The sequence below is a fragment of the Panicum virgatum genome, chromosome 5N (genome assembly GCF_016808335.1).
Source record: "Panicum virgatum strain AP13 chromosome 5N, P.virgatum_v5, whole genome shotgun sequence".
NCBI lineage: Eukaryota > Viridiplantae > Streptophyta > Magnoliopsida > Poales > Poaceae > Panicum > Panicum virgatum.
The window spans coordinates 62108480-62178636 of NC_053149.1; the positions used below are offsets into that span (position 1 = coordinate 62108480).

General features: G+C 47.7%; 5 protein-coding genes and 1 non-coding gene across 8 annotated transcripts; 2 read left to right on the top strand and 4 right to left on the bottom strand.

Annotated features, from left to right (window-relative positions):
* The first annotated feature begins 9109 nt into the window (after window positions 1-9109).
* Window positions 9110-10605, top strand: LOC120672158 (LOB domain-containing protein 15-like). Its single transcript, XM_039952451.1, has 3 exons — window positions 9110-9228; window positions 9556-9850; window positions 9944-10605. Exons 1-3 carry the CDS (start codon window positions 9215-9217, stop codon window positions 10367-10369), a joined length of 735 nt encoding a protein of 244 aa, XP_039808385.1. The 5' UTR covers window positions 9110-9214; the 3' UTR covers window positions 10370-10605.
* A 4118-nt stretch (window positions 10606-14723) lies between these two features.
* TRNAL-AAG lies at window positions 14724-14804 on the bottom strand. Its single transcript has one exon. It is a non-coding gene; the product is annotated as a tRNA-Leu (tRNA).
* Window positions 14805-39979: 25175 nt separating this feature from the next.
* On the bottom strand, window positions 39980-42324 carry LOC120673547 (protein NUCLEAR FUSION DEFECTIVE 4-like). 2 transcript variants are annotated; one of them, XM_039954433.1, is made up of 2 exons: window positions 41118-42324; window positions 39980-40775 (listed from the first exon to the last, which is right to left on the bottom strand). In XM_039954433.1, the coding sequence occupies exons 1-2, from the start codon at window positions 42257-42259 to the stop codon at window positions 40283-40285; spliced, it is 1635 nt and encodes a 544-aa protein (XP_039810367.1). In that variant the 5' UTR covers window positions 42260-42324; the 3' UTR covers window positions 39980-40282. The 2 variants fall into 2 exon arrangements, with proteins under 2 accessions (XP_039810367.1, XP_039810366.1); XM_039954432.1 differs by having other exon boundaries at window positions 39980-40778; window positions 41118-42321.
* A 12423-nt stretch (window positions 42325-54747) lies between these two features.
* Window positions 54748-57957, bottom strand: LOC120675040 (putative receptor protein kinase ZmPK1). Its single transcript, XM_039956130.1, has 2 exons — window positions 57526-57957; window positions 54748-55884 (listed from the first exon to the last, which is right to left on the bottom strand). Exons 1-2 carry the CDS (start codon window positions 57955-57957, stop codon window positions 54748-54750), a joined length of 1569 nt encoding a protein of 522 aa, XP_039812064.1.
* A 1256-nt stretch (window positions 57958-59213) lies between these two features.
* Window positions 59214-64218, bottom strand: LOC120673173 (TOM1-like protein 6). 2 transcript variants are annotated; one of them, XM_039953896.1, is made up of 9 exons: window positions 63918-64218; window positions 62992-63070; window positions 62774-62872; window positions 61863-61976; window positions 61211-61350; window positions 61037-61118; window positions 60834-60919; window positions 60443-60667; window positions 59214-60356 (listed from the first exon to the last, which is right to left on the bottom strand). In XM_039953896.1, exons 1-9 carry the CDS (start codon window positions 64064-64066, stop codon window positions 59456-59458), a joined length of 1875 nt encoding a protein of 624 aa, XP_039809830.1. In that variant the 5' UTR covers window positions 64067-64218; the 3' UTR covers window positions 59214-59455. The 2 variants fall into 2 exon arrangements, with proteins under 2 accessions (XP_039809830.1, XP_039809831.1); XM_039953897.1 differs by having other exon boundaries at window positions 62774-62888; window positions 63918-64203.
* Window positions 64219-66231: 2013 nt separating this feature from the next.
* Window positions 66232-69392, top strand: LOC120676040 (succinate dehydrogenase subunit 5, mitochondrial-like). Its single transcript, XM_039957256.1, has 4 exons — window positions 66232-66462; window positions 67481-67785; window positions 67881-68066; window positions 68980-69392. The coding sequence occupies exons 1-4, from the start codon at window positions 66321-66323 to the stop codon at window positions 69034-69036; spliced, it is 690 nt and encodes a 229-aa protein (XP_039813190.1). The 5' UTR covers window positions 66232-66320; the 3' UTR covers window positions 69037-69392.
* Window positions 69393-70157: the final 765 nt, after the last annotated feature.

Genomic DNA, 70157 nt, shown 5'->3' on the forward strand with positions numbered 1-70157 from the left:
TGCGTGACTGATGCCCCGGTTAAACCTTGGTGATAGGTCGATGACCCCTTGGTGGATCCCGTGGTGACTAGTCAGGTCTAGCTAAGGTGGGTAATGACTTTGTTGGAATCTGCACCGACACTAAGGTGATCGTGCTGTGGTATCCCGCTTGTGGGTAAAGTTGCACACCTCTGCAGAGTTAAAATCTATTCGAATAGCCGTGCCCACGGTACTGGGCGAGTTACGGTTTGGTCACACAACTAGTGTTTCTTCTGAGAATAGATGGATTGGCGTGAGTCATTTTGGAAAAGTGTCCGGCAATTATGCCGTGTGCTACGGCAGATGAGGAGTCCGGTAGCAATTTAAAACTTGGATCCTGTGTGGATCAATCCTACGGGTGACTCGGTGCAAGATAATGGCTTTTGAAAACCCATTTCTTTCAAATAAACCTATGCATAAAAATTAGCTTTCCACAAATTAAACCTTAGCCTTATCCTTGATTTACCCTGTGCATTATATTCTGTATATACCCCCCCCCCCTCCGTGGGTGTGGTTGGACTTGCTGAGTATGTTTGTACTCACCCCTTTCCTAATTTTTACAGAGGAAGATCCAGACTTTGTTCCCGAAGATGTTGAGTAGGAGTTCTATCCTACACCCAACCTTGCATGTGGATTGTGTCACCCGCAGGGAGCTCCGTATGGCGCAAGACTCTGATGACCTCTTCGTAGTTAATGTCGTGGTGTGGGTTTTAGTGGTTATCCTCACGATAGTGGCGCTTCACTGCCCATTACCGCGTAGAGTTGTATGGTGATGTACCATCTGAAGTAATAAATGTATTATCAGCCTCCTGGGACTGATGTTGTATCACATTTAAGTCTTCTCTTTTGAGGGGTCGCTTCTATTTCTCAATCGCATCTTTCTCTGGAAAGTTTGGGATTTGAGCCTTCTTCTGAACGAACCTCCGGAAATAGTCATAGAGAGGCTCGCGATCGTACTGTGCGCACTTGAAGTCTTTCACAGTGTTGGTATTTAGCCTTCTGAAACCCGGGAAGTCCTGGAGGAGCCTTCCTTTCAGCTGGTAGCAGTTATTGATTGATTGTTGGGGAAGGTATGTGTACCAGTTGGCCACAGAACCTTCGCAAGCCATGACGAAGGACTTGGCCATGGTTGAGTCGTCACCTCCGGCCGAAGCAATGGTTGCTTCGTATGCCATGAGGAACTGGGTTGGATCAGTTGTACATTGTACTTGGGGAGTTGTGTGGGCTTGTAGCCGAGCAGCCACGAAGTTCGCTGCAGAGCGATTGAGAGTGGCGAGTTCGGGTCAAATGGGAGGTTGACCGGTGGTGGCCTTCGGTCTTCATTGTGAGCGAAGGTTGTCTAGTGGATGACGCGGTTTTCATGTTGGGTAGAACCTTCGGGCATTTCTTGGTATGTCCTCTGCAGATTCTCAACTTCTGCCTCCACTTCTGCTAGTTTGTGCCTGGCCTCGGCTAGCTTGTTTGCCTGGTCCAGTGCCCTCTTTTTTGGTGGCGAGCTGAGCTTCGATGTTTCTTTTCTTCATTTCAAGGGCCTTGAGCTAGAGTGCTACTTCTGTGAGCTCCGCGGATTGGGTTTGATGAGCTTCGGTGTCTTTGCTGTCTTCAACCGGATCTCCATGAAGAACAGCTTCGGTGGTGATGTCTTCAATTCGTGGGTTGGCTTCTTCGTGCTGCGGTGGAGAGCCGTCGAGGATAGGGCCAGGCTGAGTGGAGTTGCTAGTGGTGCTGGCAGGGGCTTTCCTCTTCGCTAGGGCCATCGAAGGTTGTTTTTCAAGCTGGAACGGTGGGCGCCGCTGTTGGGATCTTTGCTTCTTAGATGCCCAAGCAGGGAGAATGAATAGTATGAAAATGGCAATGAAAGTAGACACTTAATTCTCCAGTAATAACCAGAAAATTCAACCCTTTACACTGTGGTGATGGGGGGCTATTTATACCCCTGGCCCTCGGCCAGATGTCCCCAAATTGCCCCTTTCCAACTCATGTACAGCTCATTTACAAATGATTTCAGGGTAAAATTACAGGGTGAGAGGTGTACAAATCCGACCTTCTCACGTATTCATGTTCTACACGCACGCCTTATTCCATCGAAGGTCCAGCAACCCTCGTCCGGCTTGTATCTTGTAGTTGGTATCCTTCGGGCTTCGAGGTCCCTGGCTGGTTCCCTCTCAAAAACCTTCGGTCGGCACCTTCGGTACCGAAGGTTATCTTCCCCATCCCTTCGGAGGTCTTGTTCTCCTGGCTTGTGCTCCCGGGCGAGCAGTTGCATCCTTCGGTCCCCCGAAGGTGGGTTCCCCGGCCTGGGGCGATCTCGCAAGCGACGATCGCCCTTCGGGTGTGCTCGCCTTCCTTCGTTGGAACCCTGCAAATGAGTTAGGGAGCGTTTCCGATGGTGGGATCGACCTCCGGGAGTCTATCCGAAGGTCCAATCTCCAACACACATATTTCACCGCAGATTTAATGAAACTTATTGGATGAATTGTTGGTGCTTTAAACATTATCAAATTTTGATAAGTTTACTTAGACTATAGTTTGTAAAAGTTTGATTGAAATGGAATTTTATAGAAATGGAACGTGTATATGTTTCTTACATCGAGAGCAAACCTATTCGGCGCTATTAATTCATTCATAGCCTGACCAGAAGGCCCGTTGAGCCCAAAATCTAGACGGGCCAAATTAAAACCACATGCCTTTAATAGCATTGCTGGTAGAATACAGCCCAATGCACCTCCTGAAAGTTACAAATACAGCTCCATCATTACTCGTCTAGAGTGTTTGCATAATCTGTTCAGCTGCCTGTGACTGTTAGCTGGTGCTGATTTATTGTCGAGAAAAGTACTGCTGACTGGCTAGTGGCTGATGGCTGATATTGATTTAGTGTGAGAGAAAAGTACTGCCGGCTGGCTGGCTGACAAGCCAGCTGAACAGAGTATGTCTTCAAGTTTGACGGAAACAATGCAAGTTTTGATTTTTAACTGCAGCGGGTCACTCCAAACTGACCTCAGAGAGAAAAAAGAACTCTATCGATGATTCATGAATTCAATCAAGACGAATTCGAAGTGTTAGGGATCGCCACCCCCAAGCTCTGAAGGCCCTCGAAGGTTGACCTCGAAGGTTTGGAAATCTTTTGCTATTTTCTAATTGCTCGTTCCAGGGGAAAGATAGACCATTGTCACACGGGACGCAAGACGGTGAGGTCTCCGGATGACTCGAAGGTTGGTTGTCCGAAGATCCAAAACATTCAATGGCGGATCCGCATCGGCGAAGCTGGCAAGACGACCCTCGAAGCGGACAGTCGTGTGAAACGTGATTTGATAGGAGTAGGCAAATTGTACATTCTCACCGCTATATAAACACCCTTCGCCTAGAATATTCCTCTGAATATTCCAGGCAACCATGGGCATTTTGGGAATGAAGCAATAAAAGTTAGGGGTATAAATACCTTGTACGAACATGTACTGGACACGGGAATGTTTACGAAGGAAAAACTCTATCCCTTTCCATTCTTGTTGACCTTCGATCTACTTTGATTTCACTGTTTTATGCTTCCTGTTTGGGTAAAGAAACCGAGAACCCAACAGGGAGGGACCGACGTTGCAGAGAGGGAAGTGAAAGTGAGACAAAAAATTTCCGTACCGATCGAAACCGTTTTCTGTATTATGACATCATTTTCAACCGTTTTCATTTTTAGAAAAAAAATAAAAAAGTTATTGTTGGGAACCGAGGTGGCCCTAATACCAACTAAGCTGAGGACCTACACCTAAGACACACAACTCACTCTAGAGTCGGTTAGACTTTTTAATTTCTAGCTACTTTGTGTATAAGGTCCGTTCGACGGCAAAGTGGCTTCCGGGAGGCAGAGCCTTCCTACGATGAAGCCCAAACCTTTGTGATCCCGGGTGGCGGAGCCGGCCTACGATAGATCACAATTTACACACTAAGTACTTAGAAACTGGGAGACTAACACTTACAAAACATTTGATTTATTACAACACAATAGTATTACACAGAGTACACAACGCACTCTCTCTAGCTGTTGGTACCGATGATGGTACTACTCTTACTGTAGAAATTGTCCATTGGGATGGAGAGAGGTTCAAAAAATGCAATAGAATTCAGGTATGTTTTCTTCTCCATATAAGGCCCTGTTAATCATTTGCTTCAATTCTAAGCGAGTTGAGCGGAATAAGCCCGCCGCCAAATGGCCCGCGATGGCCTCCATCATAGAAGCAGTGTTCACGTTTGATTCCCACCCCACAAACGGCGATTGGAAACGCGACCTTGTGCCCGCGATTTGGAAAACACAGCTCACGTTCCCAACTGCATTTGTGGTTTCATTTATTTAGAATAAACCACATATGTTTATTTGTATCCTCTTTTCTATTAAGATTCGATTCATCCTCCTTTATTTCACAGGTCTCCACAAGGCATGAACTGGTTTTAGTTTGCTGGGAAACCACTGGAAAGTACATGTTAGCCATATTAGGCCCAATTGAAGGAACGGACTCAAAAATGGTTGTGATGAAAAATCCAACAAAAGTGTGCATAACGTCTACTGTAAATACTGGATACAAGAGATCTTTTTCGGCAGTCTTCCGACCCTATTGCCATTACATCATGTCATGTTCAGCAGATGTTGGCACAATCGGGGTGTGGAGAGAGACTGAATCAAATGTTTGGATGAAATTTTCATCGATGTAAGTATAAAATATTTCATGTGTTATTGTGTCATACATGATACATTTGTGTTTGAAAGCTTAATTGAAAAATTGCTAAACTTATGAATAAAATTTTCAATGAATTTATTTCATGGTCTTGCAGTAGAATTGGTGTAGGCATAAGCAAGATGAGCTTGAAAGCATCTAGGCCGATGGATGCTAGTGGTAAATTTCGGTCAAGACAAGCTATGGAACTCAGAAAAAATACTTGGAAGAAGAAAGAATCGAAGAATCAATCAAATCCAAGTCAGAAAACAAAGAATCAGAAAAATTCAGAAGACATCGAAATATCCGGTGGGCCGTCGGACCAACCGGTCACACACCGTCGGACTATCCAGCTCGTCGAAATGTTGGGAAAAAATGTCTCCCCCCTTTCTCGCACATGGCTCGTCGAAACTCTTCGTCCGAAGCCTTTTAGGGTGCTTCGGGTGTTATGTGTTTGAATGCTTTAGAAAAGCGTCTCCCGCTTTCTAGTTGCTTTTGGCAAGGGTAAGTACCTTCGCGTGAAGATTTGTCGGGCTTAAGAAAAATGTCTCCACCTTACGTTGGGTGTTGGCTGTATCCTTCGGGTAGTGAGGTGTTGCCATCGAAAGTAATGAGCGTTAGGGTTATGTTTTTTGGAGAGAAATGTCTCCCCCCATTCCTAACGGCTCGTTGCTTGAGGGTTACCGGTGTTAGTGGCAGTTCGGGAGAGAAAGGTTCCCTTCTTTCTGTTGGCCTTCGAGAGGTAGTATGTTCACTGGCGAGGCAACGTGCGCGAATTTGGTGTTTTGGAAAAAACGTCTAGGCCGATGGATGCTAGTGGTAAATTTCGGTGATTAGTGATAATCTTATATGACTAACGATTGTTTTGAAGAAATTATCTTTTAAATGTTAAGTCGCGAATTAAATATGAATGGAGACCCCTCAAAATTCATGTTCAACGAGCCACAGACTCAAATCTTCAAGATTAAGGACCTTTCTAGATTCAAGTGTCACAAGAAGATGAAGGACACTTGATTTAGTATAGGTTTTATAGTTTTTAGTTCATGGCCGTGCTATAGAGAGGGGTTCATGAGTTAGTAGCTTGACCAAAGTTGAGTTGGCCTTGGAATTCTCGCACACTCGCTCAAGTTCAGCTCAAGACAGGCTATGGAACTCAGAAAAATACTTGGAAGAAGAAAGAATCGAAGAATCAATCAAATCCAAGTCAGAAAACCAAGAATCAGAAAAATTCAGAAGACACCGAAATATCCGGTGGGCCGTCGGACTATCCAGCTCCATAGGACCGGACTAATTCTGATAGGTTCTGATTTCAATTGATAATGTCTTAACCATCAGATGATCCGACGCCTGCAACTGGACCCCATCGAACTAATCATCGGAGTAACATGCATAGAGCATGTTTCTCAGGCTTTGGAACTTCCTTCAGCACCCGATAGTCTGATGCCCATCAGACTAAACACCGGATCAATGATCAGAGAGCATGTTTTGGGGTTCCAGGATTTTTCTTCAGCACCAGATAATCCGACGCCTGGTCGGACTAAAGTATCGAACTAACTGCATTAGCATGAGCACTTTTCAAAAATATAATGGCTACCGTTTGGTCTGTGAGAGACAGGATGATCTGATGCCCCCCCCCCCTCGAATGATCCGATGCTACTAACTTTTTCCAGAAAGTTGGTAACGGCTAGGGGATGAGCTCTAGCATATATATATATATATATATATATATATATATATATATATATATATATATATATATATATATATATATATATATATATATATATATATATATATATATATATATATATATAAGGTGGTACCCCGGGTCATTTGAACTGTGTTTGGACACCTTGAACACCTGAGGCCACCCTTGTGCTGAGAGAACAAACCAAAACCTTGAGATCCATTAATTTGATCAAGAATTCATCCTTTGTAGAGTTGAAAGTGTGCTTGAGCTTAGGGACAACTTAGTGATGGTCAAGTGAAGACTTAGGGACTTGTTACTCTTGGTGTTTGACGGCACCTAGATGGTCTTGGTGATCGGAGGCTCTTGGTGAGCTCTTGGAGTTTATGGGAGCCCCAAGAAGAAGACTTATACACGGTGTGAAGCTCGCCGTTCCGGAGATGGAGAAGGAGCATTCTTAGTGATCACTTGCTCTTCATGATGTAAGGGAGCTCAACCCTTTGTGGGTGCTCCAACGACTAGGGGGGAGCGTCAACTCCTCGACACCTCGGGAAAAATCCGATTGTCTCGTGTGCTCACTCTTTTCATTCAATCATTTACTTAAGTTTGTTCTTCTTGTTGTTCTTCACTTGCTTGTTTGAAACCTAGAACTTATTCTTGCTAGCGTGTTTCTCTTGGGCTAGTTAATGATAAACATGGTAGTGTGTTTTTCTACTTAGAATCTACTTGTTAGTGTGCTTGAGATGATAGGCTTTGAATTCTAGGCTTGGGCATCACTAGAAGTAGGTTAAGGACTTGTTTAGATTTGAAAAAGTCCCAATTCAACCTCCCTTCTTAGGCCACGATCCTTACAGAGCTTTAATGCCAAAGGACTTCTACTTCCTGGCTTTGGGTAAATGTTTTATTTATTTCTATCACTAATATGCAAAAAAATAATATTATGCAACTAACATGTCTCTTATAACAAGAACAATTTGAGAATTTGGGATTGTGTAGATGACAATTCAGCAGTTGACCAACCGAGGTATGTCTTAGATATCTGCTCCTATCTTATCAAGTGTGCATGTGTGTGAGGCAACCTGTTCCAATAGATCGAAATTGACACCAAGAGACAGAGACCAGAAAGACAATAGAAAATGCTATCGAGGTGTTAGTTTAGCTAATCATTGCACTAATCTGAGTTCAATATTTGTCTGCTGGTATATCCATATCTTCCATATTTCTTTCTTTTGTTTTTGCTTTTTTTATTGATAGATGTAAATTATTGTAATAGCAATGACATGATTTTGACGGAATCATCTAAAGGATCCATGTGTTTGCATGGGGTTCCAACAGTTGGGGGAAGCAGAAAGGTATTAAGTTTAGAAATACATCTATTTTTAGATATTTCGTGTTGGGAACCGAGGTGGCCCTAATAACCACTAAGCTGAGGACCTACATATAACCTACATATAAAACACACCAACTCACTATAGAGTCTGTTAGCCTTTTCAATTTCTAGCTACTTAGTGTCCTCTCGACGACAGAGTCGCTTTCTCGCTTCCGGGTGGCAGAGCGTACCAACAGATGAAGTTGGCTTCCGGGAGGCAGAGCCTTCCTACGATGAAACCCAAACCCTTTGTGATCCCGAGTGGCAGAGCTAACATATGATAGATCACAACTTATACACTAAATACTTAGAAACTAGGAGACTAACCCTTACAAAACACTTGCTTTATTACAACACAATAGTATTACACAAGAGTACACAACACAACATCTCTTTGTGGCTATCCTACCACTCACCCTTCTCATCTATCATACTCTCTTGGATGGATGTCATGGCAAGGGAGGGGGTCTCTATTTATAGGCCAAAGGGGCATGATATTTAGACAAGTGTCCCCTTCTAGAGAATTCCTAAGTATTCTAACATTTTCTAAATTTATTTATTCCTAATTCTAAAGTACTGCATAGAAAATATCTCATTCTTGCATTGTGAAGAAGACTATAGAAGTTTGTCATGCACTCTTTCTCAGCAATTATTATTTTCAATTAATTTATAGTTGTTTTCATCATATTTGATTTTGTTAATTTTATAAATACGAGAAAATTCTAACCCGACTAGCACTGTTTTCCATATTGTAATACCGTTTCCGACCGGTTTCATCCGAGGATGTATCTCCATCACAGTTAGATTTTCCCAAGGGCCAAAATATCAGGCTGTGTTTAGTTCATGAAAATTTTTGGATTTAGATACTGTAGCACTTTTGTTGTTATTTGGTAATTAATATTCAATTATAAACTAATTAGGCTTAAAAGATTCTTCCCGTCATTTCCAGTTGAACTATGTAGTTAGTTATTTTTTTAACTAAATTTAATGTTCTATGCATGTGTCCGAAGATTTGATGTAAAGGATAGTGTAAGAAAATTTTTGGAAACTAAACACGTGAAAATTTTTGGAAACTAAACACGTCCTCAATATCGATCACCTATTCACATGAGCAGAAATAGCAGGAGGGATCAAAGGTGGGGATGATGCCAGGCCAACCAATCGAGTCCACCAGCTGCACTTTCCAAATATTTCATTTTTTTATTCACAAGCATTTATTCCTCCCTTCGCCATGCATACTGTATTTACTTACCACCAATTTGTTGGTCTTCAGGCCCATCCCCCTCATTAATGCCTTGCCTTTTAAGCACTCTTTCCTTCCAAACTTTACGCACCTAGTATACCTCACCTCTCCCTGTCCGTCGTCGTCTACCGATCCCCCTTCCATATCATCTCCATCTCCCTCTCCCGAGCTCAGGGGAGGAACGAGAGCATGCCTGGATGTCCACGGAGAGGTAAGAGACCCACCATAGGTTGCTTCGTCCAGCTCTCTTCCTCCTCTTGTGTTCTTGTGTGACTCTCTTTAATTCTCTGACACCTCTCCAACAAAAACTTTATTTCTTCTAAGGAATCTGCTGATTGTTCTGTTCGTTTTGCTTGAAAGGTTCGTTAATTATTAGGAGATACTAAGCTAGTATGCTGTAGCACCTTCTCTTGGTGTTTTATCTTCTACCATTGTGCCTGCCATCAAATGTCTCGAGATTGTTTCCCCCCTCTTGGATCAATCCCATGCACCAAACCCTAGGCGGTGACGACTCTGCCTGTTGGACTTCCGCCTGCAGGGAGAGACTCGATGAGATCGGCAAGAAGATCAAGCGAGAGCCGGATACAGCCGCCCTCGCCCTCGCCGCCGCCTCCACCTCCACTGCGCCGGCAGACAACCGCGCACCCCGCCGCCTCGGTCTCAGCCTCGGCGGCGCCCTCAACACCGTGACCCCCTGCGCCGCGTGCAAGCTCCTCCGCCGCCGCTGCGCGCAGGAGTGCCCCTTCGCCCCCTACTTCTCGCCGCACGAGCCCCACAAATTCGCCGCCGTCCACAAGGTCTTCGGCGCCAGCAACGTCTCCAAGATGCTCCTGGTAAGCCGAAACCCATGAAGAAAAATCCCTCCTTTTTTAATTACAAAATTAAAAATTGCATCGTAACGTGCCGACGCGTCGATTTTCGCGCAGGAGGTGGCGGAGGGGGAGAGGGCGGACGCGGCGAGCAGCCTGGTGTACGAGGCGAACATCCGGCTGCGGGACCCCGTGTACGGATGCATGGGCGCCATCTCCGTGCTACAGCAGCAGGTGAACGCGCTGGAGGCCGAGCTGGAGGCGGTGAGGGCCGAGATCCTCAAGCACAGGTACCGGCAGGCCGGCGCCGGCCTCATGGACGACGCGCGCGCCACGGCCAGCTTCGCGGCTCCGGTGCACGCGGGGGACGTGGTGCCGGTGGTGGAGGCAGGCCAAGAGGTTGCAGGCGGCGGCAGCGCTGCCGGCGCTCCGGGGATGTCGGCGTCGTCCGCCGTGTACGTTGCCGAAGCCGAGCTGCCCTCAAGTACTACTGATCACTATAGCTCCCATAACCCAAGTGAGCATGCTGCATACTTTGGTTGACATGCTTGAATTTATTTAACATTTTGGTGAGATCACAACTAAACTGCCGGGAGAATAAACTGTGTGAAAGTTTAATTTTATATATACAGGTTTTCTAGAAGTAGATCTGTAGATGTGGTCACATTGGGCGACGAAAAAGTTCGTCCAGTGGAATGTGTGTGCCATTATTTTCTTGTAATTGCCCATAGCGATTGTCGGTTGATTATTAGTTCAGTTAAACAATGCACCTTGATCCTATATGATAGTATGTACTACTATGTGGGAGTTTGGCTCCAAAAGATGTATTAATCAAAGTCCAAGTGGCTAACACTAAACCTGTGTAGCTCAACCACGCTGTTTCATTGGATTGATTCAAGCGTAGGCATTGGTACACATAATTTGCTTGCAATTAAAAATCAATGTTTTGCCCCCTTCCACTTAGGTTTTATGAATCTATTGATATCGATATAAATTTCCATCTAGCTAGGCTGATAATGAATTGGATCCTTTGAGCACTACATTTTCAGGTACTTATCTATTTGTTTCTCCATGGACCCATTATTTCAGGTTTTAGGTTTCTTTTTATTTTTTTCCTTTGCAACTGGTGCGTACTATCTATCTACTGGATGATTACTCATGTCGTTGTCCATCTCTCTGTTTTTTGGAATTTCAGTCAGTTTTTCAATTTTGCTCTACTAGAACTGTACGCGGATAGGAGAAATAATCAAAGCTAAGTCTACAGAACTTATGAATGAAGCAACACAACAAAGCTAGCACAGTATTTGTTTGCTCATACTCCAATATATACTGGGTCTATCTATAAACTATAGCTAGCACACTTTGCATTTCACAGACCATCTATATATGATGTATGATCTAATTTTACGGACCATCCAAAGTTTGCTATCCTGTATTGCTAAATTAATCAATGAATTTCCCAGCTTCACTTTTTCTTGTCTGTTATGCTGATCATTTCTTTCAGCTATAAGCTAACCTAGCTTTGGCGATTTTCTCACCTTCTGTACACTTCAGTTCACCAGCATTATCATTTGGTTTCAGAGATATTTTATCTCTTATAGTACTTAATATCATCATCTTGCCTTGATGTGTTGGCTACACACATTCGTCTCTCTTTTTTCCACGTGCTGATTTTTTGTATTGTTTTCTATAACACATATCCCTGTTTTGAAGTCTAAGTGGTGCAGAAAAGCAACAGCTTCATCTGTAGGAAGGATCACGTGGTTTTCTTTGTTTCCACATACATAGTTTTTATGTGCCATTAGTTTTTATGTGCCATATTATTGCCCAACGGAGTAGCTGTACCATATTGCTTAAATAACCTTTTCTTTCATTTTTAGATTTACATAGTGGAATTCAGTTTCCAAACACTACCTTTCATGCATTACCAAGTTATTTTCGTTTGTCTACCGTTTTAATTAGGTTTGTGCTGCTCTAACAAAACTCTCTTGCTGCTTCACATGGTTGATCTGAATTGTGTGTGCATCACATTTTTTTTATACTGGAGGCGGTATATATAACGTTTGCAGGCAAGTCCTCTACCTAGGGCCTGTTTGGATATAAAGGATAATCCTTAGCCCTCACTTTTTAGCCTCAAATTATCCCTCATGCATCCAAACATGTGGGATAATTTTGGGCTAAAGTGGATTATCCCCCCCATCCTTAGCCCCTCCAAGAGGTGATAATAGGGATAATTTTACATGATTCCCACAAAAAGTGAGTATGCACACACATCTAGACACGAGAATGGGAGAGAGAGGGTGGACTAGCCCATGGATCCAAACGGCCTAACTTAAGCTAATTTTTAGCCTACCAATTCAAAACTAAATATTAACTCTTAAAATTAGCCGAGCTAATGTTCCAAACAGAGTCCTAGTTGTTCGTGTGATCTTGCCCCCAATAGAAAGCAATGTTAGTAGCAGGCGTTAGGCCGGCCTCTGAATATGTGCTGCAATGCTGCATGCCTGCATACAAATAATGAGCTGTGAGGTGGATCTTTCGTGCACCTTTGATCACATGATTATATGATGATTAGGTGTAGTTACTATAGCATCACTGTAATCAATCATGGTGGAACTTGACTCATTAAATTCATTTCGAAAAGTTACACTCATTCGTGAAAAAATTTCGCAAATAAACTTCGTTTAGTAATTCAGTAATTCATACATGCATTCGTCTTTTTTGAAAAAAAATTCACCATATAAACCAAACATGGCCATGGATTGGACGTCCAATGTCAATGACTAGGCCATGACAGCTATATATGCTAGCTAATTGCATTCCTGAAAGCTGTAGTAGGACGAGCGAGGACGATGGAAAGGGGCCTTTCCTTGGCGTGCAGAGTTTGCCGATAGCTCGTACGAGTTGAGTTCGAAGTTGGTAAAGTCCGGTACAGACAGCTCGGTCTCGAATTGTTGCGCATTAAAAATGCTCAGCATAATCAGCTCGTACGGGCTCCTTGAGCTGCCTCCAAGATCCGTCCATGTGTGCGCGAGCGAGCTGAGCTGAGACTTGGCTCTCTTTCCCAGACACGGGCGAGAGAAGCTTCAGCCCACTAGCTGACTAGCTCAGCCAGGACGGCGGCCCTGCCCGTTTGTTTATTTGCTGGGATCTGGTCCCCCGTCGTGCTTGTGCAGTGCTTAGCTTGCTTGTTGTTGCTTCAGACGCCGGGCACCGCACCGATCCCCGGCCGCTTGTCTGCACTCAACCCCGATGCCGATGCTTCAAAGTCTTCACTAGCAGCTAGCCTCCCTCGAAACCCAGCACGGAACGCACACCTGGCCTGTACAGTGTCACTGATGTATGTGCTCGCTGCTCACGCAATGGCAGCCGTGGAGACTTCGTACGCGTACAATGCATGCTTGGTTCCGGCCAGCTTGGCCGGAGCTCGCCGTGGTCGAGCAGCGATGGGCCGCTGGCAAGCGCATGCATGTTGAGCTAGCTAGCTAAGAGTAGCTCCAGAGTCCCGAGAAGAGTCTGATGCATGCAGCTCACACGGTTTGACCGGTAGGCAAAGAGTACAGAAGTACACTGCGGATCGATCTGAGCTGTGTGGGCTTAGTTAAAACGTCTGTGGCGATGATAATCTAGCGGTCCCATTAACTCATTGACCGGGGAGGTGCCGACTTGACTTCGCAAATCTTGAGACGCTGCACGTGGTGGTGGCAGCTCCACGCGACCCCGGTAGCGCGGCCGCTACTGTTGTGCATGTTCGCCGAGTACACTTGTCACCGCGGGCACCTTGCTGTTTCAGCATCGCTGACAAATCGCAGTCGATCTGTTTGTCGAGTCAGAAACACGCTCTCTTGAGAAAAGTCGAGCCTAAATGGCTGGAACCTGTCACATATGGCTATAGAATTCCAAATGGGCCGCCCGGCCCTAGCCCGGCACTAGCCCGATGTAGCCTGGCCCGATGCGGCCTGGCACTATCCGGCCCAGTAAATTTTTCGTGCCGGGCCGTGTCGTGCGTCGTGCCTAACTCACGGCCCAGGCCCGGCACTAAAGCCTTTTTTTGTGCCGGGCCGGTGATGACACGGGCGGCCCATCTTGTCGTGGCCGGCCCGGCTTGGGGGGCGGTAGCGGCACAGCCGCAGACCCGCAGTTGGCGCAGCGCAGGGAGGCGGGTGCGCGCAGGGGGGAGCCCGGCCGGGGGGTGGGGGCGCGGTGGCCGGAGGCGGCCGCCGCCGCTGTGGCCGGCGCGGGGCCAGAGCCAGCGGCGCCCGGCCGCGTGGGGTGGAGGCGGCGACGGCCGAGGGGGGCGCTCGGCCAGGGGCACGCGGTGGCCGGAGGCGGCGGCGGCCACGGCGGGCGGCGTCACTTTGGCCAGTGCGGGGCCGGAGCCGGTGGCGGAGGCGGCGACGGCCGAGGGGGGTGCCGCTGTGGCCGGCGCAGGGGATGGGGGATGGCGGCCCAAGCACTAAAAGGCCGTCGGGTTGGGCCGGCACTAAGCACTATTGATCGTGCCTAAAATCAGACTAGGGTCGTGCTTTTTAGGACCGCCAATCGTGCCCGGCCCATTTGTAATTCTATACATATGGCATGCAAGTAAGCGATATACTCCGTACATATATCCTGCGTTTGATTGCGTTCGTTGTGTCGGCTAGCGGCTATCATTTGTTTTTCTGTTTGTTTAGTTGGGCCGGCGTTACTGTAGATTCACGAGTTTGAAGACACGTAGCAAGACCAAGAGGCCTAGGCCTGAAAAACTAACCAGCGCGAGTGTACGTTAGCCTTTATTAAAAAAACTGAAAATATGAGCAAGGCCCATCTATCGTGAACCGGGCCTAAAAAACTATAGATGGAACCAGCGAGTGTATATGTAATATCCTTTAATTTTAAAAGGCAAAAAATATAATTATGTTGAGAATGGGATTTGAACCCACGCCCTTTCGGACCAGAACCTTAATCTGGCGCCTTAGACCAACTCGGCCATCTCAACATCTGATGATTAATTTTCCAAAGGTTACCTCTAATTATTACATAAGAAATATGCTGCGCGTACAATCATCTACGATGCCATATTTCTGCTCAGGTCCGACCAAAGCACGCCACGATATAAGCGATAGGTATCTATATGTGCCGTACTATAAGGCTCCATTATCTAAAAAGAAAGATACTACCGGATCTGATTTTTCTATGCCGTTACCCAACTATTGTATCTTGCAAACACTAGGAAGAAAATATATCCCTTCCCTTGCAGAGAAAAAAGAAGAAGAAAAGGCAAAGTTTTGTTTGGGGGAAACCAAGATCCAGGTCCAAACCGTGCTAAATGGGCTCTTACAGTCTTGTTGGGCCCTTTTTCGGCCCAACCAGTTATGGCCGAATGTTTGAAGAACAAGTCTGGTCACCTCTCTCTTTATCAGAGAAGACCACGGGGGTAATGATCCAATTCAGGGACAGCCATGCTCTTGGACGGAAACGAAAAAGATCTCGCGTCACATCGTCCTTGGATCATCCCATAATTACTACAATTACACGGCGTAACTAATAATGTTTAAGAAAGTGGAGGAGCAGTGGAATATTGAAAGCTCTGCTCGGAGGCTCTGACCATCAGGCAATCTCTGGCCGTTGGAGACGTGTCAGATTCTTGTATCGAAACTGGATTTCGTGGTACACTGCTGGATGCAGAGGATAAGGTCCATGTAGTGCTTCTTTTCTCTTTTTGTTGCCACAAGTGAATCGCTTTTCTGCAAATATCTAGACCATCTAATCATCACTATCAGCATAAAACAAATACACCTTGTTGCTAGTACGTCAGATACACACTCCACTTCTCCACCCTAAGAAACTCTGTGTTGTAGAAAATCGAAATGCAAACTTTTGGCTATCCAGTTTCTTCGCTGGGATAAGATCGCTATGCCTAGCTAGCTTCCAATTCAGCTAGCTTCAGCAGTGGCCGTATACAGGCGCAATTCGGCTGCGGCTTCAACGGATGGATCCTTGATAAAGATGTGGACAAATTTAAGCTGAAGACATCCGAAACTCCCCTAGCTAGCTAGCTTTGTCTGATCTGGAGTCACGTAAGTACAACTGGAGAGCCTATCAAAAGCTCCTCAAGATCAGGACTGACGATCTGCATGCGCTGCAGGTGGTGTCTACCTACTCCTGCTAATGGGGCGGGGTTTGACGGATTTTTTGGGTGGGTTTTAATACGGGTACTATTAGATGGGTGGAAACGGATGACACTATAAAACGGGTTGGGGCGGGTTAGGTTGACGACACAGACGGGTTGGGACGGGTTGGGGCGCTATGGTAGTAGAGCGGCGCGTAAGTCGCATATCATCTTTTGTCGTGACTTCGGGTTAGGGCGGGTTGGGGCATTGGGCCAACGGGGTGGGTCGGGGCGAGTGGTAGTTAGGGCTCTTAAAATATGGGTAGGGGCGGATTTGGGGCGGGTTCAACCCCATTAGCAGGCGTATGTCTACCTTTAGCTCGCTGCTCCAGTCCCTCACATGCATCACACCGTACCGTGTACCCCTACGGATGCGCACGGCATGATGACGTAGGCTGTGCACGGACGCCATATTCTACGGATGCGTCTTCTAGAAGAGTATCCCTATCATTAGATCTCCGCTACTCATGGCAGAGGATGGTGGCGGAGCCCACCGATCCTCGATTTCGTTCGCAAAGAGCGAGCGAGGCCTGGTTACGGTCTACGTCTAGGGCGCAAAGAAAGGGACGGTCAAAAGGGCATGTATCCCCTTGCCGATATACCAAAAATCTCGTGGAGGCAGCACTCGCACTTGCACAGTTGCACTTGCATCTCCTCCCAAAAAAAAGGCCACTTTGATCGATCTAGTTACCTTTTTTTAGCTACCTCCTCGCATCGCAGCTAGGCAGCGCAACCCGGATCGATGTACCCATACAGACGAGCCTGCGTCAGCGTGATTCAGTTCACACACGCATCGACAAAGACCAAAGCAGGGCATGCATGTTCGGCCGTTATAGTCAGATCATCGTCCGTGTTGGAGGCGGCTTGTATGATTAACGAATCCGAAGATATCGATCCGTGTTGGCTCACGATTGCAGCAAGAACACGCGTGTAGGCTCCAGGATTGAGGCAATCAAGGCCGTGACCGGGGCGATCGACCCACCGGTGGAACCTGTTGGACGTGCAGCTCGGTTCGTCGATCGATGTGCCCCGAACGGAGCCAACCGCCGCCCGCTGGCTACTGACTACAGCGAGCGAGCTAGCTGCCACTGGCATTGCCGGGCGGAGTCGAGGCCGACCGAGGTGGGCGCGACACGCACACGTGACACACAGCCGGCGCTCTGCTGTCGCCCTTGATCCTTCCTTGCCGAGCAGGCATCATCCATTCAGCCAGCCTCTGGCTCCTTATCCCTCAGCTACCTTTTCATTTTCCCCTTGCGGTGGCCTCTGACGCGGCCGCGGCGTCACGGTGGCGTCAGCGTCACCCGCCCCGCCCCCGCGGCGCGCGCGCCCCCACGACCGCTGTCGGGGCGCGTCGGCGTCGCCCCCCTTCCGGATTCATTGCCGCGCTGCTGCCTCCACCGGCCTAATGCTTGACCCGGGGCCAGCAGAGGAGGGGGAGTACACGTACCGGCCCTGTCCTACGCGCGCACTGTGGCTGGGCGTGCGCGCGCGACTGACCGGCCGTCGCCGTCACGGCCCCGCCCGCCGCACCCGCGAACTGGAACGACGGTCATGATCGTCCGCCCGCCCGTCCTTCTGCCCGCGATTGACTTCGGGCACGAAGAGAGTCAGCCGGCCCGGCTTCTTCCTTCTCCTCCTCCTCATGTCTTCGGCAACAGAGCAGCAGCGTGCCCGACCGCCGTTCGGTCTCCCGGACGGACCGCACCAGGTCGCCCGGACACCAACCCACCACGGCTCGGGCGCCCGCCGTGACTGGCGCGCCCGTACGAGCCCGACGTTTCCCCACACCCAAAGCCGTGGCCGGCGCACGCTCGAGCTCGACTCCTAGACGGATTTCCGTTTCGCGCACGGGCATCGTGGTGCGCCGTGACCCGACGCAAGTGCATCCGGCACGGTGGCGGCGCCAACGGCAGCGCATCGCCATGGACGGCACGGGCGGCGGAAAGCCGTGCCCTCTCGGACGAGCAGCGGCTGCATGCCGGCAGGGTCGGCGAGCCAGCAGAGCCGAGGACTCGATCCGATCGACCGGCAGCAGAAGGAAGGAACACCGCACTGACGCCGCGGCTCTGCCCGTGTCGGGCCGGCCGGGCGGTGCCCTCTGACGCCGCGGCCGTTGCTTTGCTCCCCCCAGCTCGCGCATTACGGCCTGTCGCCCCCCTACCCCTCCCCGAGAGCTAGTGCGCGCGCTAGCACCCCCTCCCTCTTGCTAATTCCCACCGTCCCCTTCTTTCCATGGCTTTTCGCTTTACACACACGGCCCGGCGGAGTGACCTGAGTTCAGACCGCCTTTCCTTTGCTTGTACTCATGCACACCCCTTTTCTGTTAGATTTAATATGGCTTGGTCCATATTTTATTTAATTAAATTAAATAAGTTCTAAAATTCGTTTTAAATATTATATGCAATATTTAGTGTGCATGCCGCCTGGTCCAAGGCATGGTGCATGCATGACGTGGTGTATGCGTGAATTGGTTTTGCTGCTAGCTATTTATGAGCCGAAAGTAACCTACGAGAGAAATAAAGAAGGTGAAAGGTGGAATTGAGAGCTGTCGCACGATGAAAGGAGTTTCACCCCAAACTAATTGCATGCGAGAGTTATTCCATTCTTAAATTCCGGAGTTATAGGAGTTTTCAAACATGATGACGGAAGTTTCTTCCGTGGGCGAATTCTTCTGTCGCTTGATCTCCCGTGTCTTCTCGTTTACTGCTAGCTGCAATATAAAAACTTTCTTCTATCTTGTATAAAAATATTTTTTAGTTTTGAGGGAGAGAAATCCACTGCTTCCGCTGCTTGCTAAGTTCTCCCCGTTCCGTCTCCTGCGCGCACACGAGATGGAAGAGTAGGCCTCCGGAACGTCTCCGTCCGCTGGGTTCACCTGCTCGGGTGAGGACGGGAATCACGTTTTTGGGGAGTGTCGGCGGCGGCACGACTACTCGCTTCTGTTCCTGTTCCATGCGTTGGCGGCTTCCGTTCCTGTTCCCGGCATTGGCAACTTTCGTTCCTGTTCCTGGCGGCACGACATCGAGCGGACGATCTTCACTGCAACACTTCTACACTGCATCGAGCGGGACGACTACATCAACAAAGCACCATGTCGCTTTCGGGTGTTTCCGGCTCTGCCGCTGGGTATGCTAATCTTATTGCAATCTTTGTGATTAGTGTGATCGACATGCTTTATTTGAGAGATTCCACATGTCATGCCTTGCTGGTTAGCACTAGTTTCATACTCATGATGACTTTGATGATGAATTTTTTTGATAAGCACATACATGATATCATGTTCATGCATTTCTTGCTTGTGTCATATTTATGGAATAAATTAAACATGAATTTGCCTAATTTTCTAACAATCCAAAAATGTGATTTTAGGCAATTTTCATCTGTTGGCTTTGCGAGTATGTTGAAACCACCGCCGTTTGAGGGCACTCACTACAAGAGATGGCGCCAGAAAACTATTCTGTGGTTGACCTCTATGCGTTGCTTTTATGTGGTGACTGAGATGGCTGCTACTGTTCGAATCGTTGATGAGCAACATCAGTTCGATCATGATGACACCAATTGTAGGGGTGGCTTGCTGAGTGTCATTGGAGATTCTCTCATTGATGCATATATTCAGCTTCCGACTGGTAAGGCTATTTGGGATGCTCTTGAGGCCTGTTACGGTGTTTCTGATGCCGGTTCTGAGCTGTACGTCATAGAGCAGTTTCATGACTATCAGATGGTTGAGAACCGTCTGGTGGTCGAACAGGCTCATGAGATACAGGCACTGGTGAAGGAACTTGAGCTGTTTGGGTGTGTGCTTCCTGATAAGTTTGTGGCGGGTTGCATGATTGCAAAGTTGCCACAATCTTAGACTGACTTTGCAACTTTGCTCAAACATAAGAGGCAAGAGTTTAGTATTGCCGAGCTTGTTGGGACTCTTGATGTTGAGGACAAGGCTAGAGCAAAAGATGTTAAAGGCAAGAAAGTCGTTGAGGGGAGTTCTAGCACACATGTGGTGCAAAAGAGTCGTCACAAACCACATAAAAAGAAATTTCAGCAAGAGCTTAAGCAGAAGCCCTCCACTTCTTTCAAGAAAAGAAAAAAAATGACCAAGGAAAAGATGAACTGTTTCACCTGTGGCAAGACTGGGCACTTTGCGAGAGAGTGTCATGAGGCCAAGTGGAAGCCTCCTGCACAGAAATTAGTCAACACCATTGAGACTGAAGCTGCAACTTCTGGGTATGGTAAATTTTTACCTTTTGCATTTTCAGTTTTTTATTCACCTGATTGATGGGTTGATACCGGTGCAAATATTCATGTGTGTGTTGATTTTTCCTTGTTTTCTTTTTACCAAGCCGGGCGGGCTACCTCCTTGCTGATGGGGAATGGAGCGCGTGTAGCTGTTCATGGTGTTGGTACGATCGATCTGAAGCTTACTTCGGGAAAGACCGTGCAGCTCAAGAACGTGCATCATGTCCCCTCGATAAAGAAGAATTTGATTAGTGGCTCTTTACTCTGTCGTGAAGGTTATAAGCTAGTATTTGAATCCAATAAATGTGTTGTTTCTAAATATGGAACTTTTGTTGGAAAAGGCTATGAGAGCGAGGCTTGTTCCGCTTGTCTTTGATTGATACTTGCTTTAAATCTGTGAACAATGTGGTTAGTAATGTTGAGATTAATATTTGGCATTTGAGGTTATGTCATGTTAATGTTGGTTGCATGTCTCGCTTAGCTAGTTTGAATTTAATTCCTAAATTTGATGTGGTCAAAAATTCAAAGTGCCATGTGTGTGTTGAAGCAAAACAACCTCGCAAACCTCACAAGGCTGTTGCGGCGAGAGAGTTGGCACCACTTGAATTAATTCATTCAGATATTTGTGAGATGAATGGAATATTGACCGAAGGTGGCAAGAAATATTTCATGACGCTTATAGATGATTGCACTAGATTTTGCTATGTGTATCTGTTAAAAACAAAGGATGAAGCGTTGCATTATTTTAAGATCTATAAGGCTGAGGTAGAAAACCAACTTGAAAAGAAAATTAAACGGGTGCGTTCTGATCGCGGTGGAGAATATTTCTCAAATGAGTTTTGTGCGGAGCATGGAATTATTCATGAGAGGACACCACCATGCTCACCTCAATCAAATGGAATTGCTGAGAGGAAAAACCGTACTCTAACTGATTTGGTTAACGCCATGTTAGAAACTGCGGGACTACCTAAGAAATGGTGGGGTGAGGCGATTTTGACAGCGTGTCATGTCCTGAATAGGGTGCCCACAAAGAACAAAGAAATTACACCATTCGAGGAATGGAAGAAAAAGAGATTAAATCTCTCCTATCGAGGAATGGGAGAAAAAGAGATTAAATCTCTCCTATCTGCGAACATGGGGTTGTTTGGCAAAGGTGCACGTGCCAATTAATAAGAAACGAAAGCTTGGACCCAAAATCGTTGACTGTGTCTTTCTTGGTTATGCTATACACAGCGTGGGTTATAGATTTTTTATAATAAATTCCAAAATACTAGATATGTATGAGGATAGTATCATGGAATCGAGAGACGCAACATTTTTTGAAGATGAATTTCCCATGAAAAATACACCTAGCATTTCTAGTCATGATTCTATTTCTTCTGAGGATGTCCATGAACTGATAAATAATGATGATTTTGAAACTCATGTGGAAACTCCTAAGGAGGATAATAATACAGTCACTCGAAAGGACAAGAGACAAAGGGTTGCAAAATCTTTTGGTGAGTACTTTATTATATACCTTGCGGAAGATACTCCTACAACCATTGCTGAGGCATATTCATCCATTGATGCTGACTTATGGAAAGAAGCAGTGCAAAGTGAGATGGATTCTATTATGTCTAATGAGACTTGGGAAGTGGCTGATCGTCTTTATGGATGTAAACCTGTGGGGTGTAAATGGGTGTTCAAAAAAAAATGAGACCTGATGGTACTGTTGAGAAGTACAAGGCAAGACTGGTGGCTAAGGGCTATACACAAAAGGAAGGAGAAGATTACTTTAACACTTACTCACCAGTTGCCCGACTGACGACCATACGTGTGCTAATATCCTTGGCTGCCTTACACGGTCTTCTCATTCATCAGATGGATGTTAAGACAGCTTTCTTAAATGGAGAGTTTGAGGAAGAGATTTATGTGGATCTGCCTGATGGATTTGTGGCAAAAGTTCAAGAGGGTAAGGTTTGTAAGCTGCTAAAATCCTTGTACGGTCTAAAGCAAGCCCCTAAGTAGTGGCATGAGAAATTTGATAAAACTTTAACATCAGCCGGCTTTGTGGTGAATGAAGCTGATAAATGTGTGTATTATCGGTTCGGTGGAGGTAATGGTGTCATTTTGTGCTTATATGTGGATGATATTTTAATATTTGGGAATAATATTGAAGTCATCAAAAAAGTAAAAAAAATTGTCTAATAATTTTGAGATGAAAGACTTGGGTGAGGCTGATGTTATTCTTAACATTAAGCTATTGAGAGAAGAAGAAAATGGTGGAGTTACTCTTGTGCAGTCCCACTATGTGGAAAAGGTGTTAAATTATTTTGGGTACGATGATTGTGCACCATCTCCAACTCCTTATGACCCAAGCGTGATTGTGAGGAAAAATCGGAAAATTGCAAGAGACCAATTGAGATATTCACAAATAATTGGTTCTCTCATGTATTTGGCTTGTGCAACCAGACCTGATATCTCGTTTGCTGTGAGCAAATTAAGCCGGTTTGTGTCAAATCCGGGAGATATTCACTGGATTGCTCTTGAGAGAGTACTACGCTATCTAAAAGGCACAATGAATTATGACATTCACTTTACTGGGTATCCAAGGGTACTAGAAGGTTATTGTGATGCTAAATGGATTTTTGATGCTGATGAGCTGTATGCCACAAGCGGATATGCATTCCTGCTTGGAGGTGGCGCTGTTTTCTGAAAGTCTTGCAAGCAGACTATCTTAACGAAGTCTACAATGGAAGCAGAACTGACGGCATTGGATACTGCGGGCGCTGAAGCCGAGTGGCTACGTGAGCTCCTTATGGATTTGCCTATTGTTCAGAAACCTATACCGGCTATATCCATGAACTGTGACAACCAAACTGTAATAACAAAGGTGAACAGTTCTAAGGATAATATGAAATCTACAAGGCCTGTGAAAAAGGCGCCTGGAGACTGTCAGAAAGTTGAGAAACTCCGGAGTAATATCATTAGACTATGTTCATACATCTAATAATCTGGCAGATCAGTTTACTAAGGGTCTATCACGCAATGTGATAGAAGGTGCATCGAGGGAGTTGGGCTTGAGACCCACTTGAAGTCATTCCATAGTGGTAACCTGTCCTTTGTGATCGGAAATCCCATGAATTAGGATGGCGAAACAAGCTAGTGGATGGCTGAGGGAGAGACTCCTTAGAATAAAGTCTAGCTCATTTTAGATGCACCGTCTCTCCAATACTACAAGGGAGGTTGATTAAGTTCTTAATGTGATCCGAGTGGCTTGATAAAGCAGGGATGTTGTCCTACAGAACATCCTAAAAGGAACACACCTATATGAGTTCGATTGTTAGTCGCAATCTATGAGACGTGGGTAATCTCTAGATACTCATAAAAAGGCCAGGAAGTATGACTTATATGCTTCAAATAGAGGGGATGCTTGTTGCAGCCTAGTACCAGAAAAGAATTTCGGTGAAACCCACTTCGCACAAAACTGTCAATTCAAGGCATAGTCCATTGTTCAGTTGTGAATGGGTCAATAACCCCTGTTCTAGACGCATGTTCAACTTAACAGTCCCCGTCGAAATTCTGGTATATCAAAGAATAGTGGTTTTGAGATTATTTAACACGTGTCTTAGAACTTGGTGGGGATTGTTAGATTTAATATGACTTGGTCCATATTTTATTTAATTAAATCAAATAAGTTCTAAGATCCGTTTTAAATATTATATGCAATATTTAGTGTGCATGCCGCCTGGTCCAAGGCATGGTGCATGCATGACGTGGTGTGTGCGTGAATTGGTTTTGCTGCTAGCTATTTATGAGCCGGGAGTAACCTACGAGAGAAATAAAGAAGGTGAAAGGTGGAATTGAGAGCTATCGCACGGTGAAAGGAGTTTCACTCCAAACTAATTGCATGCGAGAGTTATTCTATTCTTAAATTCTGGAGTTACAGGAGTTTTCAAACATGATGACGGAAGTTTCTTCCGTGGGCGAATTCTTCTGTCGCTTGATCTCCCGTGTCTTCTCGTTTACTGCTGGTTGCAATATAAAAGCTTTCTTCTATCTTGCATAAAAATACTTTTTAGTTTTGAGCGAGAGAAATCCACTGCTTCCGCTGCTTGCTAAGTTCTCTCCGTTCCATCTTCTGCGCGCACACGAGATGGAAAAGTAGGCCTCTGGAACGTCTCCATCTGCTAGGTTCACCTACTCGAGTGAGGACGGCAATCACATTTTTGGGGAGTGTCGGCGGCGGCACGACTACTCGCTTCCATTCCTGTTCCCTGCGTTGGCGGCTTCCGTTCCTGTTCCCGACATTGGCAACTTTCATTCCTGTTCCTAGCGGCACGACATCGAGCGGACAATCTTCACTGCAACACTTCTGTATTGCATCGAGCGGGACGACTACATCAACAAAGCACCATGTCGCTTTTGGGTGTTTCCGGCTCTGCCGCTGGGTATGCTAATTGAAGCGCCCCGACTCAAAGATCAAGGCTAAACCATATATTAATTACCGAATAAAGTCTCCGGCATAATACATGTTACATCAAGTGGAGTCCAGAGTCATACAGAGCTTTATTCAACGTGTACACGAGAGATAAAGCGACAACACAGAGCTACACAGAACAACCATAGGATAACGACTAGCATGACGGCATGGAGGACTAGCTCTTCATCCATCACGGCTCCACTCGATCAGCTTGGGTGCGGACATGATCTACTCGTAGTCTTCTAGCACGAAGTCAGGATCCTCTGGAGAAAATCAACAAGGGTGAGTACAAAAGTACTCAGCAAGCTCCACCTCACCCTACGGGAGGGGACTGACATGCACGACACATAATAAGCACATTCTACTAATAATGCAACTAATGGTATGCAACTCTTCCCGACACAACCCACAGTAGGTAGCTCATTAGTTGTCAGGACCACACCGTAGCCTGTCCATACTGTGGACACGGACCATTTGAATGGATTATACACTCTGCAGAGGTCGTACACTGTACCCACACACTCGACTGCCCGAACGGATAACCGACATAGCCGACACCCAGCCGTGGTCACGCCCCAGCCCGGCCGCACAAACCCTCGGGCTCTGACCCCAATGGTCTATACCCGTAAACCATCCCTGCGACCGTCAGGCTAACCAGTGGGATTAGGCTAAGTCCGGTCCATACCGGAACCTGTGGTCGTACTAAAGTAAGCTAGGTGAGATGTCAAAACAACTCGGTCCTTATGGTTCACCAGGGCAGCAACCATCCTTCAACATGTCAACTCGAGCCTACCACCACGGTAGCACTCACCTGCCAGTCTACCACCACGGTAGCGCCGGCTCCAGCATACCCAGCTGCCCTAGCCTCAGCCAAAACCCTTCGTATCCTAATCTCAACTCTGAATATGCATAACTACTCATATGCATGTAAGAGCACACTCAATCACTCAAGTACCGGTATATGTAATCGATCCTAAACCAGGGCTACAACTAGACATCCTCACATGGATGCAACCGCTCACGTAGGGGTCGATGAAACTTGCCTTCGCTTACGTACGCGTCGGCGGCGGTGGCTTCCTGCTCGCGGTACGGGTCTTCTGGCTCCGGCTCGCGGTACTGGCCTTCGTAGTCCTTGGCAGGCACCTCCTCGGTCACTCCGTGATCTACGGGCGAAAACGGCACAACCGGCAAACAAACACAAGCAAGCTATAAAATAATCTCAAATGGAGATGAAAGTAGGAGGAATAGATAGTATATGATTTGAGAAGAGTTTAGGAAAAAGGGTTACGTGAAAAGGAGTTGATATGAAGGAGATATTGAGTTTACAGTATTGGTTGGTATTTAATTCCGAAAATAGAATGATTTGGATTAAGTGCTCACGGCCTTGTGGGTGTTTTGGGCCTTTTTTAGTATTGCGGAGTTAATGGTCGGGGAGCTGCCTGTCATCTCACCTTGGCGCGGAACAGCTCGAGGAAGAGGGTCAACTGTTGGAGCTTCGTCTCGTGAGTGAGCTGATCTCGTGAGGAGTGGTTCAGCTAGCGAAGCGAAGCGGCTCGGTGTGCTTGGGCTGATGATGGGGCTCGTCACGGCCTCGCTCCTTTTATAGGTGAGGAGAGCAGCAGCGGCGTCGCGCAGGGACGGGCGACGGCGTGGGCTGCGGCAGCTCGTCGTCAACGCGAACAGTGGCAGCGCTGAAAGCGCGAGAGTAGAGGCGGCAAAGCCGGCGAGGACGCTGCAGCGGCGTGGGCGAGGTGGGGACGCGGATGTGGGCGGCACGGCGTGGTGATGATGGCAGTGCGCGGTCCCGTCGTGGGGCTGGCGTGTCACGCGTGCGCTAGCGAGAGCGAGCGCGGGTGGGGACGGCAGGGAGGGGGCGTGTGACGGAACCGCCAAATTAAAACTCTAATTAAGCGTAATGGCCGTCATTTGAACACATCGGGCGCATTAGCTTAACGGCTTAACCTCTGAGGAGCGCTGTCAGAAGATCCCACAGCCGGTGTCTTTCTCTTTTTCTCCGCCTTGTGAGCTAGATGGGCGTCCTCCTGAATGATAGCCCCGTTGCCTAGCTCACTAAAACTGTTGAACCTGACCATTGCCAAACGATCCTGGAGCTTGATACTGAGCCCCTGCCTGAAACAGGCCTGCTTCTTCTCATCAGTGTCCACATGGTACCCGGCATACTGTGATAGAGTGTTGAAGGCCTGGGAATACTGTAGCACACTGTTATTGCCCTGCTTTAGGGCTAAGAACTCTGTGAGCTTCCTTCTAATCACCCCTGCTAGAATGTGATGTGCCCTGAAGGCTTCCTTGAATTGCGCCCAAGTGAACCGGGTGTCCGCGGGGAACATTGCCACATGATTGTCCCACCATGTGGGTGCTGGGCCCCTAAGCTGCTCAGCGGCAAATCCTGCCTTGTCCCCATCATTGTACGGGTGCAGGGTGAATTTGGACTCAATAGTCCGAAGCAGCTGTCTGCCTCCAGTGGTTCATCCGCCTTATGGAAGAGCGGTGGTTGAGTAGCCAGGAACTCTGGATATCCAGGAGCAGGCGGCTGATGGTGATGTTCAGGCTGTGGTGCTCTGCCCTGCGCCACAAGCTCACGGAGGAGTGTCGTCTGCTCATCGCGCCCAGTGAGCATGGCCGCGATGGCCTGGGTCAATTCAGGAGGGTTTGGTGGCTCTCCCATTCTGCATTCAACCATGATTGGGTTAGTTACATTTTTCTGATTACTTAAGAAAAATCTTGACCGCAACTAATATCCGAATCATGGAAGAAATCGCCGAAATTCGATCATTTGAACACAACATAGAGGTCTCCGTCCGCGCTCAACCGGTCAGACCGGTGCAACCGACCAGTCAGACCGGTCTGCATGGATCTGCATGGGGTCTACGTAGATAAACCGGTCAGGCCGGTGTCCAAGACCGGTCAGGCCGGTGTCCAGCAGAGATGAACTTCTAAGTCCTCACCGTGCACCAACCCCATAATTCAAATCATTTACTGCAAATTTTTGGAAATCACGATGCCACGATGCATGATATAATACATAAACTCCCGTACCAAACTTTCACATGCAACTAGAAATTTATATGCCATGATGCATGATCGTCTTACGTATATCTCTCCACCAAATTAAACACCTATTCAATACCAGAACGTAGACTATATAGGGCTTAGTACGAATAATTCCCCACCCTTATTTGAAAACCATTCTCACCCTAAGTCGGGAATTCATTTTTAATTCGTACTTTCTGAAAATTAGTCATGCTCGTACCACCCCCAGTGCGTTTCAGCTCTGATAACAGCTGTGACGGAACCGCCAAATTAAAACTCTAATTAAGCGTAATGGCCGTCATTTGAACACATCGGGCGCATTAGCTTAACGGCTTAATTTGGCGATCCTTTCTCAACCCACGGCCCGATCGAAACAATACCGGTAGTCCCACGCGAAGGTGGGCGCAGATGGTTCAAGCACGACACAATACTTAAAAATACAAGAGCGAGCACGATATGAAACATTAAGTTTTACAAACTGAGTTCAAATACATAAATAATTTACAAACCTAACTTTACACTAGACACGACTGAAGTTCAAATATAAAAGATCCTACAACTACTCTATCTTTCACCAGTTCTGCTCCTTCAAGACCGGTCAGACCGGTTCTACCAACCGGTCGGACCGGTCGGCACTGCCTGCCGACTCCACCGGTCAGACCGGTCCCACGGACCGGTCAGACCGGTCTACGCAAAACAGAAAGGCTGCACACTCAGCCCACAAGTGCACAACCCGACAGCGCCCTAACCTAACGGTCCCGCTCCTCGACCTGCCACCCCTCTGCGTCCCAGCGGATGAACTTGACACAACAGGGGCAGAAATCGACGTCCGGGTGTCCTGAAATAATATTTGTGGCAACAAACCCTGAGTATACTAATACTCAGCAAGGCTTACCCGACCAGTGGGTATAACATAGCCCACCTACCTAGACATGCACAGCATTTGGCTGGTGGTTATTTTGCAGAAATAGCATCTAGAGGTATATCCTTACTTTCAATGTTTTAGCCGCATATTTTATATAGCTAGACTCTCGCTAATGTTTGCCTATCTACACACACATGTGGAGCATCCAAATAAGATTCAGAATTTATATCCATTTTTATATCTCTAATACCCTATCTCATTCGCTACGGTGTGACAAAGAGATCAAGGCCCTCATATCCGCGAGACACGGCGAATCGATTCGATTTAACCTTGCAAGGTGGACCTAACCAACACGGCACGTATGTAAGGATCACCGGGGTGTCCGACCCTAGAGGGGGAGGGGGTGAATAGGGTCGCTAATCGCTTTTTAACCTAGAGCTCAAACTACTTGCATAAGATAAACCTAACACGTCCTACGCATGCTAGTTATGACTAAGGTTTATCTATGTTACTCAATACTTACCCCTAAAAAGACTTGCAACCTAGCTAATCCTAATCAAACTAACTAGGAAAGTAAAGGTATGCAAGGTAGAGTAAGTGCGGAAACGTAATGCGGTAAGTAAAGAGGTAAGTGCAAGAGGGATGCAAACTCCCGAGTAGACACGGTCATGTAACGTGGTTCGGCATAAACGCCTACGTCCACGGGACACCGAGGCTCTTCCGATCACCGTCTTGCACTACGCCACCAATGGCGATGCCGGCAAGCAAAGGCAAGTGCCCACAAGACACCGAGTCTCGTGCACCGCCACCGTCTCTCTCGGTCACCCGGCCGAAATCCACTACGGAGCTTCTCCACCAAGGAGGGGGCCTCCTCTTCCCCCGCACAAAGTGTCGTTGCCACTCCACACCAAGACGGAGGGTCACACGACGGATCACAAGTTGCTTGCCGCAGCAAGACTTCTCTCAAGGGAGCTCTCGCAAGAACTAATCCCTATAACAAGCACTAAGCACTCTCACAAGTGTGCTTAAGCCTATATGATGTACAATGAAGCTCTATGGTGGTTGGAGATGATCTTTAGCTCTTGTATACTTCCTTGAACTCCAGCACTCCCAAATGACCCGGTCTTGGGGGTATATATAGGCAGCACAAGCAAATATAGCCGTTGGAGAAAAGCTGCCAGAAAACTGCGTAACGCCGGTTAATCCGACGTACCCCAAAAGCCATCATCGGTTTAACCGGTGTATGTAAACTGCTACGTGAAAAACTAGCCGTTAGCAATTAACCGGTGTATCGCCGGTTTAACCGATGCAATCAACCGGTGTATGTAAAATTAGCGTCGGTTTAACCGGTGATTGTAACTTCTTCACGTTCCTCCAAAAACCACCTCTCTGGACAACTGAACCGATGCAATTGACCGATGCATCGTCGGTTCAACCGGTGTATGTATTTTCATCGGTCTTCGTTTGGCAATGCACCGACGTATGCATTTTCTTCAACGTCGGTTAATCCGGTGAGTGTATCTTCAGTTTCCAGCTTCTGGACAATTACACCGGCGTGTGTCTTTTCCTTAACGTCGGTTCAACCGGTGTATTGAATTTCTTCACAGTCTCTTCGATTCTTGTCCTTTGGACCGAAGAGGTTTCAGGGCGCTGCCCTGAGACCCGCGAGGGGCGGCTCCCCCTCGACACCCGTCCGCTAACCGGGTAGCGGAACCCCCGTAGGGGTGGCCCTTCGGGCCTTGCTACGCCTCTCTTCTCTTTGTCATCACTTGAACCTAAAAGCCTGAGAATAGTCATCTTAACAATCACATTAGTCCAAGTGTTGTGTGTGTCATCAATCGCCAAAACATTATATTGAAATATGGCATGAGAGGCCATTTTCGCTACAACGTATTTGTCCCGTCGGACCATACATGCCAACCATTCCCCTCCCCGCCTCGAACTACAGAACCGCCCCACCTGCATATAGTCAGCCGAGCCCTACGAGAGACCACCAAAAGTAAACATATGCATCCCGATTCTCCGCGGCCACTCGACTCGCCCTAAGGGGTGGGTAGAAGTTCTGTACTTTCGAAGCAAGGCAGTACTCGTCTTACTGGTTTCGACTACCTCCTACTCTCGGCATGCGGTTAGTACAATTCAATCCCCGATCAGCACTGCCACAACGACTGGTCCTTAATCGACACGGACGGGGCTAAGACACCCAGGAACCCTATCCTGCTGCCAAACCTAATACCATCATCCCCGCCCGGTCTCACATATCCATATCTGTTTCAAACCATTTCTCAAATACTGAAGTACAAAGATAATAATGTATCTCGCGAGTAACCAGCAATTACTCGGCTTCTAAAGTTTCCTGTGTCTCGCGAGTGACACGAAGCCACCCGACTTCTACCGGACTTATTTAGCCTAGCACCGCTATCGACCTAGACTTACTAGTAAACTCAAGGAAACCTAGGGATCATGCGACTAGGGTTCCAATCAATCCCTAATACGTAATGCACAAGTAATAGATAAGACATATACATAGTGAATCATAATTTAAAATAATAGGACATGCACCAGGGCTTGCCTTGCGTCTGCTGCACCACACTTGGGTTAGCCGGGCCTTGGGCCGACTCCCCTCGAACCTCCTCCTGCGGGGCTTGCCCTTGCGGCTCTGGTGGCTCCGCAACCACCTCGTATACGACCTCCTCCGCCGCGGCTGCTACACGTGTGCATATGCATATGACATGAGAATGCATGCATGATTTATAAAAATTACAAGTAATCGATACCCAACTAAATTTCCAACTAATGGTATCAATAACCACCTATTTACCCCTGCTCAGCCCAACTATACCGGTCTCTAACACCGGTCAGACCGGTCCTACTCTCGCAGCAAGCTACCGGTCAAACCGGTCCCTCCAACCGGTCAGACCGGTCCTACCCAGACCAGAACCTAGAATCTTGGGCGTGGCAAAAATCGTCCAACAACTGCAAACACCACCTAGGAACTAGTTCAGGGGTCCATGTGGATGCTTTTGGCCAGAGAAACCCACCTAAAAACCTTCTAGAACAAGAGATCGATCCAAACTCCTAAATTACCTTGAAGGAGTCCTTTTTCCCACAAGAACTTGATTCCACCGCACAAATTCCATCTAGGCTCTAGCCTAAGGTGCAAGCAAAGGTTCATGACCAAGGAAACTACCTAAATCCCCCTAGAGCAAGAGATCAACTCAAACCACAAGCTATTACCTTGGGTCCTTGCCTCAAGAGCTTGAAACCAAGGCACCCCGGGATGGAGCACGCGGGAAGGATGATTCTCCACCCAAATGGAACTCCCTTGGGCCTTGGATCAATGGAGGATGAAAGGATTTGGGTCCTAGGGTTTGGGGGAAGAAATGAGAGGAGAGGGAGAGAGAGCTCGGGCTTGAGCCGGCTCTGGTGAGGGGAGAGAGCGGTTGGGAGAGAGAGAGAGTGAGATTTAAATGACGTGGGGCCCCAAAAACCACCAACTCGGGTTAGACCGGTCAGACCGATCGCCCTTACCGGTCAGACCGGTCCGGGCCAGGCTGACATGAAAAGTTTTGGTTTGTGCTTTACCGTGTGAGTTTAAAACTAATCACTTTAATTGACTTAATTACCGAGGATTAATACCTGGGTGTTACAGGGCGTCGGCTTCTTTTATAGACTAGGTGAGGTGGTTCGCGCGGCGGAGAAAATATCTCGGCCGTCACTGTGCGCGACGACCCCGATTTATGACGAGGTGGGTGCCGCCATATTTGCATGACGAGTTATTTAATATTATGAGCACTCTTGCCGGCTTCCAGGAAATGGAGTGAGTCATGACGGGTCATTTCAAGGTCAATGCTGTGGGTACTCTGTGGCTTCCAGGGGATGATGAAGTTATGGCGAAGGAGGTAGGCGCTGTCATGATTGTCTGGGAATTATGGCGTGGTACGGTGACTCGAGAGGCTTTTATGAAAGAGACGAGATGATTTTTCTGTCGTAGGTGCAAGCATGCGTATGCTGGTTACTGAAGGGAACGAATGTACTAACGCAAGGCAAGAGTATAAAATAGTTTGCCTAGTAGTTATGTAATATCTCATATAACGTTAGTATTATTTTACGTTACTAGTTTAATTGCAACATAAGTTTTATTTTAGTGATTGTTGGAAATTGAGGTGGCCCTACTAAGTTGAAGATCTACACCAACTCACTTCAGAGTCGGTCAGTTTCTAGTTACTTAGTGTACCAGGTCCTTTTGACGGCAGAGCCGCCTTTTGCTTCCGGGAGGCAGAGCCTACCAACAGATGAAGCTGGCTTCCGGGTGGCAGAGCCAACCTTTGATGAAGCCCAGACCCTTTTTTGATCCCGGGTGACAGAGTCAACCTTCGATGGATCACAACTTATACACTAAGTACTAAGCTTAACCGGAAGACTAGCATTTATAAAGACACTTACCTTATTGGAGCAACAAAGTTACGAAGGAACACACCTTGTGGTGGCTAACCTAGCACACTCTACATATGCTCACTTCTACCATGCATTTGGATGTGTGTGGGATGGAGTGGAGTAGTATGGCATGGCAAGGGGTGGCACCCTCCTTATATAGGCACCCATGCCCTCTTGGATGAGTGAGACATGTCACACTCTAGGAAGTTCTCTACAAATATTTATTTCTAGAAAATTCTAAATTTTACCATGACAAGAAAATATCCAAGCTTCATGGTGAACAAAATTATGTCATGATTTATTCTTATTTTTATAGAACCTTTTAGAAGTTTGCATTGTACAATTCAACACTCCCCCTCAATAGTGATGAAAACTGGGATGTTACACTAATCTTATTGCAATCTTTGTGATTAGTGTGATCGACATGTTTTATTTGAGAGATTTCACATATCATGCCTTACTAGTTAGCACTAGTTTCATACTCATGATGACTTTGACGATGAATTCTTTTGATAAGCACATACATGATATCATGTTCATGCATTTCTTGCTTGCGCCATATTTATGAAATAAATTAAACATAAATTTGCCTAATTTTCTAACATTTTCCTCACGCGCAAGCACGCACGCACGCGATAGGAGAAAAAGGGTCTGCCATTTCTCGGTCGACCACTAACCCGAGCTATCCATAACGAGCTTTGTTCTCCTACTAATCTTTCTGGCCCGGCCGGCGGGACTCTTCGCCGTCCATGAGCGTAAAAGCGCAGCACGCACCGCCGGTTCTCCCGTGCCGTCCATGCGATCTTCCCTAGCTCGTCGCTTTTACATGTAAAGGAAAAGGTAAAAGTTCTAGGCTAGGGCTGCCGCTACATGCGTTCTTGCGCGCGGGGAAGATGGAGCGGACATGCAAGCAAAGCGACAAACCGGCGGTCACCGCGTGCTGCTGCTCCCGGTAGAACTGATCGATCGGTACTCGCCGCCGCTGTAAAAAGCTGTGGCGTCCACGCATCCGAATGAAAGCGCGCATCCTCCTTGTTCCTTGATTGTTATATCAGCCAACCTATACGGCTCGTGCCATCCGCCCATCCCTTTCCGGCTCGTGCCGTGCGGCGGGCGATGCCGCGCCGGCGCGGCCTGGTCGCGCGCGCGTGCTCTGCCTCTGCTTGGCGTTTCTCCCGTTGGCGCGATGCGACCGATCCAACGAACCCTCCCGCGCGGCCGGCCGGAGCTCCGGAGTGAGAGTGAGCGAGCTGTATATCAGAAGCCCAGCGGTTACAGCCTCGAGTGGTCGTCACGACATGCGTCACGCCGTCGTCGGCCGCCCCCCCCCCCCCCCCCCCCCCCCCCCCCCCCGACCGCGCGTGTCCTGGGCATGGCTTCTCACCGCCAGGCGACGGGGACAGACACAGACAGAGACGCGACGCGACGCGATCCCGGGGTTTGGCCCCATGCATGTGAGGCGACCGATGGCAGACGCAGAGCTGGGGACACCGCGGCGCGGCGCGCCGATCCCCAGCCGACGCGGCGCTGTTGCCGCTCGATCGGCGCGCTCCGGGTGGCCGGGCCTCTCCTGCCCGGCCGTGGACAGGTTTTCTTTCGGTCGCCAACTCGAGGATCACCGCGCTCTCTGCTCCGCACGACGCGGACACTGCGCCGAGCGGCCCGGCCGGTGCCGTCCGAGGGATAACGTGGCACGGCCGCGCCGGACGGCCGTCGCCGCCGACGTGTCGAGTTCGACATGGACCGATTTAAGGAGCGGCCGGGGGGCGCGTGTTGGTGACTTGGTTCGGCTGGAATGCTGAAAGATCATCGGCCAGTCAGCTAACAGCATGGCATGCGTGTGACACCGAGAGCCCATTTTGGGGCTCCGTTTCCTGCCACGACCACGGCGAGTGTCGAGCCGCGACCGGCGGCACAGCTGCTGGATACAGAAAAAAGAAAAAAGAACATGGATCGCCGCTGGCAATCAAACTCTGCTCGTTTCGATGACTCCGCTTTGCATTGGTAGCCAAAACAGAGTCGGGTTTCTCCAGGTGACGTCTTGGGTTTATCCGGCGGAGAAATTTAAGGTGGCGAAAGGGATGGTCGCGATGGCCTCGGGTGAAAATGAGGTTTATATATACATCAGGGGAGATGTGATCGTGTGAGGCTCGGGAAGAGACCAACGCGTCCCCCTGCTCGTTGACGGGAGGGGAATGGTGAGGTCAGACCGGTGCGAATCTCCATTTGTCCTCTTCTCCTCTGAGGCGATAATTGACACAGCAAGGTGATTCGATCCGTCACGATTCGGAAATTTGTGGATCGGAGACACTTATTTGCGGCCGTGTGATGGCGCGTAATACGTGTGTACACATTGTACCATCCATCCCGTCATTCCGAATGTGATGACGATTGCGTGGTTAAAAATGAAACCGACAAATCAGGTACAGTTTTTAGTTTTTCTGGCCGGCAGATCAACGTGGTATAAAAAAACGTGGTATAATTAGTTTTTTTTTCCTGGGCTGCCAATCCGAATAACAACGGAACTACTACTACTTTAGGCGTATCACTATCGTCCACGTGGCATACCGCTCGAAGAATATAAGCATTAGTTTCTACAATAAGTTTATAAAATTCATTCAGGCACCCATCACCTATGCTAAATATAGATGTTAGAATCCCAGTCAAGTTACACTCAGTTCATATATGTTATACAATTAGTTGACTTCGTAATCTTACTACAGTGACCATAACTAGGACTCCTACATATAATACACTATCTCTATCTACAAATATATGCCTCTCTAGAACTACTGCCAGGGGCGAAGCCATCGTTAAACTAACCCTGGGGCAAGGCTCAAGGGGCTGACATGCATGTTTTTCCAAGATTATATGATGAATATAAGCTTAGTTAGTGGGGAAAAAAGTTTATCTCGATGCATTGGCGCAAGGAAGGCTCAACGTAGCGTCGCCCTTGCTGCTGGTTAACCTTTTTAACCGTCAGTGTACCAAGAACTTACGAAGTCGTAAGAAATTTTCATAAAAATGGCAAGCTGAAATGTTTGCTTGTAGGATATGTCGGTATATGAGACGAACACTCGAATGTAAGCAGGCACATTCAGTATATGCCAGGAGGGGCACCATATATATATATATATATATATATATATATATATATATATATATATATGAACTATCCATCGAACAAATACGGACGCACTCATTTGCTCGCACCTTATGATTGGGCGACGGATGAGCATCCCTCTCCCGCATGCATGATTCCACGACGTGGATCGCGAATATGAGCGTCCCTTTTCATACATCAGCTAGCTTCTCACCTGACGCGTCCCGAAGAAATGCCATATATGCAATCGCCGAACGGGGGAAGACCAGGAGATATCTCCCCTGCTGACGCCATGCTTCCAGCGGCAGCATCACCGAGCAACGGATCCACCACTCCTTCCGGCCACCAGCAGCGCGACTCAGCGAGCAATCATGGCGTCCACGAACCACGACGCCGACGCGTCCAAGTAACCGCACCGCGATCGCCGGCAAATCTGCGTCTACGAAGGGCGCGCACTTTCACTCGCTCCGATCCGCCCCCCGGGGGCCGGGCCACTTCTGCCCGCCGGCACCCTCAGGCCTCAGCTCGTCGCGCGCGCGCAGGGACGGACACACGTCGTCGGAGATGGCTGGGCTGGCTTTTGGGGCGCGCGCATGCATTTGCCCCCGCTCTAGCTCTCTCAACAACCACCGCCACCATTACGGCCGGCGTCCACCAACACCGGCACCCCCATCCACCACACTAACTCCCCTGCCTGCTGCACCCAGCAGCCGTGTGTATACTGTAGCGGTGGAGCAGCAGCAGCCGGCCAAGGGCACGGCTGTAGGGCAACATCAGGAGCAATCAGGCTGCTTATTTTGGACCCCGTACGGACGTTCCTCATCAGACCCATCGACCGTCCGTAACATGTCAGGAAAACATGGCCATGACGATGCACTGTTGAACTATATATATAGAAATATATATATCTAAAAAACTGCTGATGAGGACAATGTTGATCGGCCACTGTGCATGGCATGCAACTGACGGGGATCGGAGCTTGGGACAGCTTCAGGCCCCTGTCTGTGAGACCCAGGCAGAAGTAAGCGAGTGATCGGACGTTCCACCATCGCCGACGTCCACGGGAGCACTGATCTGGCCAACCATAAATGAGATTCAGCAGCAGCTCACCAGAAAGATTGGAGACTGCTGAGCCGGCTATCAGCGTAGCGAGCGGCGAGCCCATGCCCATGCCCCGGCCGGCCGGGCTGAAGGTTGATGACCTGATGGCTCCGCGCGCTTTCGGCGAATAAATACTCCTAGAGCCATTGCAGTTGCGCATCCATCACCCAAGTACTTGCCTGGCTGCCGCCGGGAGGATGGAACTCGGTTGTGGCGCCATCTCTTAGCATGTGAGAGGACCACGGGACACTGCTTATGGATGGACGATGGATGGATCCACCTACCACTCCGATCGATCCTTTAATGGCTGCATCCACCACATGCATGTCTTCAGAACTCAGATCCTCCTGCATCGCCCTGCATGCTCGCAAAAAAAATGGGAATCTATCGATCTCTTGCGATACTGTTAGAGTACATACTGTACTTATCATGGCTCTGAAGATTTTCAGAGCTGTTTCTGTCGGAAAAGGAGTGATGGCCTGATGGGTCACACGACCCTCGAGCGAGCGACTGCCCGGGGTAAGAAAAAAAAAACTTAAATCCCGTAAACGCAAAAAAACACATCGCATCAAATGTTTCGACATATGCATGGAGTACTAAATAAAGTCTATTTATAAATTTTTTTGCATGGATGGGCCGCAAATCACGAGACAAATCTAATGATCCTACTTAATCCATGGTTTGCAATAGTAATACTACATTAATCATCCGCTAATTATGAATTAATCATAGATTAATTATCATCATTAGATTCGTCTCGTGATTTACAATCTATCTATGCAAAAAAATTTATAAATAAACTTCATTTAGTACTTCAAATTAGCAAAATTCCAACGCAAAATTTTTATATGTAAAAAACTAAACACGGCCAAAATGAGCTGCCCGAACTGGGCGACCAGGTCACGGGAGACGCCACACGGCCACAGGTGGTAGAGTAACAGTGCATTCGGGCACATCAAGAATGATCACCGGTGGCGGGCAGAGTCTTGAACGGTTCTCCGGCCGCCGGATCTCTCACGGGCCACCGCCGCGCGCGTAACTTTATTTCACCGTCCGATGTCTAGTACGAGCAGTAACTTTCACCTGCGTAAAACCTAGTAGCAAACTGACCGAACGGGAGTGTACAAGACACACCCTTGTGTCTACGGATTACGGAACGAATGTGGAGATGGCCACGGCACAACCACAGATGTCTACGGGAGATTTTCTGTGCGGCGCCGCGCGCTTCGACTCTTTGAGGAATGGTGACCAGCGCTTCAGCAAGGACGAGGTTGACGGGCGGTTAGCGCGGTGATCAGCCTCGGCCTTGACTTGATTCACCTCACGTACGAAGTGACAGTTTAGGTTCCGGCTCTGGACACGTATAGCGCTGCTACCACCCTACTGAAGAAGTGAAGAGTACTACTAGTAGTAGCTTGTACGTACTACGAGTCTACGACCTTCGTTTTCAAACGGAAGATGCACTAGCAAGTATTGTGACCTGAATCAAACTTATGACTACAGTATAGAGAATGTGTTAAAAAATTCATAATACCAAATGAGTACATTATAGGACATTTTATGGTAAATTTGATGAAACTAATTTGAGGTTGGTGCATAGTATTTCTATTAGAAAAAAAACTATGGAACCAATTTCAGCATCATTAAATATTTAAAATATCTTTATATCTATATGAATACAGCTACTTGTAAAATAAATACTGTTGCTGCTATGTGCCTGTCCTGGGGCTGAATAACGTGGGAACAGCAGCCTAGCATTGTCTGCACTGGACCACCACTACTAAATCACATGTAAGGACATGTTTGGTAGGACTCCGGTTTTTTCAAAAACAGCTCTGGCTCTGGCTCTGTTGGTGGAGCGGTTTTTATGGTAAAGCTGAAGCTGTTTTGGAAAAACATTTGGCAAAACAACTCCATCTACCTTTTAAAATATAAAAAATATGAAATGACCATAATACCCTCTTCTCCTTTTTCCATTTTCTTCCTATTTTTTTCCTACCTTTCTCTCTCCACCTTATCATTCTTCACGGGCTCACTCACCTCCTGATTCCCTGCACCCCTGCCACCCGAACTCGCCGCACCATCCTCCATGCTCGTCTCCGGCCTCCTCGGAGCCCGCAAGCCGCCTCCACGGCAGCTGCCCCGCGCGCCTCCCGCACAGGCCGCAGCTGGCCTCGCCATCCGCCGCGCGGCCTCGGCAACTGGCCGCGCCATCCGCCGCTGGCCTCGCCCGCCGCGCACGCCTCCCGCAGCTCGCCCCGCCCGTCGCCACGCGGCTTCCGGCAGCCGGCCGCGCCATCCGCCACCCAGCTTGCCGCAGCGCCTTGAGGAAGCGGATCGTGCGAAGTGGCGGGGTAACGCGGGAGGAGGCGAGCGCAGCGAAACCGGGGGCAAAGATGACAGTCGCGATGAAGCAGCCGGAGGAGCCGCACGGAGCTACATTTTGGGGCTCCTCGCGTGTGGAAGCCGCGAGGGGCTCTAGGGGCAGCTCCACGCTGGGAGCTGGTGCAAAGTACACCGTTTGGCAGAGCTCCGGCCTAAGTGGTTGCCTTCTCATAAATACCAACTAGTAGTCCAAGCAGATCACTCATGGTTACTTTCAGGCACTCAATGCTAATTCCAGATCCGCGTGCGATACATCAACCTCTCATCAGCGGCACTAACGAGTTCATTAGCACTCCACTAGTACTACTCCATTTCTAAACACTAAAACACCAACGAAAACCAGAAGAAAAAACAGCACGAGATTAAATAAACCTGAATTCCTTTCAAGTTTAAGTAATTTTACCACTCATATACATGCATATAGACTATATGCACCAAGTAAAAAAAGCTGGCCAACCTGCTGCACAATATCTACTCAGCCTCCCCCAGGCATTTTCTGTATCCCCTTCGACCGGGATCAGTCAAGAAAAAACCCCCAAAAAAAGAAAAGATCAAAAGCTACACCACCTACAGGCAGATATGCTTTTGGATCGATGGTGTATGATTAATCAGGCTCTCAGAGATCAGAAACTTCTGGAGCGCCCCTGCGTTGCTACCACCTACTACGAGACGAGGTTAGCTAAGCGGGCGAGGCATGGTGTCCTTACTGCTCCTCCGGCCGCCGCCGCCGCCGCCGCCGGTAGCCTCCCGGCGAAGCTCCGCGACCGCGCGTAGAGCACGGCGCAGAGCAGCGTGCCGACGGCGCACGTCGCGCCCCACACCACGAAGGTCTCCTGGTAGCAGCCGGCGCCGATGCAGCGGTGGCTGCCCCGCGCCCCGCGCTGGTAGAGGTAGGCCGCGAAGTAGCCGAAGCACAGCGACCCGACGGGGATGTTGGTCACCACCACGTTGTGGTTCACGCCGAAGTTCTTGGTGCCGAACAGCTCGCTCGTCGCCGACACGGCCACCGACGTGATGGCGCCCGTGCACGTGCCGATCACCGCCGTGCTCAGGTACAGGAAGAGGTCGCTGGGGTGGAGCAGCAGGAAGAAGGCGCCCGCCATGGGCGCCATCAGCGACGCCATGGATCCTGTCCTTGAGATGGAGTAGCCGCTCCTCCTGCAGTACAGGCAAATGAACGCAACAGCACACAGTTAAGAGTCGGCACGCACCAAATAAAACAGGCAGACAAGGATGAAACTTGAGCTCTATTTGTGGCAACAAGTTCGTTAGTTAGCACTCATCAATTTTTTAAAAGACCGGATCGGTCGGTCGATCGATCGATCTGGAAAGTTGAAACTGAGACGACTGACTGAGTCTTTTTGGACTGACTTCAAGAACTCAGGATGCAGATTCAAACAAAAATAGACATGTAAACACTACTACTACTACTATAAAATCCGCGTATTATTAGTCAATTACCAAGTGGTGTGAACAGAATGCTAGCTTGTTGCTTACTTCGCGGAGTAGTAGTCCAGGAAGGAGGGGAGCAGGCGGCCGAAGAATCCAAACGAAGATGACAGCGAGACCAGAGTGGAAGTCTGCGCGAGCCGTCGCGACTCGGCGATCTGTCCCAGGTTGTTGAGGAACACCAGACCCAGGGTGCCGCTGAACATGTAGCTGAAGAAGTAGAGCCAGAAGTCGAGCTTCCTCAGCAGCCGGAGGCCGCCGACCTCCTCTCGCGGCAACTCCGCGGCGGGGTCCCCCGCCTTGCTCCCGGCGTCGGCGATATCGATGGCGACGACCCTGTCGATGGCGTCGGCATCGTCGGCGCCGAGGTCGTGGATCCTGTTCTCCCGCTTGGTCTCCCGTATCTTGTCGAGGCTCTCGCGGATCCTGAGCGCCAGCGGGATGAGGATGGGGGTGGCGAGCAGCACGCCGAGGCTGACCATGTGCTCCCTCGACGACAGCCCGTTGGACGTGGAGCCGATGCTGCCGACGACGGCGCAGGCGCCCGTGGCGAGCGTGATGGCGAACATGACGAGGAATGCCGCGTCCGTGCTTGCCGCGCTCGTGAGGTCGACCACCCGGAGCGACGGCGCCACCACGACGGTGACGAGCATGGGCACGACGGCATTGAGGAGGAGGTAGGCCTTGGCCTTGGAGTTGGCCAGGCCGGGTATGGAGTCCGCGAGGCTGGTGTAGACCTTGGCGCTGAGGCCGAGGTAGCTGGTGGCGAGGCTCACCGCGACGCGGCTGCTGGACCCGAAGTTCCGGATGCAGAGGAGGTAGCAGACGGTGTTGATCCAGCAGATGCCATTCCCGGCCAGGGAGGTGAGCAGGAACAGGTGCCAGTACCGGAGGCCGGCGCTGTCGAGGAAGAGGTACTGGACGCCGTAGCCGACGAGGCCGAACGCGGCGCCGACGAAGGCGACGACCCAGAGCGGCAGGTAGAGCGCGGCCACCCCGGAGAACCACCCGAACAGCTTGCCGGCGTCGGACGCGAAGGCCAGGAAGTTGAGCTGCACCTGCGAGATGTGCTTCAGGTCCTTGAGCTGCGACGAGTAGACGGGGAAATCGGCGTTGGGCCCGTTGATGGTCTGCAGCCAGATGCTCCCGACGAGGCTCAGCCAGTGGGCCGAGGAAGGGGAAGAAGACATGATGAGGGGAGTCGTGTCCCGGTGCTGCTGCTGCCTGCTGCCCACTTGAGAGCTGTAATGCCTGTGCCTACCAGCTATTTATGCAGCGCCGGCGGTTAAGCCAAACCCGCCAATTCAATGCCCCGACTACGATGTCTGTGGCTGCAAGCCAGATTTGCGGTTTGCTTTGCTGGGATTTTTCAGAGGTTAGACAAGGCCTTAGACTTCATCTAAAACAAAAGAGGAGGACGCCGAGTAGCCAGGCCAGCAGCCTAAGTGCTATCAGCCCAACAGAGCCTGCCTACAGGAGCCCAGGCCAAGGCCGGGGCCGGCCAAGATGTAACTTTCGGCCGGTGCGAGCACAACGGGGTAGTGCCTCATTTCAGTTCAGACCTGAGACTGTTGCCGTAGCCTCGGAGGCTTTCAGGCTTTGCCGTAGCCTGACATCTGTTGCCGTTTGCTTACAAATGACTACGACCAGTTGCCGGATCTATTTCCTGGCCGGGAACACTCAAAGGCCGGTCATGGTTACGCTGCGGCCACGACGGGCCAGATCGCGAGCAGAGTTAATGGCTCGACATGGCCGCGCGACGTCACCGGGATCTCTGCTCGTCGTCAGAGGCTGCAACGGAATCAAACACTTCGCTGGCCGTGCATTTGTGCGCCGGAGATGGAGGACGGACAGCTCGTCGAGGGAGAGGTGCCGAATGAGCAAATGAAGGAGCAAATACACTATTTGACACTGTAGATGTACTGTTTGGCACTGTAGACAGAGAAGGCGTGGAAAACGAGGAGGGAGCAAATTTACTCTGGCTCCCTCCGCTGTGGTCAGCCTTAGGTGCCCAAGCGGCGACGCCAAACAGTGCACGTCGAGCACGCGCGTCTGGCAGGGGCTCTTAGCCTACTACCTCAGGTGATCAGATCCGAGTTGGAATCGAGAACGGAGCCGGGAGCAAGAACTGATGGTTAGGTTACAGCTAACTCCTAATCGGAACCGGCACTCCGGAACCCTGATCGGATTCGATGTTCAGCAGGCTACACGAGAGGCATTCGATCCATGGTGGCAAAGGAAGCCACATAAGTTTCTGGGGCCTGGCACCGCCAAGAGTCTCAGCTGGCCTCAGCGCGCAGTGTCTAAAATGCAATGAGGCAGCGTTTAGTTTCCAATTTTATTTGCACAGTAAATGTCACATTAAATTTTCGAACACATGTATGAAACATTAAATGTAGTTGGAAAAAATAACTAACTACATAGTCTAATTGATTCATACGAGATGAATCTAATGATATTAATCCATGATTAAATATTAATTGTCAAGTAATAATGAAATGTGCTACAGTACTCAAACCCAAACTATTTCACCAACTAAACACCCCTTGAACCTGCTGCAGTGCCTGCACTGACTTGTTCTCCGGATCTGAATCCCATGGCTCGTTACGCTCTGGCGGTCACCTTCAGGACCCAGGACCCTTTTCTTCTCCGGCGGTCGCCACCGGTGGCTTCGGGCAGTTATGAGCCGTGACATCAGGCGACGCGCGCGTAAGAAAGGCATGGTGGTGAGTGAACTCGCCCTGCCCGGGACGATCGCCCATGTCTGGCCGCCCTCACCGCTGCGGTAACCATCAGATGATCGACAGCAAACGGTGCGCGCAGGGAAGCACGGCTTCGTGTACTCGTTTCCAGCCATGTCTGCGACACAAGCCCAGGTTCCCGGCACTCGCATTCAGACTCCTGGACCGGCTTCAACGCGAAGCTGGGACGCCGAATTACCTTCGCCATTCGGTCACGGTGACATCAGACCACGGCTGATGCCTTGGACTGCTGTACGGAGTGCAGCCTGACCATACCTGGGACCTAATTCTCTGAATTTCTTCATTCAGACCGCCACCTTTGGAGCCGAAACTGAATCGCCAATGCCGTTCACTCGTTCCGTGAGTGGTGGGCGCCGTGTTGGATCTTAGACCGGCAAATGGAAACGTATACTCAAGACCAACCAAGCTTTTCGAGATTCCTGAAACCGAGGACTGGCGTCCAGATCGATCGCCTTCAGACTCTAGGAAAGGATCAACCGAGATCACTCTGAGCTAATGCTGAGCTCATGTTGTGAAAGCTTAGGATTACTGTGCTGCTGCCTGCTGGTATGCATGGTGTCCTTTTCTTCAGTGAAAGAGCTAAATGCAAAAGGTCAAAAGGCAGACGAATTAGAGCGATGTCACCATTTGTGCATGCACATGGTAACACCTGAAAAGCAGCAGCATTTTGTGCTCGGTGGCATTTGAAGAACCGGTTGGCAGTCCTATCAATTTCAGTTGAATCGGCTGCTAGGATCCATGTGCAATCTTAAAGGATATAGTGACGTAGCCTTTTGGTCACATGGTCACAGAGACGAGTGTGAAATGCTGAGATGCTCTAAAAGCCTGAAGTGTGCCGCTGGCTCGAACAGGACTGTGTTCTGCATGGAGAAGGAAGTGTTGCTTGGTGGTGCCAATTGGATTTATCAGAATCAAACTATACCAGAAAAATCCCAGTACACATACCTGAAAGTAATGCCCTGGGAAATCAGGTCTCTGAAGCAAAGAACTGATTGAAACCGGAGTGCCAGAGCCAGGCAATGGAGAAGATGAGAATTCAATTTGTTGGACAAAATGCAACCGTAAAATCTCTGAATGATGGAGGCTAACTATGGAGCCATCCTGCATCTTTGGTCTAATCCTCCAGTCTCAGTTAGTTGCAGTAGCACTTGAAGCTGTAATTTCTTCTTCTGAATTTCTCGCGCTGCCGGACCCGGACTAGCTGCTGTTAGGCAAAGTACTCCGACTGGGCGACTTGCTGCCGTCCTGGTGAGCGTCATTCGGTTATTTCAGTGTTCTAGTCTAATGAGTAGGCGCAAAGCTTTTGCGTGTTCGGAAGAAAAACTATGTATGATCCCGGCAAGATCTCCTTGACACTACCAGCTTGCTTACGCGTCCCGAGGACCTTCTGAACTGAAATTTCAGCTTTCCAAGGACAGGATGGCACGCCGCAATGGACCAGTGGCTTGGTACTCTGAGGCTGTGTTTAGTTTCGCGAAAAGTTATCAAAAATTTTCATTGATGCACATCACATCGAATCTTATGATACTTGCCTGGAGTATTAAATGTAGTTAAAAAATATAAATAATTGCACAGTTTGGTTGTAACTGACAAAATAAATCTTTTGAGACTAATTACTCCATAGTTGGACAATAATTGCCAAATAAAGCCGAAACGTGTTACATCAACTTTTTGGCAAACTTTTCGCGAACTAAACACACCATGCTATTTCTACAAACCGAGGACAACTCCAAGACCGAGCGTGTGACACCTCAGGTGTTAGCACATCTAATGCAATCAAGGTACCTTAGTTAAAGTTAAAAGAAACATTTGAGAAATTAATTCAAAAAGAAAGGATCAAATAAAAGACAAATCATACAAAAGAAATTAAAGGAAAAAGAAAAAGGAGTGGGAAGCAACTCAAAATTTATTTCAAAAATTGTGCACAAAATTTTAGTTGCTCATAAGAGGTGTTTCAATTGACATGTGCTCAATTGAACTTCAGCCAAAATCAATTCAAAAACTGAATAAAACTAAAGTCCTTTTGTGCAAATATGCAAATGTACCAATAGTTCAAAATGTGAGTTTCAAATGAAATTTTGCATAACACAAAAGTTGAAGATCTTGAAAAGTTATGCAAAAGTGGTATTCAACACTTTTCCATTTGAGCCCTCCAATTAGGAGATAATTTTTGTTTACCGAGAGGTCCCTGAAATTTTCAGAAATCGCAAAAGAGCCCCTACCTCCATCTCTTTCTCCCGGCTTGCTCTGTTTCAGCCGCCGCCTGCCGTACGCCGCCGGTGGACTTCGTCCACCGCACGCCCGCGGCCAAATGGACCCGGGGAAACCTCTCCACGCCACCTGGCCTGCCCCTTGGCGCCCTCCCACGCCCACACGCGTCCCAGGCCGCTCCCGAGCCGCCACGACACCCCGGCCGGCGCAGCGCCGCTGCCTCCTCCGCCCGCTCGCCGTCGAGCCACCCAGGACCAAATCAACCGCCCCCAGTCACTGCATTCCTCCCCCAGGAGCTCCTTGGCCTATAAAGACCCCCAGCACCCCACAGTCGCGCCCCTTCTTCCCCTTCTTCCTCCTCCCGCCGCTCCGCCATGGCCGCCGAGATCCAGCTCGCGCGGACCGGCTAGCCCAGCCCCACATTGCCCCCTCCGACCACCGCAGCAGCTTCGCCACCTCCCAGTTAAGCTCCACGCGCGCGGAATCGAATCCAAACCCCCTCCCGAAGCCGTTCCCCTTTTGCACCGCCGCCGGCGAGCTCAGGCTCACCGCGGACCGGCCAGCTCCGGGGAAGATCGAGCCCGACAGCTACCCCAGAAGCATCCACGAGCTCACGCGGTGCTCGTGCGCACCTTGTTCCCCTACCCCGAGCCCTCCTTCGCCTCCAGCGCCGGCGAACCGAACAACCGACCCGCCATCAACGCCGACGAGCTTGAACCTGTGCTCCAAACGCTCGAACGTCGACCAGGGTAGGTGTTCCTCGATCCTTTCTCCCCCACGCGCCTCCCCGTGGCAGCCCCGGTAAGCCCTGCACCGCAGAACACCACCGGCAAGATGCCACGGCGGAGAAGGCCGGCGAAGGACCCGGTTGTAATTTCTTTTTTTCGTTCAAGGGTGTCTCTGCAAGTTTTACAGTGTATACCAGTGAACTTCTAAAATGCGAAACAAATCACAGAAAAATCAGAAAAATGCAAACTCAACTGATCTGGAATCCTTGTAACAAAATCTACAAATTTTGTAACATTCACATTTGCAGAAACTCAACCGAATTTAATCTAGGGAAAAGATTAAGAAAATCACTTTATGCATGTTCATGAAGTTCTGCTCATCAAATGACCTTGATTTTTGGATATGTTATAACTAATTGGATGCTAAGATCACAGTAAAAAGATGACACCAAACCAAAACATTTATCAGCTTAGAACAATCAAGATTCTCTAATCTGTTGTTAGCATTCTCGATTTAATTCTGGAAAATATGTACATGAACTTGCTATGAAAATTTTACTACAGCCTTGTGCCACTGAATCTCTGCAAATCTCTAAATTTCAAATTTATTAGAATCCATTTGCTTTATACCATGATTTATGCTTGTCTTATCAACTTAATTCCTTATATATAGTTCTTATGCTCAGAAAAATCCATGTTTATTTCTGGAGTCTCTTTTTAGCTCTGTGTTCCTGTCTAAGAATTTTGAGCTGCATTTACTGAGTTTTGCCTTAGTGAATAATCATGCTTAGTATCTTAGGGCTAGATTTACTATTTTTGTTCTGAGTAATCTACAATGTTTCTGATCTTTATTTTTGGGCATGATCTTGTTTAGAGTATGTTCTACCCGTGATAAAAAGTTCAGATGCAATGCTGGTCAGATGCATCTTGAGAAATTTATGCAAACTCATGTTAAGTTAACTGAATAACTAATTTAGTATAGTGAGTTAAATCTTGAAAAAATTTCTGGAGTATGTTTAACTCAGGACTAGTCTCTGATAAAAATTTGAGAACCAAATCCTTAGTAAAACTTTCGGTAGATTTAATCTTTGTTGATGGCTTGCTGTTTTTAATCTTTTTATCACCTCTGCTATATAAGTGTATAAAATCTGAAAAAATTTCAGTACTGAGTTTATGCTTTGAAGTTGCTTGCATAAAATTTGTAGCACCAGAATCCATGTTGAACATTCTGTACAAAAATATGAAGTAACTAGAGTAATCCATTTGCATGAATAGTTATAGTTTTTGCTCTATGATAGATGCTGAAATTTATACCCTGAATGTTCAAGTTTGAATCTGAGTTACTTTAGTGTTTCATCACTAGCTCTTTAGTAGTTGTGTTGTTAAGGAATAATGAAAGCATGCTATGTGTTGAAATTGAAAATGAAAACCCAAAACCCCACTCATTCATGAATAACCGTAGTTATGCTTGCTACTCTATAAACGATTGCCCATGCAATGAAATGTGAAATCATCACTAAATTAACTTTCGTGGACTACAACTTTATCGTGAAGGAAAGAAATTATATCCCTGAATAACTCAAAATCTTGCATTGCATATAGAAACGGTTAACCTCGTGGACGGAGACTACGAACTGGTGCCCGCGGACTCTCGTGCGGAGCAGGAGGTTAATCTGAACTGTACTAACTTGTCTCAAGACCTGGGCCAAGCCCCAGAAGCTTTTCTGTCTGACAGTGCCCAAGAAGGCAAGCCCCGGAGCATAATCCCACTATTTTTCCGAATTACCATTCTGCTATCTATTTATTAATGTATGGTAACAGTTGGTTTTCTGCATTTAAGTTCTCTAGGCGTTGATCGAAAACCCTAGATGCATGATCCATAGGAACCTATGTTTGATACCGGATCTTTTTATCGACTAGTTGCCATGCTAAATAGGCACGGTAGAAGTCGAGTGGTTCCCTGCCTCTCGCGAGCAAATAGGAAATGTACTGACTTTATTTCCTGTTGAAATGTAAGGACAACAGGCGGGGTTGTGTAGTTGTGATACCCCGCTGGTGTAGTCAAAAATGGCTAAGGTCGCGGTGTGTGTCTCATTTTGTTAAGCGTTTGAAAGTACTAGCCACATACCGAGAAATATGGTAATCGGTAAGCTTAAGTACCTGATTGGACCGGCGAGTGGAACGATCTCGCACCCTCCTGGTAGAAGTAGGGTTTATTTTTATGTCGCGACGTACGGGTGCAAAGTGGTCGGACTCTGTAGTCGGGGAGGGTGTTCCGGATCCACGGCCTGGAAAGAAAGGGGAAAAGTAGCGTGGGCGGGAGCGAAGTCGATCCCCATGCGTGTGGTCTAGGTTCCCCTGGCCAGGTTGAAATTCGATTCAGAATCGTCCGCCTCTCACGGCATGAGATTGCTTAATGATTTCGGTCACATAGAGTAACAAGTGGAATACGATGATGAAAATACTGCTGGTTGATTAAATGGTTGCTCTACCATGTTTGAGTAGAGTTAGTTGCAAATTTAGAATGGTTAATTCCACTAGAATCTGGCTAAGTAAAACCTGAAAGTAAGGATCAACACTTAGCGGCATTTTTGGCAAACAAACCTTACCAACCAAAAAGCTTGCATGTCTAACTATCGGACTATGTTATATCCGGAGACGGGTCAGTCTTGCTGAGTATTAGTATACTCAGCCTTGCTTGTGGCACTGTTTTTCAGGTACTAACTTTGAAGATCTGTTTGCGAGTCTTACTTGGCCTTGCACTCTGCCTCCGGGTTGGTCTGTTGAGTGGGATGGCCCTTCAGCTGGTGCTAATCACCCTCCCGCTGAGTGACGCATTCGTACGGGCTTTACCGATGCGTCACGTTATTTCGTTAGTTATCTTTTAATGCTTCCGCTGAACTTTGAGACTTGAATAATTTGAGGAGCTGGAACTCCGTAGTACTTCACTAGTCTGAACATGGTTTGTAATAAATTTTTCTTTCCGCTGCAATCACTCTGAGATGTATGAAATGGTTTGTGTTGTAATCTCTGGGCTCACCTTCGTGTGAGTGTTGTCTGCTGATCCTGGAATAGCGTGGCTTTTATCGAGGCTTCACTCGAGGAACTACCGGTGAGTGCCAAATTGGGTCAGAGTTGCTTAGCAACGAAGATCAGTGCACCCGGGCCCAGTAGTTTTGGGTGGTTCCGCCACAGAGCGGACCGAGCGGTCGCCCCTCGAAAAAAAAGCTCCGCTGCTCGCTCGCATCGACCCCCGCACGGGCGACCGAGCGGGCTCCTAACCCTAGCCGCCGCAGCACCTTCCGCCGCCACCACCCGCCGCGGCGGTGCCTGAGCGGGCCGCCGGAAGCTCGTGCAGCCCACGGTGAAGGCGGTGGCGGGGCCCTTCCCCTTCTTCACCGGCGGATCGGGGCGGGCGCGGCCGCCCGGTTCTCCCGGTCCTCCCTCGTCGGCGATGGCCTTCCGCGGCGGTCCGGCATAGTGCGTGGCCGGGTCCGAGCCTGCGACCACTGGATCGGCCCTCCCTGGGCCTCGGCGGCTGCTGTGAGGAGCGCCCCACGCCCGGGCGCCTAGTGCTTTGCGCGGACGGAGGTGCCGGGCTCAGGCCCAGCGGCGGCAGGGGAGGCGCGGCTCAGGCTCAGGCTCCTGCTCCGGCCGCGGCCTTGGGCTGGCTTGGCTGCAGCCTGGGTGGGACGGGTCGTCATGGCGGCGGCGGTGCCTTCCGCGGCTGGCTTGTGGCGGCGGCGGCTCCCGCGGTTGCCTTGGGGCGCGGTGTCGGCGGCGACCGGGCCGGCGCGGCAGGGGTTAAGTCCCCCTTCTGTGCTCCCAAGTTGGCGACGGGCGTCTTCTCGGCGGCGGAGGTTGGAGTCCCTAGATCCAGCGTGGCCCCGGCCGGACCTGGTGGCTGCGCGACAGGGGCGCACGAATGTGCGTGGGGGGGGGGCGGCCGGCACTGGGCTGCGGCAGCGACCGGCGCTGGTCGGTGGCGGCGTCGGCGGCGACTGTGGCCGAATGTCGCCTGCTCCGCCTGTTGGTGGGGCCGGGCGCGTTTTCTGCGCGTGGGCGACGGGGTCTGATATGAGGTGGTTGTGCTCCCCTTCTTCTCCTCGACGGGCGATGCTGGTCCGGCGCCGCCATGGTGGTGGGGCTGGTTGGTGCTTGCTGGTGGCGCCGAGGTGGTGCTTTGGGCTGCGCCAGGCTTCTTCCGGTGGGGGCGGTGCGGAGGCGAGTTGGAGCGGGCTACGAGCTTGGCCAAGAACGTGCAGCAGGCATGGTGCTGAGTCGGACGAAAGCCTTCACTGACGCTTTTGTCGGTGGCGATGGCGACGGCGCCCTTCTGGCGCCGTTCTCCCTATTGGGGGCATCATTGTGAGGCACCATGTTCCTACTCCACGGGACTTTTTAGGGTGAAAACTCTGTCCATCTATGGACGTGCGACGGCGGCGCCATTGGCGTCGTGTCCTGGTTGGAGGCGCCGCATCTGTAGTCCCGCCTTGGCTAGACTGTGGTGGTGGTTGGTTGGTGGTGTTGCCCGCGCGCGGTGGCAGAGGAGGTGTGCTTGGTCCGTGCTGGCAGGGAGGTGCAGAGGACCCATGGGTCCTGTAGGTCTTGAGCTGGCGCACTTGATGCAGTGGTGATCCCGGTGACGGCTGGGCGGAGGTTGTTGCTTTCAGAGCGGTTTCAGATATCTAAGTCCTTGGCAGAGGAGTGCGAGGCGGTGGGTGAGGCGAGGCCACCACGCAGAGTGGCCAGAATCAGTGTTTTCTATAAGTGCTGCGACGGGAGTGTTCTGCCGAAACATCACTGGAGCAGGGAGATCGTGTGTAGCGGCTTGAGGGTGATAGTCCCATGGTGGAGGAGTTTGAACTGCTGCTCAGACCTGCAGCGGGCCGCGACTTTTGGCGTGGCACAGCGTTGGTGACGACGACGCAGTTCGCGGGTGGCTTCTTTTGGCTCCTCTCTCAGGTTGTGGTGGTGTAGTGTTTTATTGTGTGCGTTATTTGTGTGCGTTGTCTGTGTGGTAGTGGTGTTCGCTTCGACGTGTTATGTACGAATGTTTCTTCTTATATGATGCGGCAGTGCTTCTGTCTTTATTTTTTTTATAAAAAAAAAAAGACAACTCCAAGACCCATCTGGCCATCTCTTCCCTAGCGGTAAGCAAGCGATGAACATTGCAGACGTGTTGAGGAACTCACTGGGGTAAAAAAATAAAAAGTTTGCGATCCTGTGCGACGTCAGCAATGGCATCAAGCAGGGGGGCGCTCTTACTCTCGACCGCATCACTGTTTCGAGGAAAGAAAAAGTGGATGGCGCATGTGGACCAGGTGAACGCTACCTAACGCCGCGGCGCCGCTGCAGGCAAGGAGGGGAAGCCCTACCCGGCGGCCGGCGGCCGGCGGGGAATCGCGACCGCATCGCCCGGGCGAGCCTCCGAACTGCTTTTTTTGGGTTGCCAGGGCAGTGGGTCGTAATGTCAGAAATAAGGCCTCTGGGCTCAAGAGAATGAGCAGCCGTTAAATGGTCTGGGCCCAAGAAATATGGGCTGTGTTCGTACTCTTTCTTCTCCATTCGTTCGGCTCTGACCAAATAGAGTCATTGAGATGGGCCTTAACTTTTCCTTACTTTCACGTTCAAAGTTGAAACCGAGACTGATTAAAAAAAATGAAACTGAGACCAGATGTTTGGTTCGATGTGGAGGAAGGGAAACGATTTGATTTCAGTTTTAGTTCCCTTAGTTCTTCTTGTGAGTTTTTGTGTTTATATCTTGGTTTGAACATTGAACAATCAAAATGTCCTAAGAAGCAATAGCCAATAGGGTTTCAAAGGGCAAAAATTGATCCCATGGAAAGATTCCCACAACGAACTTTACAGAAATACGACCAATTTTAGAAGAGAACTTAATTTCCCTACGACATTATATGTTTCACTCAAATTTCAACATGTATATGTATGCTCTATTGTGTATTGTCCACATTTTATTCTCAACCTGTTCTTTTTTTCATTCTGGTTCAATTTTTCTATAAAATGGTGGGTCCGGTTTGGGAGAAGGAAAATAATCGATTTTAGTTCCATTTTTTGTACAAATATTTTTGTTTTCACTTGGTCTGAACTTCGAACTTCAAACAAAAACAGGAGGAGAGGCTAGAGAGTTCAATATTTCTTACGCCAAGTTAGGCAAGAAAATGGGGATTCACCGAAGCTTAGAAAAGTTGGAGAAATGGAGCATAATTTCCCTTATGATGCATGTTTATGTTTCACCCACATGTACATGTGCACTATTGTGTAATGTCCACAATTGCTGCTTGTTTTGTGTGATTTTTTGTTTTTTTTTTTGCGAAAAATATTTTGCCTTCTGGTAGCAGATGGTCACCTGTACATGTGGGAGAAGAAAAATGATGTTGATTTTGATTCTATTATTCGTCTCGTGGGCCTTTGTGTTTTCATCTTTGAGCTACGAGTAATTGAAGCTGATCTAATTCCATTAAATTCCACCGAAGCTGATCAAAAGACCAAAAAAATATTTCCCTTACTGTGATGTGCCTTGGCCTTGTGCTATCATTGCTCTCTTTTTCTTTTGTTTGCGAAATACAGTACAAACAAAGGCACTTACAAACAGACACGTATACTCACCCCTATGAAGACAATATCCTCTATATAGTGGATCATTGATCCATAGATCCTAACCCTCTTGTCAGCGACCAAGTAATAATACATTAGATGAGGCTCCAAGAACATCCAGATTAAAGCCATGGATGACATCTTAAAGATGCATCTCTATCTCTGTCGAAAGCCAAAGGATGTCGGGCCAATTGGTTCCGGCAGTCCGGCGGCACTCCGGAGGTCGTGAGTTCGATCCCCGGAAGGGGCGAATTTCCGCCTCCGGTTAAAAAAACCCCTCGCCTGCCTCATGTCCAAAGCACTGTGGAGCCCGGCCTAACTCATAAGGCGACGGGTCCCCCGTGTACGGGTGGGGCAGGGGTTCGGGGGTTTTCTTGGCCTGCTGTAAGAAGGTCATTCTACCTCTCAAACAATGCCGTGGGGGCGGTCTTACCCCGCAGGTCAAGTTTTTTTTTATCTCTGTCGATAAAGTAGAATAGACGTCAAATGCATGTCAATGAAGCAGGTTCTGGCATATTGGGGCCCTAGACGTCAGTCTCTCGTCTATTCCACCGAGTGGTGATGGAAGAATAAGATATGACACAACCTCCACATCTTAATATCTTTTGTTGACACGAGCTTGAATAAACGATGTTTCACCTAGTTGCCTCACCCTGCCAGCCTATCCCATGGACGGGGGATATGCTGGCCCCACCCATCAGCCGCTCCAGTTCTGTAGACCAGCAACCGTTTGTTTTAAATTTAAGTTACTCCATCTGTCCCATAATAATTGCACATTTAGAGTTTGAAATTTATCTTTAAAAAATTACTACTTTGACCCAACTACCATAAAAAATAAAAGTATCCATGTGTTCGGATCCTTCTCACAAGAAGACAAAGAGTATTTATGTAATTTCATACCATATATATGTTTGCGTGTCTGGCCATAGAATTGCATTTATTTTAGAACAGATGGAGTAGCTTTTGCGTGTATGTCAGCTAGACCACTTAATTTACTCGAACCCGAACCCGTTTGTTTTAGATTTGTTGCTGCTCATACAATTCCAGAAACCAAACACCATTTTCTTAATGTCATATGTTTCGCCCACATGTATATGTACGCACCAACGTGTACTGTCCATAAATTTTTATGCTATAAAAATTATCAAGACGCGCGTGTGTGTGGTGTTTTTTTGATATCACTCTTAGCCACATTGTACACTAAAAAATACATACATCATTTTTTTCTTTTTAATAGATGTGAAAGGATATTTGTCTGTCCCGGAAAATGCAAGCTAGTACTTATACTGTTACTCCTCTAGATACATGTATAATGAAATTGCACGCACCATTTTATTGACAGCTGAAGCAATGAAGCAATCAGTTGTGTTCAGCCCCGTAACTGTCAAAACTATTTTGCTCCCCGGCGCCCTCGGCCTCGCCTTGTTGGAGCTCGACGGCCCTGTCCACCGCGGCCGCGAGCCTACGAAGCCGCAGAAAATACATGGCCATGAGTACCGCAAACACCACGGCGCACACCACGTCGATCGCCCCGCAGATCATCAGGACCTTGCTGAGCATGCCGGTAGAACTGTCGCCGTCGTCGTCCTGCACGTTCCCGTCCTCTCCTCCTCCTCCTGCTCCGGCTGCAGGGAGCTTCACCCAGTAGCTGTACCGGCGCCGGCTCCCGTCAGTCACCTCCCTGGCGCCCGCCGTCAGCGTGTAGTGCGAACACACGCCGTGGTCGTCGGCCGCGTTGCCGGCGCCGGCGCCGGCGTTGCCCTTCACGTAGAGCGCGGCGTTGCACGAGACGTTGCTCGCGCACCGCGCCACGCACTGCCGCAGCGTCACGTTGGCCAGCGGCGGCGGCGGCGACGTGGTCCGGAGCACCGTGGTGACGGCCCTCAAGTGGACCATACACACCTCGCCGCCGCCGGTCCCGTAGCAGGGGGCGCCACCGGCGCGCGCCGGCCTGTCGGCGTACGCGGCGAAGTCCTTGCATTTCCCGGCGGCTGAGCACACCTCGCCGACGCCGCAGGAGAGCGGGAGCTCGCAGAGGCCGAGCGCCTTGTACGAGACCCTGAACCTCCGGTGACGGTCGTCGTAGTAGTACATCTCCAGGTTGCCGTCGCCGCCGAGCGCCAAGAAACTAAGAGGTGGCTTCTTAACCGGCGGCGAGACCTGCGCCACCACTATTCCCTGCGCGTCAAGCATCTTGAGCCCCGACCCGTCAAGCCTTGCCGATGCCATCGTCCGGTTTGCTGTTGGGGAGAGCTCCCAGTAGGTGTAGCTCGTATACCCGATGTGGATGTAGGCGGCGATCTTGTCGTCGTCAAGCTCCAAGGAGTAGAATGGCGAGGACATCGCGTTGGCCATGGACGCGACGAAGTACGCCGGCAGTCTGCGGTGCTGGCCGCGTAGGAATTTGTCCGTTGGATCGTCAGAGCTTTGCCACATCGTGCGGTTCTGGGCGTCGACGAGGACGAGATTGCCGGTCTTGCCATCCAAGTGGAGAGCCTGCGTGCAGACGTGGCATTGTTAGAGGTTTCAGAAGAAAACAAGCACTAGATCTTAACTTTCAGTTTTACATGTTTCATCCGTAATACATCTGCTTAATGTTTATCCCACTATCATGAACACACTACCATTTTTCTGCTATGCACACAAGAATATGTATAACCCACTTTAATCTCGTTGTGTGTGTGTGTGTGGGGGGGGGGGGGGGGGGGGGGGGGGGACGCGTGTGCTCCAGTAGTACCTAGTTAAAGAAAGACCCCACGTCTTGATTCTCCTGCCACCACTGATGTAGCGACATAGTTTTTTTGAAGTAAACATGTAGCGACATAGTATTTGCAAAAAGAGAGAGAGAAGAAGAAGATCAAGGTATTGAACACTGACTGTGGACATCACACCTGCCATCTTCTGTTATTAAAAGAATGAAACATCGAATTAGCGAGATCTTTTAAGCATAAAAGAATGTTGATCTCATTTTAACACTAATATTTTCTCTCCTTTATTTTTGCCAAAGCATTATTTTTCTAGAGAAAAGGAATTTATCTCATTTTAATACTAGCGTGGGGTAAAAATGGGAGTACTCGTCTATTATATAACATTATAAATGGCATGCAAGTTTATTTTTTTGGTTGCATGCACGTGCTAATTCCTCATCCTATATGCAATCTCCTCATCTCAATTACTCAATATGCTCATTAACCCCATCCAGCTGCAAAGGATGAGGGCTTACAGAATTTGAAAATTATTCTGATAAAATAGACTCAGTGCTCCAAGGAATAAATTCTAGATATGCAGTTTTTTAATCTTAAAAAGATGTTGAAGTAAAATTCAACCCTAGTGGTTTTGGCAGGACCAGATGAGTGGCCTCGTTTGTGTGAGATTACATAATTAAATTTTATGTAGAAAACAAAGGGAAACAATTCGAACATCCAATTATTAGCCATTACCTGTTTGCTCAATTATAAAAAGAGATTGCTACAGCTTGGGATGAATTAATTCCTAAGTAGAAAACTTGAAGAAATTTTAGTTCCACTCCAACTTCTTTTCTTATTTGATTTACGCACCTCCCGCGTTTCTGAGAAACACACTATAAATCTTCTAAGTTTACGCCTACACTAATTTCACTTCATAATTAAAACATAATATCTTTTTAGTGTATTAGCATAGTATTTGCTATTGAACTAAACTTTAATTCCACTACTGTAACGATTTTTTTTATAAAAAATAATTTACGTCCTTCCCGCACTTTTTTGAAACACATGCATAAACCTTTAGACTATATATATGTGCCAATTCCGCACAGTGTAACAATATGCTTTAGATTTTTTTCCCCTTTTGTTCCCTTCTTAATACTCTAGGAATTTTTTTATTAGGCCCGTTGGGTGTTCTTGCATATTGCCAGTGACCGGTGGTTCAGCAGCACCGCAGCCTGCACGGCAAGTCTAAAAAAAAAACCGTGGATGTAAAGACGCCTAAACCCAGAGAGCCGCCGATGATCCTAGCACTGATCCATTGCCTACCCCTATCAAGATCCACGAAACAAATCCTAATCATTCCTCGTCGCAGAACGCAGAACCATGGCGAGATCATGCAAGAACGAAGCATTAAGCAAACAATGGAGAAAAGGAGCCGGTGCGTCATCACCTTCACGCCTAGTCCCGCCGTGCCGGACAGCCACCCGACCTTCCCGCCGCCGTCCGTCAGGCGCAGCTGGCCATCCTCCGTGAGCTCGAGCCGGCACAGTGCGCGCGCCACGAACTCCTCGAGATGGTCGGAGGCCCAGACCTTGACGCCGCCCAGGAAGAGGACCAGCGAGCACGTGCACGCGCCCGCGCGGGCGGCCTCCGCGCTCACGGCCGCGACGAAGCCAGGCTGCCGCTCGCCCCGGGCATCATCGAGCACCACCGCCCTCGCGGCGAAGCGCGGCTGGTGCGGCGCCGGAGGCAGCCGCACGGTGGCCTCGCCACCGAGAGGGAAGCTTGCCGACGAGCGGGCGGCTTCTCCGTGGAGGAGCACGACCACGGCGGGGAGCAGCACAAGCAACGCGCAGGCCCAGTCGCTGGTGGCCATGGCCATCACGGATTCACGGCGGCGTTCAGACTTCAGAGATTTTTTTTTTTTCTGCTGGCTCGTCCGATATGGGAGCCGGAAAAATGAAATCGATCGATGATTTCGATTTCAGCTGGATTTATTCTTCTCGCGTGCGTTTGTGTTTACATTGTGATTTGAATTCCCGAGGATTTTGAACTGTCCGGAGTTGCCAGACGGCTAAGGTTGGCAGGAGTTAATCTCGTGGCAGGATTGCCGTTCAGAAATGGCAATTTGGCAGGAGAATTAACGGTAGCACCATCACTCGTCGACATCAGAATATTACCGCTGAGAGAAGTGAGGGAACGGGGACAGTTTGCTGTAAGGATCAGACTCGCTCTTGAAAATTCGAAATACACGACGATTATCTTGAGCGTATCTACGCCCTTTTCTTTGGCATTGATGCTTGGAGATATTTGCACATTAATCAGCAGTGTATCGTTTACGTGATGACACTGTAATTGTCGGCTTCTGTTTAAAACAGCATGCAAACGTGAGGGTTGAAAGAAACGGAAGAAAACTGAACACGACCATGCCAACTCTGGTTTGTGCTGTCTGCGTGAGCGGCAGCAGGGCTAGGCGAAAAAAAAAGGAATTGATGGAGGACCATAGAGGAAATGCATATATGGACAAGATAACTATAAAAAATTCTGCGCATGTTCATGTTTTCTTCATTCCTTCATCAGTTTATTAATGCACGGGACAAACCGTTTGACAAATGCTTTGACAAATCCTTGCAAAAAATTGTTTGACTATAATGTGGGAACCACGTACTATTGTGAAAAGAATCCTGCGAAAGGGCTGGTGGTTACAAGAGGCTCAGTAACATCTCAGCTCTTGGATTCAACTCCCCGTGAGAATGAATATTTCAGAATTTAATGGTGTTGTGCTTTCAATGGTAGGCTACATTATCATCAACAGCGAGGTCAATTAATAGTGTGACCCTCTCCTCTCTAAACAATTAACAGTGCGATTATCTGGCTGAGGCTGCTGATTCAGTTTTCTCTATGGTCGTGGTCTAGGTCGAGCAAAAAAAAATTTCGAAGAACTGCCCCACTTTTGAGCCCATGGAGCAGCCACGGCCGGCATCCAGATTGCAGAACGTGAGTTGCATGGAATTGCATTCATTTCTTCACTTCATTACAATGCAGTCACAACTCACAAGTCAGCCCGAGATCAAGGAAATAAGATCACAAACAGGATCGACCTGCTTGTACACGCAACATCGAAAGGAAGGATTCAGATACCAACACATTTCGTCACGACCGTCCACCGCAATGTAGAAATGCTATTAATCATTTATGTACATCAAGTGTCGTCTACATCTCATCTCAGTTTAACTTAATAGCAGCACCCACGAATCAACCAATGCAACCAAACGAGGCAACGGTGATATACAGCAAATGTACATCGAACCAAGTAACAATTAATAATAAGCACCAGCTACCAATCACCACCAGCTGTATAGACAAACGACCCTATTTGGCTATTTCTTTCCACCAATCATAGGCTGACCACCATTTGAGCTACCCATGGTAGTGGGCCCGCCAATCTTATTTCCACCACTGAAACTCTTCACGTCAATCAAATCGCTGAATAGATTGTCAGGTATGTAGTATGGTCTGCTAGAGGATGGTGAAGAATCTTTTGGTTGTTGATTCAAGTTCATTTGGGCTAGAGTGGCAGTCAGTCCGTTGCTTGGTGGAGAACCCACAGAACTATTATGCTGAATTGACTGGGGGGTTGCAAATGGTGCATTTGAGATTGAAGAAGGGGGATATGAAGCTGGGGGAGGTGCATAGGTGTCTGCCTGAACAACAAGAGAAGTAACAGGGCGTGGATCTTGGTAATTAGCCGAAAGGAAAGGATTAGAATCAACAGCTGCAGGTGTCGGTGCAGCCCAGGGCGGTGCAGGGTAGCCATATCCAGATGCATACACCGGAGGCTGAGGTGGATATGCTCCAGTTTGGGCCCAAGGTGCAATATAATTGCTGTTGTGTTGAGCATATACCTGGTTTGTTGTGTGAGGTTGGTAGTTTGAAGGGTATTGTGGCACACCAGAAGGATATTGTTGCCCATTTATAACTGTAGGTTGTTGAGGCCCAGTTTGACTATGGGTATTGGTAGATTGCTGAGGCCCATTTTGACTCTGTGTTGGAGAATCTGTTGAGGTTTCAGGAGTGGGGGTGCACAAGGTGAGGCTTAGGAGGTCGATCATATCCAGCTCTTTTGATTCAGTGCTGCTGCTGGGAGCTGGGTCAAGAGGAACCAATGCATTGCTTGCAACAGAAGATGGCGACTCCGAGCCCACTGTATCAATGGGTACAAGGGCGAGGTCCCCAGTGCTTGATAGTGCATCATCACTATTTACTACGGATTTGTTTTTCCTGCAGATGCGTAAAGCATGAAGTGCTAACATACTGTGAAGAAAGTAAAGAAGGTATTCTACTTTCTACAGGTTATTCAGAAGTACCTTTGAGCTAGCTGGGCAAACTCATCTTCCTCTTCATCAGCAGTGTCATTATTTTCAGGGGGTGCAGATGGTTTTACTGCAGGAGCCTCCCTAGGAGCCTCAATTGTCTCTGTCACTGGTGCTTCAACCCCCAAAGGAGCACCAGAAACCACAGCATCATACTTTGAAAGTACACTTTGTAAGAAATCATTTATCTCCAGTCCTTGCTTTAGCAACTGCTCATTCCTACAAACATTAAAGACCTCAAAAGTCACATGCATAGTATACAGCAAATACAACAATGCATGACCACAATAAGCTACAATGGATATGAAAGAACAAAGGGAACCATGCAAGACTATTGCAGATCAAAGAGAAAGGAGCAGCAACGATTACAGAACAAAATGTTTACCCTGTTGAACTGACAAATTGCAAAAGCTTTTGTTGATTTGAGCGACACTGGGTCACAAGATCTGTGATAATTTCGTCGTTAACAGCCTGGGTCCAAAATAAATTTAAGAGGTCTGTCACTGGCATCAATTAGAGCAAAACATGCTGCCAGTAATAACACATGGTCAAAAGACACAACTTTTGGATAATGTGGTTCTTTCATACCGTACGATCAGATGGGTTTAAAGCATGCACCATATCGTTCAGTAGGTCTGTCACATTTCGAATATTGTTCAAGTCCCCTAAACTGTACAAAAAAGACACTGTTAAAATCACAAGACAGATTAACGGGCAAGAAAATGTGAAATGAGTCCAATATGCCAAGGAAAGGGGCATAACCTCAGAGTCTCAACATCTGAGGACATTCTGTCACTAAGACTTCCTGCAGCATATCTGGGCGAACTAGAATTATGTGTAGCAGGAGGTGTAAATATTGGTGGGGCATCGACAGGACGTTTTGGGAACACCACACCTGTCGTCTGTAACAAAATTTGAAAGTTAGCAAAGATAGTTGCAACTAAAAGGATTATTTTCAGAAAAGCCAAAGAGGCAGAAATAGATCTGTGCCGCTTCAGAAAACAGAATTTGTAAAAAGAAATGCCACTCAATATTCTGTACTTGGAAATACGCCACTCAAGTTTCTGTTGCATTGGAGTATCCCATTTTTTTCATTCCCATCTTTTCTCTCCTAGAAATGAGAGAAAAAGATAGGGAATGAGAGAAAAGTGTGTGTGCGCGTGTGAGGGGGGGGGGCGGGGGATGGCATATTTGACATTTCTTTTCAAATGTCATACTTCGGAGTAGCCGAAACTCAATTTTGCCGGAAAAGTAAGGGGTGCTTTGGTATAATCACACTACTGATGCATCTTGAATGCAGGACATGGTTCTGAAACAACGCTGTCCATGCATGCTGGAAACAATATATTGTTTGACAACATATAAAATAAAAAGGTATTTCGATCCGGGGAACAAACAGGGATTAATTGCGTACCTTTACTTCAAGATATGCCCAATGATATTGCGGGTATTTACTTCCAGGTCCACCAAATGCCTCTTGCCAGGAGTCTAAAAGTAATAATATTTTATCCCTTACTTGCATATCATTCTGAAAGCACATTCCAAAAGAGAAATTGCTTATAATCCTAGCAGAAATATGTCAAGTTCTTAAGAGGTAGTGGAAAAAGAACATAGGAACAGATCACAAATAAACTAAAATGGATCTTTCCAGAACCAAAAACTATGGTGTGTGCCATTGATGTTAGGTAAGCCAAAACTATGTCAAATGAAGAATGATCCAACCGAACTTAGGTAAGCCATTGATGTTGTGATAGTTAAAGAGAAGCTAATGTACCAATTATCTCAACTAAAACAATACTTTCAAAAGTGAAGTTGGGGCACAGATTTGTGACTTATCGTTGCAAAGGACTTTGAAAACAAAACTAAAAGGTGTGTTCTGGTAACTGCAGAATATGGAATTGTGAGCATGTGAACATGAAAACACACCATTTTGATGCTCTGATACTAATAGTGACTAATCAGTGCAGTATTTAACAGGAGCAATGCGCACACAGCGTCACAGCCACACATACAACACCGCCACCACCAAGATGATGGACATTAGTTGGGAGAGAAGAGGATCTGACACAACAGTTCAAAAATGATACAAACAACTACCTTTTCACATGATAAGACCAGTTTATCGATGGTTTCACCCATGAGATTCTAATGTTTCCAGACCAAAATATTCATGAGGATTAGTGTGCTCTCCAATAATGCACTGAACTACTTCAATGCATACATTACCACAGAAAATACTCAATGCTACAAAGAATCTGGTTCAAATTTGTACTCTATGAGAAAATTATAGGAAAGACAAAAGCAAAGAAGAATGTTACATTATACCTTCTTCTGAATAATTTTGACCATTTCTTGCAGAACATGCTGTTCAGCAACTTCAAACCGGACATATTCACCACAGTTCTTCATCATTGTCTCCAAAAGCTGCACCAGTTTGTAACTGATATGAATAAAACAAAGGAAAATAAAGCTTGGATGCTTATTGTGCAGTGAAGTATAAAAAAGCCTCCCATGTTTAGTCATGCCACAATGAAAGTACATACCGTCAAAGCAAAGAACTGAACCTTTGGGTCCTTGTTCTGCAGTCTCTTTTTCACTGCCTTCACCACATCCTTCGTCTGCCTGAATCAGATGTTCAAAAATAAGGATGATAAGCTGATAGTTAGCCGGTTCAACAAATCTTAGTTTCTCCAATCCTGATTGAGTAAGCAGAATAACACCATCTTCGTGTCAGTCAAAACACAAACCTATGAACAGATTCTACCAAGTACCAAGAGGGAAAGGCTGAATGGGATCCCAGATACAAGACCAAAACCTATGAACACCATACAGTTACAAACAAACCTGCAAGGTCAAGCTGGTTGTGTCTGCATGTCAACAGCATGGGGCCATAGTTTGTCCTTATCATGAATAATCATTACAATACAAAGTTAGACACTGTCAGCATGATTTGTTCAGCGCAGCCTCCCATGGATTCTGATACATTAAACAAAATGTTTCACTCCTTATCTCCAACACGAGCAACACTTACTGAAAGTAATTCAGAAAAAATATCAAATTATTATTATCCTAGAAGCTACTGCTCTTTATGAATTTTCTCACTTTGATTGACTTCTCCCCACGACAACCACAAATCATCCCATGCCCCCAAGCAGCTACGAAGGTAAAGTTCACTATCGAAAAGGGCCATCGCCTATCAGGAAGAAGATGTGAGGGGACAAAAGCAGCAAATTCACCCTAAAAAACACCCGATTCTAGAGGGCCGAAAGATAATATTTGCTGTACTTGAGATATCATTAAGTAGTATTAGTAGCAAATTTGGCCAGCACGCAACGGAGACTGCGCGTGCCACACCAATAAAGCCTATTATCAGAGGCCACGACTTTTCCGCACCGCACCAAAATTCCCCACACAGGCAGCCAGGCAGGCACGACGAGGAGTCGAGGAGTGGGAGGCAGCGCGTGCTCACCAGACGTCGGCGTTGAGGATGTCGCAGATTTCGAGGTTGACGGCCCAGTCGGGCCCCATGAGCAGGTGGCTCGTGGCCTTCTCGACCCGCGACGCCGCGCTCGGCGCCGCCGCGGGCGCCGCCCCCACGACGGCCCCCGACGGGTACATCCCCCCGCCGCCGGCGACCCCGGGCGGGGAGGGCTAGGGTTCCAGCAGCCTCGAGGAGGAAGGCGTTGGTAATTGTCTGCTCCGCCCGCCGCCGCCGTTATTAGCGAGGAGGGTTTGCGGAAAAAATGAGGGGCGGACGGGCGGTTTGGCAGCGCCGCGGAAGCAGCCTCTTCCGGTTAACTGTCGAGCTCTCGTGACCTGGCTGACTCATGACGGGTGGGCCCCCGGCCCGGGAACCAGCAGCGCTTTGGTCAAACTAATAGGCCGTTTAGTTCCCAAAAATTTTCACGCGCTACAGTAATTTACAATGCGAATAACTGACAAAACTCATTCCATAACCCCAGGGTGAAATCGTGAGACGAATCTAATGAACCTAATTATGCAATGATTAGACAATGTTGTGCTACAGTAACCAACCTCTAATGACAGATTAATTAGGCTTAATAGATTCGCCTCGCGATTTCCCGTCCATCCGTGTAATTAATTTTATAATTAATCTATATTTAATACTCCTAATTAGTGGTCAAACGGTCCCAAAAATTTTTGGGAACTAAACGGCCCTTAAACGTATCGCTGTCTTCGCTTGGCTGTGACTGATGGCTGGTGCTAATTTATTATGAAAGAACAGTACTGCTGACTGGCTGGTAGCTAGTGGCTGGTGCTGATTTAGTATGAGAGAACAGTACTGATGGCTGGTTTGCTGAGAAGCCAAACGAACACAGCGATAATTTATGTGCATGTTTTTAAATATAGTTCGTTTTCACCTTTCTAGGTTTATATATTTTATTATACCTAGGTCTTGTTGGATCTTTAGCCCTTGAGCTAATATAAGAACTAAAGTTTAGTTATTGAATTAGTCCTCTAAATTTAGGTTCTAGAATTGTATGGATCCATGGGCTAATTTGAGGACTAAAACATACATCTCAATCATTTACTCTACCTTTCATGCATGGGGGTGAGAAAGAAAATTAACTTTTTGGTGAGGCTCACACAAAAATAGCCTCAATAGGCACCTCTTGGAGGGACTAATTTTTTTGGAAAAAGTTAATTCACTTTAGTCCCAAATAGCTCCATATGTTTGAATCTTTTTGGGCTAAAAGAGGAGGGGTTAATTTTTAGCCCCAAAGAATCCAAACAGACCCCTAGACATACATTATATTTAAATGTATAGTAAAAATTATAAATCTATAAAAATTAAAACGAACTATATTTTTGAAACGAAGGGAGTACGCATGAATTTAACCAAACTGTCCGATGCAGTGTATTCTTTGATTTACTAGGGCGATTCAAAGTTTTACATCCCCCAGATTGCCATCCAACCCCCAGATTGCCATCCAAGATTCAAGAACCTGAAAGCCGGTGCGGCGGCTCTCGTTTGTACTTTGTAGCGACTCAATTGGACGGTTCGTTTTGGAGGCATGCTAGCTGTTATGTATTGTTATCCGTTTGGGTGATGAGAGGTCCATGGAGATGACGGGATCATCAGCAAAACTAAATCATTTTTGTCGCGTGTTCGTAGCCCTCTAATGCGAGGATGGAACAGCTAACCACTCCTTGGAGCGGGTAGCGACGAAAGCTTCCTGCTAATGAACTAAATCTATTTCATGTGGCGTTGTGATTGGGCAATCGGTACCACCGCTAAATCTAAATGCGACGCGAATTTGGGTCGCATTAGAGGGCAGGGAGGAATGATTTGACTATCTGATGCTTCCGAAGGCACGAAAAAAACGTTGACGAAGGGAGAGGTAGCTTGGCAAATATTGATCCGTTCAACGGACTGTTTGGTGCTTTGCATAAGCAGTGATGTGAAGGTTTTGCTTCGGAAGTTCAGAGAATATCATATTTTTCTTGAATACGCTTTAGTAAATCCGATTCTGAAAAGTACGTTTTTATTATTCTTTAATTATTTAAATTATTTTAAGGAACATTTTTAGATTATTTTTAAACATAATTAGAGGCTATTTTAAAAAGTAATTAGAGGATCTTTTTTGAAAATAATTAGAGGATCTTTTAGGGAACCAAGAAAGGCCTGTTGGAAAATACTGGATGGCAGCCTACCCAGCCCACCTAACCCGCCAATCCACCGGAACCAGCCCAACAGAGCCTTGCTCGCGAAGTTACGGGCCCAGCCCGCACAGCCCGAGAATGACAGCAGTAAACACACCCACCCCGTCCCCGTCCATCGCCATCGACCGACCCCACGCAAGAGAAGGCCTCAACCTACGACTCGCGGCGATCTCCCCGACCCACGGCGATGGCCGCCGCCGCCCTCCGCTCCTCCTCCGCCGCGCGCCGGCTCCTGCGACTCGCCCCGGCCGCCTCCTCGGCGCTCTCAGCCGCCTCCCGCCCAGCCGCCGGTGTGGCGCCACTCTCGCTCCCGATCGCCGCGCTTTCAGGTGCTCATCTTCCCCGCATCTCCATATGACTAATTGTTGATAGCACCGCATGATGGTGCCCGGATCAGGTCGATCTCTTTCTGGACGCTTCCGGGTTGCTTCCTTGTTAGGATGTTCCTAGATATGGTTTCCCTAATTACTAGAGGGATTAAAACTCTGGATTGATGCTAGTGGGAAGATTTTATTGCAAGACCAGAAACTATAACTAAGTCCGTAGGTAAGAGTATTATTGTACAGGAGTCTGTGGTTGACAGGATTGTCATACTCTGACACCAGCTCTGAGTATTAGCATGAAGATTCGGAGTTGCCTCAACACCAGCTCAGATGAGAAATGTGTAGTCCTGGGGTGTTTCTTTCTGTGCTGATGTCTACTCAAACTATTGAATGGGCGCACTTTTTTATTTATTATATAGGACACATGCATTCTTGAGTGATGTTTCATGAAAGCTAGAACGTTGGTTTCTAGATAGCAGGCTTGCATCTGAAGCAACCTGACATAAGGTTCTCTAGCTTTTGTTGAGTATACAGGCTTTGGCAAACTAGCAACAATGAATTGTTGTTTATGTTTTTCATGCATGGCATCAGGGGTGACTTGAGATTTTGACTGTTTAGGGTTAGTTCATGCTATGCTGATGGCTGTTACATAGGGTTGGTCTGAGAGAAGGTGTAACAGTTGCCTCCACACTTAGCATCAGTCCTAGCTTAGCTCTGTTAATAGAAAGGTTGAAGGAGACAGTTTTTAATTTTTGGTACTGGTACTTGATTTGTTTTACATCACATTTTCCGATATCTTGTGGTTTAGCAAGGAACTGATTGGAGTAAGGGATTTTGCTCGTGAGAATGTTATGGACTAAAATGAGGATATAATGTTTTGCCCCATGTAATCTTCAAGCAAAATGTTAGCGTTTTGCCCCAATTTTCCCAACCCCATATTTATTTTCATTTTGGTGTTATGTTAGTTTAGCATTTTACTTCAAACTTCTCAGTGCTGATTAGCTTGCTCATGTTATTAACCTAGGTGGTAACAATCCTATCTCATGGAACCTGAGGCGCTTCTTCAGTTCGAATGAAAAGCATTTGCCTGCGATATCTGACCCAGAGATAGAGTCTGCATTTAAGGACTTGTTGGCCACTAGTTGGAATGAACTTCCAGATTCTCTTATAAAGGAAGCAGAGAAAGCAGTATCTAAAGCTACTGATGATAAGGCTGGTCAAGAGGCTTTGAAAAATGTATTTCGTGCAGCTGAGGCATGTGAAGAATTTAGTGGAACCTTAGTTACCCTAAGAATGGCTCTTGATGACCTTTGTGGCCTGACTGGTGAGGTCAGTATTCGTAATATCTAATTCTCTGTGTCCTATGCTTTTTTTCTTTTTCATTTTGTGCTTATATCAGTCTGATCAAGTCTAGCCTTTTGCAGAATGTGGGTCCCTTGCCTGGTTATATCGAAGATGCTGTTAAAGCTGCATATAATCGCTACATGAAATATCTGGAGTCCTTTGGTCCGGAGGAAAATTATCTAAGAAAGAAGGTGGAGACTGAGTTGGGGACAAAAATGATACACCTGAAAATGAGATGCAGTGGCATAGGTTCTGAGTGGGGAAAGGTATGTTTCTTTTGGCTGTTACGGTACCTGTTCCTGTTGTACAGTTTACTTCATTGTCGTCTTGTACTGTAGAAATTGGTTTTTCTAGTACCTTTTGTGATTCTTGATGCTTGCAGAAGTTTCTCTGCATATAACTCCATGTGGATTAGTTTGCATTCAGATTATATTCGGTATTTATTCCATATGCTGTGTTGCTGTATTTCTAGCAACAGCTTGGTCATTGCTTGACTGATTTATAGCTGATTTTTTCATGCTTGGTATTTTGCCTATCTCAAGAGAATCTAATCTGTATTTCTCACAAACATTCATTCTTTTCCATACTAAATGAATGCCCATGATTTCCAAAAAAAAAGGAATTAAATTGGTCAGTTCCTGTTTCCTGGTATCAACTATATTTCACTTGGTACAAAAAGAGATAGGGGTGGAGTGGCTACTTATTTCAGCATGTCAAACAATCTTATGCCATTCAATCTACTATGATCATCATAATCCTTTTGACCATTTGATTTTGCAAGTTCAAGGAAAGTACATACCGAGTGCCATAGCAACATGTGGCAAGGCTTGTTAAATTAGTTTGTCCTGTATGCCATAGAACTCTTGGTACTGGAAATCACTTCAGGTGTGAAACCTGAAAAAATTGATAAATGTTTCCCTTTTCTCCAAGTTTCACCATAAATCAGCAAAACAAGCATACATTCTGACTGATACCTGGCGACCTGGTCAATGTTGTCTGGTCTTCCATTGTATTATTTCTGACAAAAAAGTGAATAATGTCCTGCTTAACCGCAATCATGTATGGAATTATGTTCTCATCTCGATGCACATCGAGCCTCCTTGTTTTGCAAGGACTTGAGCTAGTGAATTTTATATGTTCAGGACTCCTTATTCATGTCTTAATTGTCGGTACTTGCAGATCTCCCTGATCGGCACCTCAGGGATCTCAGGTTCCTATGTTGAGCTAAGGGCTTGAAGGGAAGTCTGTAGATCAGAACCGTGGAATCATCAATGGGCCAAGGAAACATGTAGATCAGAACGGGTTCATCTTTTTCCATTTTTTTTTCTCTGTAGCTACCATGGAAATAACAACAATTTCAAACAGCTGTGCACTTGAAGTAACTCCGGATGATCCAGTCCTTGTCGCTGTAATAAGATTGTGTTTCTGAGTGTTCAGATATTCTGCTCCTGGCCGGGCATGTGCGTGGAAGTTTGAAACCTGTCGGTTCTGTTCATTTCTTACCATCTGTCTGACTTCTGTTCAACCTTATCAATTATAAGTTGAAATGAAGTATGTATTGATACACCATTATAAGTTTATGCTTTGTGGCCTGGATTGTGTTTATGGTTTGGTTAGCATTCTGTATCTGCACGTTTGCTCTCTCCGTGAGGCTAGTTGTTATCACGGATAAAATCCGATGTTAATGAAATAACCAGTATGGATTTATCATCATTGACACGATGCGTGGCATATAGGTATAATAGATACCAGTGATCGGGAAATCGTTGTAAATGCATGTAAAAATATATTATCCACTAGGTATGTGCCCGTGCATTGCTACGGCCTGCAAAAGATTCAGTGCAACACGCAACATGGATAAAGTGCTACGATCTTAGCAATATGTTGTTTTGAGACACGTTGGGGTCCTGAGACAACTTTTACATAATAGTGGGAAAGGCACATACAAAGCACACAAACTATGCAAGTAAGTGGGTTTTAGTAAATTGAACAAAGCAAGATACACCATGATATCCAAGTTATGTATACTATTCTTGATCACGTGCATACTATTTATAAAAACAAAAAAATACTTACAAATTGAACCCGCGTTGTCACATTAGTAATTTATTTAGTACATTACATTGGGAAGCAGATGATCTTCTATATGTCAGGAGCTGCGACGTGTATTTGTTGATGCCGACGCACCGGCCCTTGACGCCATCCTCATCCTTGCAGTCCCCTGACGAAACGGGGTTGAAAAAACAACACAGGGTCATGAGCGTTCCACTCAAAATTGGTACCGTTTGCATGTCAATTTCAGAGTTTCAGAGATTCAGACTGAGTGGCATGGTCTCTTACTCTCATAGCTGTAGGTG

Bases quoted from the DNA above. Each gene is read 5' to 3' on its own strand.
- LOC120675040 (XM_039956130.1), bottom strand. From the start codon at position 57,957: ATGGCCATGGCCACCAGCGACTGGGCCTGCGCGTTGCTTGTGCTGCTC. The intron at 55,885-57,525 runs GTGATGACGCAC...GTCTGCACGCAG, and splicing joins CGGCGGGACTAGGCGTGAAG to GCTCTCCACTTGGATGGCAA.
- LOC120673547 (XM_039954432.1), bottom strand. From the start codon at position 42,259: ATGTCTTCTTCCCCTTCCTCGGCCCACTGGCTGAGCCTCGTCGGGAGC. The intron at 40,779-41,117 runs GTAAGCAACAAG...CCTGTACTGCAG, and splicing joins CTGGACTACTACTCCGCGAA to GAGGAGCGGCTACTCCATCT.
- LOC120676040 (XM_039957256.1), top strand. From the start codon at position 66,321: ATGGCCGCCGCCGCCCTCCGCTCCTCCTCCGCCGCGCGCCGGCTCCTG. The intron at 66,463-67,480 runs GTGCTCATCTTC...TTATTAACCTAG, and splicing joins CCCGATCGCCGCGCTTTCAG to GTGGTAACAATCCTATCTCA. The intron at 67,786-67,880 runs GTCAGTATTCGT...AGCCTTTTGCAG, and splicing joins TTTGTGGCCTGACTGGTGAG to AATGTGGGTCCCTTGCCTGG.
- LOC120673173 (XM_039953896.1), bottom strand. From the start codon at position 64,066: ATGTACCCGTCGGGGGCCGTCGTGGGGGCGGCGCCCGCGGCGGCGCCG. The intron at 62,873-62,991 runs GTATGTACTTTC...AAACTGGTGCAG, and splicing joins TTCAGTTCTTTGCTTTGACG to CTTTTGGAGACAATGATGAA. The intron at 61,351-61,862 runs GTACGCAATTAA...ATTTTGTTACAG, and splicing joins GGGCATATCTTGAAGTAAAG to ACGACAGGTGTGGTGTTCCC.
- LOC120672158 (XM_039952451.1), top strand. The intron at 9,851-9,943 runs GTAAGCCGAAAC...ATTTTCGCGCAG, and splicing joins ACGTCTCCAAGATGCTCCTG to GAGGTGGCGGAGGGGGAGAG.